At 43.2% G+C, this 61501-nt stretch overlaps 1 protein-coding gene and 1 long non-coding RNA gene across 4 annotated transcripts; one reads left to right on the forward strand and one right to left on the reverse strand.

Moving 5' to 3' along the window:
* Nucleotides 1–1566: 1566 nt before the first annotated feature.
* Nucleotides 1567–41236, reverse strand: PLPPR2 (phospholipid phosphatase related 2). Of its 3 annotated transcripts, none has more exons than XM_089487598.1 (9): nucleotides 41013–41236; nucleotides 36092–36196; nucleotides 27754–27942; nucleotides 22321–22441; nucleotides 19043–19299; nucleotides 15310–15486; nucleotides 12673–12810; nucleotides 5402–5523; nucleotides 1567–1747 (listed from the first exon to the last, which is right to left on the reverse strand). In XM_089487598.1, the coding sequence occupies exons 2-9, from the start codon at nucleotides 36155–36157 to the stop codon at nucleotides 1642–1644; spliced, it is 1176 nt and encodes a 391-aa protein (XP_089343724.1). In that variant the 5' UTR covers nucleotides 36158–36196; nucleotides 41013–41236; the 3' UTR covers nucleotides 1567–1641. The 3 variants fall into 3 exon arrangements, with proteins under 3 accessions (XP_089343724.1, XP_089343715.1, XP_089343735.1); XM_089487589.1 differs by having other exon boundaries at nucleotides 5402–5526; XM_089487609.1 differs by lacking the exon at nucleotides 5402–5523 and having other exon boundaries at nucleotides 1630–1747.
* A 4613-nt stretch (nucleotides 41237–45849) lies between these two features.
* On the forward strand, nucleotides 45850–46409 carry LOC149323127 (uncharacterized). The gene is made up of 2 exons (XR_016280063.1): nucleotides 45850–46094; nucleotides 46225–46409. It is a non-coding gene; the product is annotated as an uncharacterized LOC149323127 (long non-coding RNA).
* Nucleotides 46410–61501: the final 15092 nt, after the last annotated feature.

Below are 61501 nucleotides of genomic sequence, written 5' to 3' on the forward strand. Positions count from 1 at the left end.
TTTGATTGAGATTTCCTGCATGTCAGGGGGTTGGACTAGATGGCCCTTGCGGTCTCTTCCAACTCTCTGATTCTATGATTCGATGATACCATAAACACACCTCCCTTAGGGATGACAGAAAGGAGTCTTCTTGTTCTGCCTCAAGCCACTTTATGATACCCACACTTAAATGGACCTAGGCCAATGGGGTACATCTTCTGGGAAGGAGGGAGGATCCAGGGTCAAAAGAATTCAGGAGGTTTGGAGACACTTAACACAGAACCTTGGAGCACTGCTTGGTAGGGCATTGATCCTGGCTTGTTTTAGACAGAGTCCCAGAGTTTAAACCAGAATCCCAGTCCCCTTTTTATATGCAAGGGAGCAACAATACGTACTCTGGAGGATGTGCAGGCTCAGAGTGTATTTCCTCCACTATTGAACAATCACACCACCTGGGATTAAGGATAAAGAGACTATATAAAGTGAATGTAGGAAGCTGGGTAAGATCCATGTTAATATATGGGTAAGATCACTAATTTGTCTAGATCACACTATTTTCTGTTCCAACAGCAATATTACACTCTTTCTCTCAGCCTTAGAGAAAGGCTGGTGGGATTCTTTCTCATCTTTATATAAAAGGAGCACAGGTTTTAGTTCAGCAAAAATGTAGTAAAAGGAATCTGCCTGAAGAAGCTTGGGATTTCCCACCCCTACACCTTTTGTGCCTTGCCCTTGACTGTAAACAAGCTGCAAGCAAGAAACCAGTTTTAGATTCTTGCCGTTGGTAGTCATGTCTTTTCTCATGGACTTATTGGTCTCGGCCTGTAAGCCATTGTTGCCAGATGTTCTACAGTTGTCTACAATCCATTCAGTTTCATAGATTTGGCAGAGAGCAATAGTGTCTCTGTAAAGGCTACTTCTTTTACCCATTCGGCAGCTTAATACATCAGTTCCTAAACAATTCTGAAATAGCACCATTGGGATTCTGAAAGGTTTGTATGCTTCTAGCCTTGGATTCTGAATTATCATCTCAAATTCTCATTACATCTTGGCCACTAGTTTTTTTCTGGATGAAAAGCTAGGTCAGATCTCTCACTCAACTACTCTTAATCGTAAGTTCACTCCCCACCAGAGTATACAGGATGCTATCTCCTTACTTCAATTTAGGTGCTTCTCAGAAAAAGCACCTAACCTTCTCATCAGAGAAGACATGGTTGTGGAAAGGGGGAGGCTTTACAGATCAATGTGGATCCCTCAGATACCTTACAGATTAGCAAGAGGCCACTGCAAGAAGAAAGAACCCAAACTCTGATTGAAGTCCCAAGAGGCTTCATCCCCCAAATGTTGCTCACACCAGTCTTCATAGCAAGATAGGTCCCTTGTAAGTGGCGTAAGCCTCACTGGAAAACCTACAGGGTTTTTATTTTTGACTCCACCACTTTGCCCCCACCCCTCCCCAAGCTATGTTTCAGACTCATCATCACAGAATCAGAAGTATGTCATTGACAACCAACAAACCTGATCCCAGGATAGTCCAAGGAAGAGGTTGGGAAATTAGGAGTGCAAGAAGAAGATTAGGCTCCCACCCCCAACAAAACCCCAGTCCCATGGCAAGAACACCAGGAGTGTCTCCTTGGGTCAATGCCAGGAGGTCTCTTTGGGTCAGACCTCACTGGTGACTGACCGGGAGGGAATGAGGACATCAGGGGTGGTGGGGAAGAGACACAGCTGAGGATCAGGTGACCTCTGCGGACACAGCTCTGTGATTCTGTAACAAAGAGAGAAAGGAGGGAAGGGGGGAGAGAAAAGAGCATCAGGTCCAGCTTCCAAAACAGTATCAGGAAATTGTGCAGCTCAGTACTAAGGGCCCGAACAGACAGGCCAAAATAAAGCTGCTTTGGGCCACTTTGGAAGTGTGCTGTTTAAATGATGGAAGTCACACCAAAGCCATGCTCCAGTCCTAAGGACTGAAGCACAGCTTTTGCGCAGCTTCTGGCCTCTTAAGATGTGTGTGTCATTTAAACAGCATACCTCCAAAGTGACCTGAAGCAGCTTTATTTTGGCCTATCTACTTAGGCCCTAAATTCCTAGTTAACTTGTCCCAATGTAACAGAATTCAAGTGTGGAAAGGATTAAGGGTCTGCTTCCTCAGGACAGCCTTCTGCTAAGTTACTCTAGGGCCAAAGAAAACAAGAAAAACAGAGCCACCACAGCTGTAGGGCAACACAGGCAAAATCCAGTATTCTTTAAACATTTCCTTATTTTAATAATAATAATAATAATTTGTTTTATTTATATAACGCTGTTCCAAGGATCATAGCGGTGAACAGCAAGTAAGCTAATTAGCAAGTAAGCTAATTTGCCCCCAACAGTCTGGGTACTCATTTTAGCGACCTCGGAAGGATGCAAGCCTGAGTCGAGCTTGGGCCCTTTTGCTGGTCTTGAACTCGCAGCCTTGTGGTTTCGAGTGAATGGCTGCAGTACAGGCATTTAACCACTGCGCCACTAGGGCTCCTGTTTGTGCATGCTCATTTTACTTGTAAGCTTGCATGTGTGCATGTTTCTAGTCCCCAAGACTGCGTGGATTTTTTTTCCCATTTACATGTTGCACATTCTGGCTTTGAGAACATAGAGGGAGAGGGGAAAGACTTTACATAACCTTTACTGATGGTCTTGCAATACAAATCTTTAAAGGACAACTTGGAAAATGTACCTTTTTGGAATACAACCCCACAACTGGCAATGCTGGTGGAAGAATTCCCGGAGCTGTAGTCCAAAAAAGTAACTTTCCAAGCTCAGAAGCTCAGCATGTAGTGAGCTGTCCCAGGCTGAAGTGGGAAAAGTAGATGTGTTGCTGTTGTACCCTGTAAATTCATCTCTGGATTTACTTAGACTCCTGCCTCTGCTGCTGAACACAAATGTAGGAGTATGGCAGGGTGCTCACACTCTCAAGTAGTCCAGTTGTGTCATTTCAGCTGGTTCTCATCATTCTGCATTGTGCCAGGAATAGGATGATGCAGCCAAAGCAAGCAGGTTATCATCAACACTCATGCTTAAGCTCAAGAGACAAAATGGAATCTGGCACATAATGACAGCAGGGTGAGCATTTGATGTGGGTCAAGTTTTACAGAGAAGTTACTGGTGTAAACCTACCCTTTGTTAGCCAATGGTGCCAGGTGTCCTGCTTTCCATGGAATTGCCAAAAGAAGGCTCTGTATCCCAAGGAAGAGTATTTCAAGCCATAACACTGTCTGTCTGTCTGTCTGTCTGTCTGTCTGTCTGTCTGTCTGTCTGTCTGTCTGTCTGTCTATCTATCTATCTATCTATCTATCTATCTATCTATCTATCTATCGTGCTGAATTGCTGGACTTCTCTTTTGGGCAGTTCCCACAAAAAAGAGGTAATAACATAAAATATAAGAATAAACATAATGTAGAACATAAAATAAACACAGTTACAGCATAAAGCCAGAAGCGCAACCATCAGCAGAGGATGACAGTAGCATAAAGATCTAAAAAAGAACTAACTGGGGGGGGGGGGGGGGGCACCAAAAACCTGAGAGTCTAAAATGAAGGGAACTTAGGATCTAGATGCCAGGCCTGCAGTGGGCATGGGATCTGGGCAGATTTGTACAAGCCGTCTCCTCTTCTATCATCACCCGCCCTTTGATTATTTTTTTAAGACCTCATGCAAATTTGTATATGTTGAACCAATCTTATTAAAGTTCTAACACAGGTTAAGTTGTTACAGCAACATGTCTGAATGGGATATTTCTTTTCCAAGAACCCTATCACATTAAAAACAAACCTGGCAGGCAAATGGAGAAAAGCGCATTTATCTTCCTGTCTTCGCATGACCTTGAAGCACTTTTGTGCTCTTCCAGTCATAAAAGTGTGGGAGAGGGTGGTCAAAATGTCATAAAAACTGTGTCCCTTTTGCCAAGTTGGAAAAATCAGTTTGGCAAAAGGGACATTTTTACCACCCTCTCCCATGCTTTTACAACTGGAAGAGCATGAAGGTGCTTCAACATCATACAGAGACAGAAAGATAAATGTGTTTCTCTTCATTTCCCTGCTGGGTTTGTTTCTCACGCAATAAGGCTTCAAGAGTGTGGAGGCATACTATCTTGTATTCAGGGAGCCCACCGAACAATTACAGGACAGGCTCACCAAAATTTCCAGGTACACCCACATTGGTATGGTTTGGAACACACCATTTCCTTTGACATTCAAAGGCGTGCAGTAGCTTAAATGTCAGGTATAACTGAACAAGATATAAATGAATGGAAAATGAACTAAAAGCTGTTAGATATTCTGCCTTGGTGAGGGAGAAGAGGTACATCTCATTTCCTTTCATTTCCAGATTTTCTTGTAATTAGCCTTACTTTACACATGGAAAACTCAAAACTATTATTATATCCAGTTTAAGAGGAGGGAAAATGTGGGTGCTTTGAAATTCAGGCAGATGAACCAATCCTAAAACCAAGACTGCAAAAAAGACTTTAGGGACACAGGCTGAAAATCCACATGGAAAAAAACCCAAAATAAATAAATTGCCCAAGTCTTCTGGTGCTTAGTTCATATTTCCTCTAGTATCTATTTTTGTCTATTTATGTTTTTTAATGTGCTTCTGACACTGAGATTTTTCTTTCTTTCCTCTATAACCTTCCTGTATATGGTAACAGGTTCTACTAGGCATTCCCTACACTTTCAGGCTGGACTCCTGTTTGGGGCACTACTCTAGTGAAAAAAAGGGGTTGTGCAAGCAGATGCACTTCCCTAGAGGGTGATTGTAATGTAGTTCTTGGTGTAGCCAATTGTTTTGGAAGAAAGTGTGTGTGCATGTGCACACATACATATTCACACTTCTCCCTCAGTTTTGAATAGGGAGGTGGAGAAATGGGTGGTATCTCAAAAACAAAAACAGCTTCATTTATATACCACTTCATATTGAACTAGTAGTGTCTAAGCCAGTGATGGCAAATGTTTTAGAGACTAAGTGCTCAAACTGCAACCCAAAACCCACTTATTCATCGCAAAGTGCCACATCCCTTTGGCTTTCTAGTAACAAACTCTGGCAAACTCTATGCTGAGGTGATGGCATGTGTGCCTACAGAGAGGGCTCTGAGTACCACCTCTGACACTAGTGCCATAGGTTCGCCACCACTGGTCTAAGCAGTTTACAACTGTAAGCTAATTGCCCCCAACAATCTGGGTACTCATTTTAGCGACCTCGGAAAGGTGCAAGCCTGAGTCAAGCTTGAGCCCTTTTGCTAGTATTGAACACGCAACCTTATGGTTTTGAGTGAGTGGCTGCAGTACAGGCATTTAACCACTGCACCACCAGGGCTCTCACAAGGGGTCCAACACTTGACCCAAAAGGCAACCCCATCCCATCCCCTCCTCCAGGAGTAGGCACTTACTCGTATGGGCGGGCCACCATCGCACTGCCGGGAGCTGCCAAGCGAAGAGATCGGGCTAGCTGCCTTTCCAGGCCTCTCGATAGTAGTGCAGAGAACTCTTGTTCTTCTGGGGGGTCCCTAACCTGCTACATCCCCCCCACCCCAAGGGGAGCAGCACCAAGGCAACGAAATGGGGAGGAGGCGGGAGGCAGACATGGATGGATAGGAGAGAATGACAGAAATTGAGACAATTAGCTCCTTGATTATCAGGCATCACTTGGAGAGGGGAAGGAGAGAAAATGCAGACGACAGATCAGTGGTTGGCATCACAGCAAGGTGTAGAAGTTTGCTGTGTATGGGCCTTGGGAGAGTGTGTCTTATTTTGGCAAAGAAAGGGAACTCCAGAATCTCCAAGGACCCAGTCTTCAGAGAAAGGAGAAGAGACCAACCAACTGTTGTATTGAAAAGTGTCCTAAAATTTCCATGTCAATACTGTAAGCTTGTTGTTGCTCTTGTTGTATGCCTTCAAGTCATTTCCAACCTATGGTGATCATAAGGTAAAACTATCAAGGGGGTTTCTTGGCAAGTGTCAAGCACATGTCTTCAATATAGCAATGCATTGCCGCTGTCTATGAGATATTCTTTGAACAAGGGATCTATCAGGTCTATGCTCAGTCTTACCATTCCACAAACACCTCTATGGAGTTAGCTCTGTACTACTCAGCCTCTACTTTTATGTCCTCTGGATATGTGGAACTGCCTTTGGCCATGCTGGCTGAAAATGGATGGCAGAGGAGATGTAGTACAACATAACTTTCCCAGGCTGGGAAAGGCCAGTCTACACCATAAATCCCACCCAACCATGCTGAACTGAGAACATGTGCAGGGCGATGGTGATAGGTAAGTACTAAACTGGCCTGATCAAAACATGTGTCCGTCTTAAAAATCTGCAAGTTGAAGAGGAAAGAGAGTGGAGTGAATGGGTCCTGAGCAAAGCCAAATGCAAGATGATGCTCAGAAGCAAAAGCAAATCAGGACTTGCAATGACAGTCACTCATTGGGAGGTGGCTTCCTTCCACATGGAACTCACAAGATCTAGTGACATTGTACCACCAAGGGAAGCAGCAAGGAGGGCAAGAGTGGAGCTGAGCGGCTGCATTGACCCATGATTAAAGCTCACAGAATCTGGGCCACGCTAAGGTACCATTTCCTCCTCTTCCTCCTCATTCCCATCCCTCCCATAGGTCCATCCTTTCCATCTCTTATGACCCTTGCCTTCTTCTTTCTGGACTTAAGCTAACTGTCCTTGATCAAATCAAGATAGAACATCTGAGGCAACAGACCCTTTCCTCCCAGACTGATCAGATGTCCTTCTTTTCCAGGACACATACTACATTTTAACTTCCTGTCTGGGAGGAATTCCAAAATGTCCTCCATTTTGAGCATGAATAAGAAGCTCATTGAGCAGCACCATGTTTGCTGTTCTCCTTCGAGAAATATGTCTACTTGGCAGCCTATCCTTGCTGCAAATTGTAGGATAGGATGGGTAGAACAGGATAAAAATAATATAACAATGTAAAAATAATAAAAGGATAATAAATTGCTGTGTATATGAGACAGCTGTAAATAAATCAGATGGAATGAATTTATATTTATCTAAGCGTTTTTAACTTTTATTGTGGAACGTGCTACATTTTTCTTGAATGTCCTACATTTTGTGGTGCCTTCTCCTCCTTTGAGGGTATGACACTAGATCACACTGTTTCCTTCCCATTGGCAAACCTGTATTGTCCTCTTCTTGGCATCTGCGCCTTTTGATTTTTCGCCTCAAGTTCAGTGTGTCCACACTTTTTAAATCTCTTTTGCCTTCAGATTGCAAGCCAACTGATTAAACACTTGTTATGGGTTGCATTCCTCCAACCTTGCCATAGTTATTTATAGTTTATACTGCATACATTATTTTTTTTAACAAACATATTTGCATAGAACTCTTTTGAAGGGAAAAAAAGGAATCACGTCAGACATTATCAGAAAAAGCATTCCCAGCATGTGGAGAAAGAAAGGACACTGGTGAATTGAGACAGAGGAAGAAACCAAGTCATGGCCTAGTTAGGGGAATGCAGAGAGCAAAAAAGAAAGCACACGATGCAACACAAGGAGAGATCACAAACCACAGGTGCAAAGAGGCCAAGACCTCTCCAGGATGTTAAGAAGGAAGCAAAAGTGTCCCTGAGAAATAATAATGAGCCAAGCCAACAGCAAAGAAGAGTGACACGATCAAAGCACCCACACCAAATGGATTATACGGGCAGCAGAATTTTGAACAGAAATTAAACATTTAAGGCAGGAGAGCGGCAGAAGGAAAACAAAACATGATGAGAATCTCAAATGAGAAATACTGGTAATCAAAACCTAGAACAGGGTTGTAAAAGGCAATATAAAAAACAAAAACAAATGAATAAAAGTTGTGATTCTATAAACAAAGGCAAATGAGAATAAAAACATTTAATATATACACAGTGCAACACACACCTCCCATCCCTTCCAGGCTGCATACATACTGTAGTTTATTAAATGTGAATAAACTAATCATTAATAAGGAGACAAAAAAGAGTAAAGGAGGGATTTGGAAGGGACCATCTTAAGTCTAATTTTGTGTAAATTAATGGACAATCAGTAAGTTAATGATGACAGAAATAGTGAGGAATAAACAGAACAGTTTTAAGTGCAAAGATAATACAAGAGACAAAATCATGGAGGAGTTTACACACATATGATCTTTGAGAGTGTGACTGAGAATGTATAAGTTTGAGAAAGAGCACAGTCTGGAGGAGAGTGAAGTTCAGCAAGCCTAACGTTATGAATGTCTGAGAACTCAAAGGAACACAAAATAAATGTTTACAGTCAACTTAGGGCAGGGCTGACAGGTTTGACATGTCTAGAGGAACTTTTTTGCTACCCAGATTCTCCCAAAAAATGGGAAGAGGGAAAGAAAACTGAAAGTGACCAGAATTTCACTTTTGGCTTTAAAAAACAGTGTTTGTTTGTTTGTCTTAAAAATACATCCCTCCACATTTGCAGCTTTGACTTTTGCAGCTTTGATTATTCACTGATTTTATTAATATGTTCTCTCTAGGAATATCTACGTCCTCCAGCGCAACTCTATGGTCAACTTTAACCAAAAGTCACAGTGAAGGACCTAGAGATTCCTAGAGAGAACACTCCACTAGCCATTTGCAGCTCCTCCAGCACAATTCTATGGTCAATGTCTGACAGATGTTGACCACAGAGTTGCACTGGAGGACCTAGAGATTCCTAGAGAGGTGTTCTCCCAGGTAAAAACATAGTGTTTTTGTTATTTGTGGTTTTTCCATATTCACGGGGGCCTGTTTCCCGAATCCCAGAGAATGTGGAGGGATGAGTGTAAATGTTAAATACCATCCTTGGTCCTGGAGGTTTCCAGGAGATGCAAGTCACACAAATATACTGAACATGCTTTTGATTTTTGATTTCTTTTGTTTTTTACAGAAAAAGGAAGGTCTGGAGGAGTTGGAGGCTGCAGAAATAGTCTAGGGTGGCCACACATAGCTCGGGGGCCAAGCATAGCCTTTGTTGTTGTTAGACGCCTCAAGCTGATCTCAACTCATGGCAACCCTGTGGATAAGACATCTCCAAGATGTTCTATCCTCTACTCCTCTGCTTAGGTCCTATAGATTCAATCCTGTGACCTCCTTGATTGAGTCTATCCATCTGGCATGAGGTCTTCCTCTCTTTCTGTTGGCTTCTACCTTTCCTGGCATTATTGTCTTTTCCAATGATTCATGCCTTCTCATGATGTGGTCTAAGTATGACTACCTCAATTTAATTGTCTTGGATTCCAGGGAGAATTCAGGTTTGATCTGTTTTGGCTGTACATGGTATCCTCAGCACTCTTCTCCAGCACCACATCTCAGATGAGTTGATTTTCTTCTTATCTGCTTTCTTCCCTGTTCAGCTCCAACATCCATACATGGTGATGGGAAATACGATGGCTTGGATGATTCTAGGTTTAGTGCTTAGTTGTCTATATTTACTCTTTAGGACAGTGATCCCAAACGTTGGTCCTCCAATTGTTTTGAACTTCAGTTCCCAGAAGCCAAAGCCAGCTTGGCCAATAATTGGGAATTTTGGGAGGTGCAGTCCAAAACACCTGGAGGACCACAGTGTGGGAGCCACTGCTTTAGGATCTTGTCTAGTTCTTTCATGTCTGCACTTCTCATTCCTAGTCTTCATCTTATTTCTTGACTGCAGTCTCTGTTCTGATCAATGTTTGACCCAAGGTATGGGAAATTCTTAACCTACCCGTCTTAGTCCAACTATCAGCGTTCACTTGAATATGTGTTTAAAAACTGGGATGGGGACACACATGTCTCTCTCTGTACTTTCAAATATTCACAGAATTCATCAGCCACTGTTGTTGGTACCAATGGATGAATGATGGCATTTACTAAATTTTGAGCACCCCCTTAAGAATGGCAGCTTTTGGAAAGTGTTGAAAGTAGCTGTATGGACACAACCGGCATTGGCTAGTCAGCCTTTGGTTCAACGATCCATGCAGTGAACCAAAGTGGCCACAGGATGGCTGCTGCATAGTTGCTTTCAACATCTCATAAAGGGCAAGCATACATGCCCCCTCTCCCCAGAAAATGCTGTTTATTCTTGTTTTTATAAGCCCCTTCTTTTCTTCTCCAACTTCCCAGATTCTCTGGGCACACATTCATTTCCTCTACTTTCTTTGTCTCCAGAGATAGGCTCATTAGTAGAAAAGGGTTAATGAGTTTAGCTAATTGTTAAGAATAGTTTTTTAAAAAACAAAGAACGCTAATCCAATTGCATTTATATTAGAAAAGGGGCACATTTAACTATTATTTTTATGTTAAGTTGCATTTTAGATTTAATGAAATGAGGGAAATAAAATCCTAAAAAAGAGGCAAGAAAATACTACCTGTGATATTTATTTATTTATTTATTTATTTATTTATTTATTTATTTAAACTTATTGGATTCCCCTATGTAACCTAGCAAATGTGGTAGCATTTTTCAGGTTTTCAGCTGAAGAGTCTTTGTTGCAGTGCCTGGTATAAAACACAGGAGAACCACTTGGATGCAGAAAAGACCACACGACTTCCCAGCTATCCTTACTACTTGGAAGTTGAAAATTGGTTCAGTCTTTAGAAATATTTTTAATTTAATTAAAAACCAAATAAATAACTTAACTCTGTATATAAGTTAACGCTGAAATTCCATGATCACTTTAGTTAAAAAATAAATTTAATTAAGTTGACTCTTTTCATTAGGAAATTTCCAACTTAACTGAGATACTTAGTCATAGCTAGTAAGTTCCTATTATCGCTGTCCATCTCTCAGTCTGGTATTTACTGTCAAGCTGCTCAGCTCATCCAAAATAATCTCTCTGTTTCCCCCTCATGTTCTTTTCTAAAACCAACACTTGCAACCCGCACTTTTCCTGGAGTACCCAAGCCTCCTCTCTTTCTGCTGCCATCTTTTACACTGCTCAATAATGCTATTTGAAAGGATGTCATATTGAGGAGGGAGCAAGCTTGTTTTCTGTTGCTCCAGAGAATAGGACCCAGAACAATGGATGCCAGCTACAGGAAAAGAGATTCCACTTAAACATTAGAAGGAACGTCCTGACAGTAAGGGCTGTTCGACAGTGGGACACACCCCCTTGAAGAGTGGTGAAGCCTCCTTCTTTGGAGGTCTTTAAGCAGAGGCTGGATGGCCATCTGTCCGGCATGCTTTGATTGTGAGTTTCTGCATGGCAGAATGGGGTTGGACTGGATGGCCCTTATGGTCTCTTCCAACACTATGATTCTATGATTCCTCATCTCCACTCCTCTCCCACAACTTATTCCTTATCTTAACCTCTTCTATCTGGTTCCCCATGTCCAACATATCAAGGGTGCAAGTCATGTAATGAAAGAAATTCTTCTTGTTTGGTTCCTTGATTTGCTTATGCACTTCAATTCATATCCTGCTTTTCTTGCATCATGGAGTTCAAGCCACCCCACATGGGGTTCCCACAAAGTCTCTCATGGAGATACCCACCAGGAGTAGGCATGCTTCACTTCAGCAAGGTTCTTGCATTATGTACCCTCAGAAGATCTTCCCCATGGGTTGTGGAAGGAATTCTGAGACTAGTTGCTTCCTCTGCACCAAACAATACAGTGTGAACTGAGGCCATGATCCTACATTACTGAGCACAATATAAAGGTTTCACAGGGAATTACACTATGGCTCTGCTTCACCACCCCACAACTCACTGTTTTGCTGCAAGAGGCCCCACTCCATAGCTATTCAGTAGCTGGTAAAGAGTAAAGTTTATTGGATACAATCTAGGTTCATCCTCCAGAGTGCTCTGGGGGTCTTGATGATGATACAGTTATTCTGCAGCTAGCAATGGAAATATAGTCAGATGCTTCAGCAAACCTCCTCACTTGATGGCCATGGAGGAGGTAATACTGCAGCAAAATTGTGAGTTCAACTCACAATTTTGCTGAAATAGTACTTCACAAAACTTGGCGGGGGGGGGTGCTTTGGCCATTGTGAAGGAAGAAAGAGAATACCTACTTCGCAACAACAACAACAACAGACACACACAGGCATATGTTGGACTTATACTTGCATATGTTACTAACAGAAGATTGGTCCTACTGTGCTGTTGCAATTGAACCTGGTCTTCCTCCTTTTGCTCAGTTCCTTCCGTTTCCTCCCATCGTTTCATTTTTTCCAGCTTCTGCTTTGTCTGGATCATCTGTCTATAGTAAAACCTTTTCTTGGGTTTTGGGACGTACCTGAGGACCATTCTTTGGGTTTAGATGGTGACAGAACTCTAAAATTCCTTGATTATGATGGAAACGGCTCACTCCAAACTATCAGTTTCTTTATAAAATCTTCTGGCTCAGCATTCTTCATATAAGACTGGATAATAGGTCTACCCTCTGTTTTTATTCCCCACAAGGCCCCAATAATGTGAACCTCTGGGGCACTGAGGGAAATTTAAAATGGCATCTAGGTGTCTGATGGTACCGTTGTTGTCCTTCTACCTACCCCAACGATAAGACTACTAGGGCCCATTTAGAAGGAGAGAGTCCATGTGACAGCATTTCCCCCTCAAACTGTGTGTGTGTACATGTGTATGATCAGGCACACATGTTCATGCAGACTGAAGAAACATCTCAAGCCTTCACAGAGCAGGAGACATGCAGGAACGTTTCAAGAAGGCCTCTTACCTGGGCCACGCTTAACTTTTCAATGGAACTGTCAACGCAGGGCAAGCCCATCACTGGACCGCTGGGCAGACTTTCAGGAGGGGGTGCTTTCTTGGTTGCAGCTGGAGTACTCTGGAAATTGTTGACCACACAAGTCACCTGCCAGAGAAAGAGGGTAGGAGGATGAAAACCTATGGTGAATCTATTATAGGTTTGATGGTGGTGGCGGCAAGTTTCTTCACAACACAAAGGGGGCAGAGAAGCCATCATTTATTTTCCTTTAAGCACTTAACTCTAATGCAGCAGCACCACCTGCTGTCATTCCAAGAAATACATTTCTGTGCTGATAAATTAGTGCTAATTATTAATCTACAGTAGAATTGTGTGGCTCTCCAGATGTTACTCTCCTAGCAGCCTTGGTCAGCATAAGCAACACTGTGGAAAGCTGAGAATTGCAACGCAAAAACATCAGGAGGGCCATAGAATTCCCATCTGTCTTCTGTAGGAAGGGCCGGATGATGTGATATGGGAAGTTGTATATAAGTGTGTGTTGTGCAGTAGTTTGAGGATGTGACTAGGACTCCAGGAGACCAGGGTTCAAGCCCCCACTTAGCCACTGAAACCCATTGGGTGACCCTGGGAAAGTCGCATTCTCTCATTGACCCAGAGGAAGTCAATGACAAACCTCATATGACAACAAATTGCCAAAAATACTCCATGACAACCAGGGTTGCCAGGGTTGATTTGAAGGCATGTAACAACAATAAGCATAAACCAATAAAATAAAATAAAATAAAATAAAATAAAATAAAATAAAATAAAATAAAATAAAATAAAGGCTCTACAAGGCTGCAAAAATCTGTTGCGGAGTTCTTAAAAACCATGCAGGCAATGGATGGAGCAAAGTTGCACTGCAGAAAATCAGTGTAATTGTAGAGCTTGGGCAAGTTCCTTCCTTCCTTCCTTTTTCTTTTCTTTTCTTTTCTTTTCTTTTCTTTCTTTTTTTTTTTTTTGTAAGCTGCACTTCCCAGTATCCCCAGGCCAGCATGGATGGCAACTAGCCATGCTGGGGTATTCTTGAAGGTGTAGTTCAAACAAAGTAACATCTCAAAGAGTTTATTCCCAGAAGTCCTCTCTCCCATACCTCCCTCTAGAAGCCCCCCATGGCACAAATCCCATGCCTGGACATCTCATTCGTTTCCCTCACAGCCCAAATGTCAAAAGGGCAAATTTGTTGTTGTTAACTACCCTTGAGTTGGCCTCAGCTCATGATGACCCTGTGGATGAGATATCTCCAAGATCCCTTATACTCCATTGCTCTACTCAGATCTTTCAGGATCAGGTTTGTGGTCTCTCTGATTGAGTCCAGCCATCAGGTATGTGGTCTCCCACTCTTTCTACTGCTCTCTACCTTTCTTAGCTTTATTGACTTTTCTAATGATTCATTCTTTCTCATGGCTTGACCAAAGCACGACAGCCTCAGTTTGGCTTCCAAGGAGAGTTCACACCTCATCTATTCTATATCCTCAACACTCTTCTCCAGCACCACAACTTAAATCAGTTGATTTTCTTTCTATCAGCTTTCTTCACTGTCCAGCTCTCACATCTGCATGGTGATGGGGAATACAATGGCTTGGACAATTCTCACTTTAGTGTTCAGAGTTAATACTTCACCTCTAGTCTTGACAGATTGGTACCCATTTTATATCTTGCCTTTCTCCAAGTTCAGGCTTGATGCACTCTGATGCCCACTAGTGGGCCCTCCTCAAGCTTCTACATGAACCCCATGTGAAATTATCACATGGGAATGGGATAAGGATGGGATCGTTCCCCTGTCCTTATCCAGTTTTAACTGTGATCCCAGAAAAGGCTTTCAGATCGCAGTGCTATTGTCCCATTACTGAAGCGGCATTGCATTCATGTGAACTCCCATTAATGTAAAATGCTGGGCAATGCCGCTTCAATGATGGGACAATGACAGGATCTGCGTGATGTTGTTTGAAAGTCTTTCATGCGACTGTGGTCAGTTGTGCTTTCGAGATGGGATAATGTCCAGATAAGTGGACGTCGTATGCAAGTCTTCTCACGATCGCACTATGAGTATGGGAAAAGGGCGGGATTGTGTCCAGTTCTGGGCATCACAATTTAAAAAGGATGTTGAAAAACTGGAACGTGTCCAAAGGAGAGCGACTAAAATGGTGAAGGATCTGGAAACCATGCCCTATGAGGAATGACTTAGGGAGCTGGGGGTGTTAGCCTGGAGAAGAGAAGGTTAAGAGGTGATATGATAGCCCTGTTTAAATACTTGAAAGGATGTCATATTGAGGAGGGGGCTAACTTGTTTTCTGCTGCTCCAGAGAGTAGGACCCAGAGTAATGGATGCAAGCTACAGGAAAAGAGATTCCACCTCAACATTAGGAGGAACATCCTGACAGTCAGGGCTGTTTGACAGTGGAACACTCTTCCTCAGAATGTAGTGGAGTCTCCTTCCTTAGAGGTCTTTAAACAGAGGCTGGATGGCCATCTGTCGGGGATGCTTTGATTTATATTTCCAGAATGGCAGGGGGTTGGACTGGATGGCCCTTGCAGTCTCTTCCAACTCTATGATTCTATAAGGACGTTCCATCCCCCATCTGATAATCTCCCATGGTCACTTACCAGGAAGGCTGCGATGGCTCCACCAGTGAGGAAACCTGCAAGCACATCAGCCCAGTGGTTGCGGTACTCGGCGACGCGGACAACACCCACTAGGAAGGCTGGGCACAGAAGTGCCAAGCACAAGGACGGCTTGGCCAGGCGTGAGCCCTTCAGCCGGAAAACCAGAGTGACATACATCTGCAGGAAGATGGGAAGAAATGAGAGAGGTCCCTGAGAAAGGCTGGCTGGTAATAACAACAGAGTGGTCTCTTCTTTGAATGGAGTTCCCACATTTCCAAAATAGAAATAAGAGACTGTTGAATTCAAGACATGTAGGGTTGACAGCCCAATCGTAGCTATTAAGAAGTTCATGCTCTACCTAAATATCACATGAAAATATTGATTTCATTTAAATTAGGGTTGCCAGAGTGAAAACTGGAGAGGATTTCTGTACCTTTAATAGTGGTGTAAAAGAAAGAAATTCAGGTGTTACTTGGCACACAGGTCAGGTAACAAATGACACTTGCTGAAATTTCCTCTTCTACACAACCATTAAAAGGATAGGAGACCTCTCCAGTTTTCACTCTGGCAATCCCATTTAACCTAGCCATGTCTCTCTATGTAAAATCAACATACTGTTCAGGTCAATAAATTACATGATGTGCACATTTCTATTTTTAGGAAGGGCCTACATCCAAACATACAGGGAGGTGAACATTTCATCCAGTCTATATGAAAGGGGAAGGTTTCCAACCCTCAAATTGGGGACATCTCTTATAATAAGGAACATCTGCCATCCCTATAAGGGGAAAACTTTCTGGCTTTCAACAAGGGACATGCCTTATAACAAGGAACACCTGTCACTGATATAAGGGACAAGCTTTCCAGCTTTCAAAAAAGGAACATCTTTTATAATAAGGAGCACCCCCTATTTGTATAAGGGACAAGCTTTCTGGCCTTCAAACAAGAAACATCCCTTGCAGTAATAGATACCTGGCAACTCTATCTTTAAAAAATGTTCAATAGGGCAGCAAGTACTATAGTACAATGCACATCACTGAAGTGTGTGTGTGTGTGTGTGTGTGTAATTTTTTTTAAATGCAATTATATATTATAAACATTCTTTCCCATGGACCAGCTGGCACAATTAGCTCCCTATTAACACACACAATCACACACAGAGACACAGACAGACGGACATCAATGTTTTACTTTCCTCCTAAAACAGACCTTATTTGCAAGATAGGGGGAACACTTCAGCCTGCAGAGGTTCCCAAATATTTCTTCACCCTCCCTGAGGCCCTTAGAAAGGAGCTGGGGAGCAGAAGTTGGGGAATTGACTTCACTTACCCTGATTTCCTGTTTTTATTGCAACCAGTGCCTTCTCTGACCTCTCAGAAGCTGCTGCTAGCCCTCAATTCTCAGGCTGCAATTCCCTTACTCCACAACAACACTCACATGCACAACTAACTATTCATCCATCCATGAACAACTCCATTCATGCTTCAGATCAGGGAGATGATATGCTGAACGAAACCTCCCCTTCCCCTTTGGAAAGCTGATTTTGTTCATGCTCAGAGGATGAACCCATGCATTTAGGATGGGAAGAGAGACTTCATCCTAAGGCAGGCGGGTCAGTGGTATATCTGGGTTCATTTTCTCCTGTATGAGAGTAACTGGCCCTCCAGATGCAGTGGAGTGCTGCTCCTCCATGATCTCTCAACACTGGGAGTACTGGCTGGGTTGATGGGAATTTTTAGCAAAAACAAGAAGAAGAAACAACCTCTCAAAAGCCACCAGTTTCTCCTCCCCTCTTTCTGGCATCTCAGGTTAGTTGTTCTCTGTATTGGTCTCAACAATAAAGAAACTATCTGATCAATCTCACTTTCTATTTATGCAGGTTTCATAGGTTTGCAGTTTTGAGCTTTTTTTCATCAGCTACTAGCTGGTGTAATTAATATTTTGACTATGTGCCTAAAGACCAAACTATAAATCATAAGAATCAAAACATTTAAGCAGATTGCTTTGCAGTTTTCATATTCTCCTGTGTATGACATGTATATGCTGTTCTATGGGAAGCAAGCCAACTGGGCCACCTTGAGTGCCATTTTGTGAAGCAAACTGTTTTTTGTGTTTAAACTCTTTTGCATATCAAATGCACATCATGCTCCAGGCTCTAAATAGTTTTCTGAACCTTTGCCTTCACTACTTCACATTGGCAGGGTCCAGAGTAGTGTTGGAGAAGGGACAAGGGCTGCTTGATGTGAAAGAGGAGAACGGTTGGGCTTTGATGGTCCTTTCTACCATCAAAGGACAGGGAACTTGTGGTCTCCAAGTTTTGTGGGACTTTATTTCCCACGTTCTTTAGCCCATAGGAAGGAATTATGGGTACTGCAGTGCAGCACTGTGTAGATGGACCAGTTACACAGTACACAGCCTTCCGTTACTTGGTTTCATTAGCCTCTTAGCATCTCTTGTATTAAAACTAGTGTGAAGCACTGATGGTACTAGGAAGGAATAAGGTATTCCTGAGACACAAACAGAAATGACTTAATCCTCGCTATTTGTCTGGCTGGTGGAAGGCTGGGCTCCCTGCTCACCCTTCTTTGTAAAAATGCTTAACCTCCAAAATCATTTCCTTGGCTTTTGTAATAGGCTCTTCACTTTTTCTGTGTATCCACAAGGGGGCAAAGAAGGCCACTGAATGAGAATACCATATAGCTGGCAAAACAGTGCCTCTCTTCTCTGTCTGAATTCTTCTGGGTGGGTTGAAGGGGATGCCTTTAAAAAAGAAACCACACATGCGTCACTCACTATCTTTGTTCCTGTGTGATACAAGAGGAGGAACTGATGCTGAGGCAGAACCTAGAAAAAGTAGTCAACCATGTGATGCAGTGGCCAAAAAAGCCAATGTGATTCTAGACTGCACCAATGTAAGTGTCCAGATCGAGGGAAGTAATAGTACCACTCTATTCTGCTTTGGTCAGACCTCACCTGGAATACTGCATCCAGTTCTGGGCACCACAGTTCAAAAATAATGTGGACAAAGTGAAGTGTGTCCAGAGGACAACCAAAATGGCGAAGGGTTTTGGAAACCATGAAGCCCTATGAAAAGAGATTTAAGGAGCCTTAAGAGGAGGTTATAGGGTGATATGATCATTCTGTTTAAATATTTGAAAGGATATCACACTGAAGATGAACCAAGTTTGTTTTCCACAGCTCCGCAGAATAGAACCTGGAGCAATGGATTCAAGCTCAGAAAAAGAGATTTTCTTCTAAACATTAGGAAGACCTTCCTAACAGTAAAAGGTGTTGGGCAGTGGAAGATGCTGCCTCAGAGTATGTTGGAGCCTCCTTCTTCCACCTCAACATTAGGAAGAACTCTTGACAATAAGAACTATCTGGCAGTATAATACTCTTCCCCGGAGTGTGGTGGAGTCTTCTTCTTTGGAAGCTTTAAAAGAGAAACTGGATGGCCATCTATCAGGAGTGCTTTGTGACTTCCTGCATGGCAGAATGGGGTTGGATGGCCCTTGGGGTCTCTTCCAAATCTATGATTCTACAATTCTATTACCTTTTTGGACTACAACTCCCAGGTTCCCCCCACCATCCTAGATATCAAGCCAGGGGTCAACAGTAAAGAAGCTCTGTGTTTTTCCCCCAAAAGTCTTTTCTGTTCCCTCCTTCCCTCAACACCTCAGTGTCCTGCCTTCACCCCCTCAGGCCTCTCAGCCCAACACTCCCCATCTCGTACCACACTGTAGGCCACAGCGTAGGCACTGAGGGCAGCATCCTTGGAGGGGAAGGCCTTGCGGGCAGCTGCAACCAAGACAGGATTCCCAGTGCAGGCTGCTTTGTCAGTCACGTAGATGCTTCCCGGAGGCGGCTGGCATCCCAGGGCTGTGTAGTTGGGACGACACACAGAGAGGAAGTGTGGAGTCTGGTTGCCAGTCACCACTTGGCCCGCATTGGCAAAAATGGTGGTTGTGAAGAGGCCAAAGGAATATATGCCTGTGGGGAGAAAAGAAAACAGATTCAAGAACTGAGGCAGGTGAACTAAGTGTCACCAAGTGGACTAAGGGTGAGAAGAAGTAGCAGGGTTACAAGGCACCACAAAATGTATGACATTCCAGAAAAATGTAGAACATTACAAAATAAAAGCTTGAATCACAAATATAATAATATAGTATAATAATATAATATGATATAAATTCATGCTTCTTAGTCATGCTCAAAATTGACATTTTGGAATTCATCCTGGGCAGAAAGTTGAAATGTAAGATATGTCCTGGAAATGGAGAGCATCTGGTCACCCTGGGAAGGACAAGGCTGTAGCAAAGCTGGAGGTACTAGCATCCAGGGGTGTAGTTACAAGCTCAAATAGATGCAATGGGCAGGAGTGCTTACTATCAGTTTTAGCTGATACACCAGCTGCGCCCCTTCCTCAAATCGGAGGACCTAAAGACGGTAGTGCGCATGCTGGTAACCTCAAGGCTGGACTTCTGCAACACACTATACCTCTACAGGCTACCTCTGTACCAAGCTTGGAAACTTCATCTAATTCAAAACATGGCAGCCAGATTATTTACTGTGGGGTTGTTCTCACTAGGTGAAACCCCGCGTTCTGAATCGAATCCAAGGAGTGGCGTTCCTATTAGGATCCGATTTAAACCTAGAACGGTTCTAGAGCAACCCGCAATCGTCTCCACTACAAATCGAATTGTAGAGCGGAATAAAATTTTGATTCGAGTTTTCCTCATTTAACGCGTGTTAAAAAAACACTAGGGTCTGACCTACGTTTTTCCATTGATTCGATTTAGGAACCGGAGCATTTAAATAGGAACGACAGCCTTTGAAATTGCGTTAGATGAATGGGAGGAGCGGAGTGCGATGGGGCTGTCCTTGGGGGAGTTGCCCTTTCTGTCCCCATCCGTCTGGCTGTCGCCATTTTTGCTTCCCTCACCCCTTTGTCCGCTGTGGTCTTTCAATAAGAGATAAGGATTATTTTTATTTTTTATTTTAATGGTTTACAGGCGCTTAATCTCTTCAGCGCTTTAAGCGCCTGAAGTCCCGGCTGCTCAAGCGCCTGCATCTGCCAAAGGAGTACAAGGCTTCCCCCGGTGGATTGCAACCTCCCCTCTGTGTGGGGAGAGCCCATTTCTAACGGAGGAGAGGCAGAAAGGGAAGGCTCCTCTCAAAGAGGCATTCCCTGCCCACTTGGGCACTGATCTCGCCCAGGCAGGGAAGGGAAGGCTCCTCGCGAGGAGGCATCTGATCTCACCCAGACAGGGAAGGGAAGGCTCCTCGCGAGGAGGCATCTGATCTCGCCCAGGCAGGGAAGGGAAGGCTCCTCGCGAGGAGGCATCTGATCTCGCCCAGACAGGGAAGGGAAGGCTCCTCGCGAGGAGGCATCTGATCTCGCCCAGACAGGGAAGGGAAGGCTCCTCGCGAGGAGGCATCTGATCTCGCCCAGGCAGGGAAGGGAAGGCTCCTCGCGAGGAGGCATCTGATCTCGCCCAGGCAAGGAAGGGCTCTGATCAATTGGGGGGGGGGGGGGGATAGAGCCTTTCTCCCTCCATTTCTCAAATGGAATCTGCCTTCTCCTCCAACCCTGGAAAGAGAATCTTTGGGAAGAGTGCTCCCTCCCTGCTTTTCCAGCAGCCTCCTTCATTGATCTCTGGGCTCTCTGAAGGGATTCTCCCTGGCTGTCTTGGGAGACAGGATGCTGCCCTCCAAAACCTATCCCATAGTTCCTCTGGAAAGAGCTTCGCTTTTTGCCAGAAGCCTCTCCCATTGATCTCTGTGCTCTCTGAAGGGATTCTCCCTGGCTGTCAATGAAATGGAAACGATGCCAAAAGATAAATCGCTTCCAAATATTCCGGATTAACGTTACGTCATTCTGACGTACTATTGATTGACAGCTCCAAATAAGGTATGGAGGAGAAGAATCGCTTTATTTAAACACCGATTTCATGCCAAGTAGGAACGCTTGCAGGTAAAAACTTCGATTTAAATAACCAGATGGGAACGATGAACAAAGCGATTCGGATAGCAGGATAAGAACAGTGTTATTTTGAATCGATTTTATTAAAAACGTTGTATTTTAAATCGTTTCAAATCTTAAGTGGGAACAACCCCTGTGACATCCAGGATCACATTACACCAGTATTAAAATCATTCCACTGGCTGCCAGTTAGTTTCCACTCCACTGGCAAGGTACAAAGTGTTGGTTAGTACTTTTAAGGCCCTACATTATTTAGGTCCAAGTTACTTGCAGGATTGCCTCCTTCCATATAATCCTCCCCGTACTCTCAGGTCCTCTGGGGGACATTTACTGAGGTCAGCCAGGACTAGGTTGGCAACCGTCAGCCAGGGGACTTTTTCTTCAGCTGCCCTGAGACTGTGAAACAACCTGCCGGAAGAGATTTCTCAGCTGAATATGTTGTCTGAATTTAAAAGAGCATTAAAGACCAGTCTCTTCCAGCAGGGTTACCCAGATGATTTTTAAACTGTAAAACTTAAGTGATGAATTTTAAATGTGGATTGTTTTAATATGTATGTATCTTATTTGTCCTTTCAAATTGATGTGTATTTTAACTGATTCGTTTTAACTGCTGTGGTGTTGTTATTATTATTATTATTGCCTTCTCCTAAGCATTCTGCCTCTTCAAATGAAATTTTCCTTCAGTCCCCAAATTCTAGTATTGCAGTAACTTAAAACCTCTGTTGATTATTTAAAAATACAGCGTAGGCATCCAATTAAAAATGGGCAGGCAAAGCAACCAAGAGAATGTGAATATGGCAAGTGAAAGCATTCCTGGTGATAATGATTTTCAATGTCTCATTCTCTGCAATGCTAGAAACAATGGGGTGTGAAGAAAAAAAATCATTGAGGGGTTAGAATTTTAGGGGGAGAATGGTTCCCCTTAACTACATTGCTGATGGCACCCCAAGCTGGCAGATGAGTATCTTTGGGTGTGGCCTTAAGGCAAAAAGCAGGTTGGACAGGGTGGCAGATCATCCGCCACTTACCCAAAAAGCGGATGATACGACGCAGAAGGGGGTTGAAATAGCAACACTCTCCAGAGACTATCGTTTTCTCCTCACGTCGTTCGGGTTGGAGGAAGAAGGCAGCCAGTTCCCCAACAAGAATCTGAGATATAGAAGAAAGGCAGAGCAGCTCAAGCCAATTAATTAAATCTACTGGGTGACCTTGAGCAAGTCGCAGTCTCTCGGCCTCAGGGGAAAGAAAAGACACACACACACACACCTCGCTTAACAAATCCTGCCAACAAAAAAAACCCATGATAGGTTCATCTTAGGGTTGCAGTAAGTCAAAAATGACTTGAAGGCACAAAATGCATCCAACAGATCTAAGAGTTGTATCCATGCTCCGTGTCTTGCATATTGTGACACATATAGATTGCCAGTTCTAGATCATCCCAGGTCTTGGGGCTTCCAGGCCAAAACCTGAAACTTAAGGATGGCCCCTTGTGATATTATTAAGCATTTTACATTAAGTATATGTATAATGTGAGCCCTTGGTATACGCTGTGGTTTGGTTCCAGGATCCCCCATGGATAAAATCCGTGGATGCTCAAGTACCATTAAATACAATGGCATAGTGAAATGGTGCCCTTTACATAAAATAGCAAAATCAAGGTTTGCTATTTGGAATGTATGTTTATTTGGAATATTTTCAAACCTTGGATGGTTGAATCCATGCATAAAGAATCTGTGGATGTGAAGAGCAAGTTTTTCACAACTGGTTGTTAGACACAAATATATACATACAGAGAGAAGGGGGGGAATCCTATTTTTCTTGTTTGGAAACTAAGAGAGACATCTTAGCTAAAGAGGCTAAGAACAAGATGGAATAAGGGGATCATTCCTTCTCACTTACTTAGGGAGAGGAGATAAAGCCGATTTAATATTAGACTGCTTGCATCTAGCCTGAAGGTGGATGCAGAGCATTGCAGACGATAAGGTCTGGGGCCACAGTGAATGAGAGGAATGGAGGAAGTTATAAGTATGTACATGGATACCTTGGCAAGTCTTTGCAAGTTGCAACAAATCAATGAAGTTTTGCAGATTGTAAGAAGCTGCTGCTCTCTAGGCTGAACTGGAGATTTGTACACAGCCCTTCTTTCTACTTGACTGGGGCTCAAGAGGAAAATGTGTATCCTTTTTTATTGCCTGAAGATGACCTATGAAACCTGAAGACTTGGGGCCAGGTCATGAGATCTGGCAATCTTAAACAAATATGACACATGGTTGTTGGCTTTTTTCTAGGTTGTAAATTACTGTGGAGGAAAATCACTAGCAGCCCATAGGGAGGGTTCCCCCCACTCTGGTCTCTGTGGCTGCATCCGCACTGCAGAAATAATCCAGTTTACACCATTTTGATTGCCATGGCTCAATGCTACAGAATTCTGGGAATCGTAGTTTGTTTTGGCACCAGACCTCTCTAACAGAGAAGGCTGAATGTCTCACAATTCCCAGAATTCCATAGCACTGAGCCATGGCAGTTAAAGTGGTGTCAAACCAGATTATTTCTGCAGTGTCAATGCGGCCTGCGCTGCTATTGCCATGGCTTGTGCTACAATTATCACAAGTCATTTCACGGGTGCTCTACTCCCTGCCTTGTTCAAAATAACAAAATGGGCCCATGTTATCCTCATTTCTCTGCCTAATTCTCTCCTCTTATCACTGAGTTTTAGGTTGACAGCACACAGTTGCTTGCAATACACATTCTGTTGAGCCAGAAAGTCCTTGGGAATTGGTAGAACTGGGCACCGAGTGACTTGAAAGTATTTTGTAAGGACTTAAGACGTGACAAAACTTTCATGATTTAGGCAATCGATACATAGCTACAAGGAAATCTCTCAGCCAGTACTTGGAGAATAAGAGATATTCTTGAGCATGATGTACATTTTTGGCTGTATCTACACTGCAGATTTAATGCAGTTTGACACCACTTTAACAGTCATGGCTCTATCCTATGAAATCCTATTATTTGTAGTTTGTTGTGGCAGCAGAGCTCTCTGGCAGAGAAGGCTAGATATCTCACAACGTTACACATGCCATATCAGTGAGCCATGGCTGTTAAAGCAGTGTCAAACTGCATCAATTCTGAAACATAAATACAGCCTAAAATGTACATCATGCTCAAGAATACCTCTTATTATCCAGGTTCTGAGCTAATGGCTGAGAGATTTCCCTGTATCTTCATTTCTATTGCCAAAATCATGTTTGTTGAACTCAGGAGCAGACCAAAATAAGTACCATTCTGAAAAGTGAGTTTCTGGCTGAGGCTGTCCTCTAGAAAGGCATTAAAATGTAGAGTATGAAATATTGCTGGTTGGGTGTGAAGGATACAATGGCCCTGAGCCAGATGGGTAGGACAGCTTTGCTTTGAAAAACTGGAACCTGACAAGGAATCCTTTTAGCATCTCTTCATCCCCTTTGTTTAAGCTCAACTGCATTTCTGGAAGTATGGCACTTATACATGTAAGTGAGTATATACGTTGTTTTCTTGATCCCAAGTTTCTCATAAACCATTTCTGCCTTCTAGGTTCTCTACCACTGCTCCCTTCTATGAGGTCAAGCTTGAAAGTTAAACCATTGGGCTTATTCTAATTACTATAGGCTCTTTCAGAGGAATCTAATGAAATCAGAAAGAAAAGCTAAATGGGAAAGACTTTGGACCCTATTGCATGGAGTTAAAAGAGTGGCTTACCTTCCCTGAATTCAGCATTAATTCAGGAGGCAGCCAGTTCCTATCATGTCTAAATCACCACTGAATCGCCACTCGGGTTCATCCTGGATGCAGCCCAGGTCGTCTAAGCCACTTCAGTGGCCATTTTTAGAAGTCTTTTTCAACATGGAAGTTTCCAACTTCTAAAAATTCCTGCAGAAGCAGCTTAAACAACCCTGGCTGCATCTGGGACAGACCTGGGCGGTAATTCGGTGGTGATTTAGGTGTGATAGGAACCGGCTGCCTCCCAAATTAACACTGAATTCAGGAAAGGTAAGCCGCTCTTTTAACTCATGTGATAGGGTCCCTTGTGTGAGTTGTGAGCCCCACACATGTGAGTCTGGGAGGCATTCACCCTTACTTCTCCTGGACTATGCTTCTAGTGGTAGCTGGTAGTTTGTAATAATCTGCTCTGGATTTTAGTTTGAATTTTACAGACCTATCTGAGGTCCTGATTCTTACCCTGCAAAGAAGGTTTGACACTGTGATTAGCTCCTTTAACATTCATACTAAAAACTGGAGCAGCTTTCAGTGGAAGCTTTCCAGAGCAGAAAGACGCATACAAATATGCATACCATCTGTTTGAAGGAATTGCCTCATTGGGGTTCATGGCAGCTCTGCCCATTTTCAGTCTAAAGGAGACACCACACCACCCTTGATGTGTGGTGGAGTCTCCTTCTTTGGAGGTTTTTAAACAGAGGCTGGATGGCCATCTGTCAGGATTGCTTTGATTGTGTATTCCTCCATGGCACAATGAGATTGGACTGGATGGCCCTTGAGGTCTCTTCCAACTCCATGATTCTATGAAAATTCCCAACATTTTGTCAGAGCATGTTGCTCTACTCTGAGTTCTCCTAGGTGCTGAAGCATGCCCTCTGCCTTGCTGTCCTGAGCTCCTGTTGTGGGCCTAAATGTAATAAAAAGCCAGATTCGGTTGTAGTTTCTCAGTCATCATTAGCCATAGACCTCCATGTAATCTGGGTTACTTTTTTCCCTTCAAGGGAACTGTCATTTTGGTGATGATGAAAGATGGCAGCAAGAGTAAATGGCAGTGGGGATCAGTGAGAACAAAGCAACAGAGGGATGCACTACCAGCTGGGATGGGGGTCTGGCATCCAGCTCGCCTGAATGTCACTGGAACAGTCTCAGGAGACTGTGGCAGAGGCCTCAAGTGGCCCTCCTCCACATTACTCTTCACAGCTCAGCTGTCTCCAGGGCTTATGAAACCAAGGGGTTATTCAGATTTGTCAGCACAACCATGCAAATAATCTCACTTGTATATTCTAGTCTTGTTGTTCACACTATTTTTTAAATCGGAATTGCATCTATCCACACCTCTGCAAGTTCTATTGCTCACATCTGTCAGCATTGCAAATAGCGATGGAGTCAGTGATGCAGATGTATTCGAAACACATTCAAGGCATGCAGAGTTTTATTCCGGTTTATCCTGGGTCTATTCTCATCGGTTATTCACAATGTGAAATCAAAGTGCTATAATTATGTAGTTTGGAGAAGCCCTGCTTGGCCTTGACCACCCCACAGAACTGTTGTAAGGTTAACAGGAGGGAAGGAAACTGAAGGTAACCCCCCCCCCCTCACATATGCTCTCTTGAGCTTCTTGAGATAAGGCTTGGATAAAAACATAACTTTTCAAGATGGAGCACGGCATACTCAAAGCATTCCTTTGGATGCATTGCATCCAGATATGTGTGGGTAAACAGTATATGTACCTAACAATCATAGGGGTATGCCTATCTGTGATGGAGGACACATTCAGAAGATTATGGAGAATAGTGCCTACTTCCAAATGCCAGAAACAGAACAGAAAAGAAATCAAAGAACCCCTTCACCAATGGAGTTCTAAACTTCTTGGCAAATAAACAAATCATTAAATATATCCAGCAGTACCTGTGTTGGCCATGTAGCAAAGTACAATAAATTCCAAATCCAATAAAGGGATACCTTTATTGAACCAAAGGGATACCTTTATTGAACCAACCAAAATGCACACAAACATGTCGCAAGATTTTGAAGCTCCACTGGCTTCTTTGTCAGGTAAAGGTGTTAGAAATCATACAGGAGAGGAAAAAAAATATGACGGTGTTAGTCACAGGCTTTGATTTTGTCAAGAAGAAGCTGTTCTAGTTCAGGGATGTAGAGAGACATTCATACAGGCAAAGGCTTTGGATAACACTTTAATTTTTTTTCTCCTGTATGATTTTTAACATCTTTGCCTGATGAAGAAGCCAGTGGAGTTTCAAAGGTTTGCAACATATATTTTGTGCATTTTGTTTAGCCCCATAAAGGTATCACTGTTTTGTGAAAGAAATATAAAATACATATTAGCCAAAGACACATTAGGTATACAGATGTTTGCATGCATGGACAAACACACGCATCATTTTCTCTGTGCACCTTGACTTTGATCTTAACAACCACACTTCTCAGTGTTCTTAAATCCCATCACCACCAGACAAAGCATGTGGGGAATTAATATTCACAATGGGGCAGGAGGCCTGAAGCTAAAGAGATGGTCAGGGTAGAAGACCAAGAAGACAGAAAGCAAGGAATGCTTCTGACCATCTCCTTAGCATTCCTGAGGTCCCTCCACCAACACTGCTTCTCCAAAGAGAGGAGATACTCACTCCTCTTGACACCCACCCATACATACACACATATATATCCTATGGACCTTGCTGGTCTCTTACCGTCACAGTGGGCACCGCAGTGACAAGAGAGTAGACCAAGACCGGAGGAGCTCGGCTGGTGTCTTCTGGACCCGGGTAGGGCTTGGCGTAGGCACTGTCATAGCAGAAGAAGCCTTGGAGATGCACCGGGAAAGTGTCTGTGTATTCAAAGTGGTAGGCGAGCACCACAGTCCCTGCCATGATCACCAGCTGGAAGTAGAACATGGCACATCAGGCAGGCAACAACAACCAATGCAATGGGAGACTGAGGCAAGGAGGACAGTCAGGGCCCTGGAGCCACAGGAGCCTGGCAACCTCCACTCTTCTCCCCTGCCACTGCCGCCTGCTACTCCGTGCAGGCTTCCTCGTGTACTTCTTTTCACGCTTGGGTGCCCTCTGTAGCTGTGCATCAGATCATCATGGCTGGCAGGGAAGGCACCAAGCCTGCCTGACTCAAAGTAAGGCAGACAGTTGCCTCCTGCCATTCTCCTCCCCCCTTCATTTTCCTGATTTCTGAATCTTGAGCACCCTGAAAACTCCTCAGATTTCCCCTCTCATCTTTCCCAGCATTGCTTGCTTGCAAATGGTCCCAGGGAGAAAGACAGCCAATCTCTGAGACTATGTTTAGATGTTGTTAATGTGGCAGAGATTTGCAAGGGTTATGGTCACAGTTTGGAAAAGTTTTTATTTTTTTAATTACAGCTCCCCAAATCCTACAACCAGGATCCATCCTGACTGTGGGATTTAGGGAACTCAGGTCCGAACAAATTTTGTTTCTAAACTCGGATTATATTAGCACTGTTACAGACAGGCTGGTTTCTTTTCTACTATGCAACAGACTTGCAATTCTTCCAGCAGCATATTTCTCTACTCACAATAGAGATGTGTGCCTCAGAAATAATTGAAAACTGTTAACCTTCAAATAGCAAATCAGAAAACCAAGCATGCAAAATGCAATTAAAGCAAAGTATGTTCATGAACAAACAAATATCTTTTGCCACTTGAGGGAGCACTTCTTTGAAATCCATATTACTGTATATACTCGAGTATAAATCAACCTCATGTATAAGTAGCCAAGGTTTTAGGGCCAAAATTATGGATTTTGATATGACCCATGGATAAGTCTAGGGTAAAACTTAGGGGAATGTATCAAAGAACGTAAAGGATGAAGCAAAGAAAATGCATGCCAAAGAACTTACAAAATTCTGGTAGGCATAACTGTTTGGGCTGACTCTAAAGGCTGGATAGATGAGGAAGGAACTCTAGTAAATAGTGGCTGTGTGTTGTGGGAGGAAATACAGCAGGCACTTGTGGGTTTAAGAAAATGTGCACATGTCAAAAAGGATGAAAAGGCAAAGCAAAGAAAATGGTAACATTAGCAATGATTATAGCCTTTGTGATGTCGAAGGCTTTCATGGCTGGCATTGATGACTGACCTGAAAAACCCACAAAAAACCATTATAGCCTTTAACGTTAATATAATAACTTTGCCTGATTTTAATGCAGAAAAACTGACAAACATGCAAATGTCATTTGAATTCTTAAAAGCCTCATTCTTCTTGGCACGCCTTTGAAGGGAAGTGCCAAAGATCTGCCGCCACCACCATTTTCCCACCCAGGCAATCAAAAAGGCCAGAAGTGGTGCCATGGTGGAGAAAGTTAGAAGAGGATCAGGGCTTCTTTTACATTCTCCCAGAACAAATTAAGCTCTCACATTTTGCCACTCTACTTAGAAAAGGGATTGTTACTTTTTTATATATATAACAGTTAAAGTACAGTACTTACATTGACCCATGGATAAGTAGATCCACTTTTTGGGGGTCAATGTTTTGACTAAAATTGCTAGACTTATAGATGAATATATACAGTAAATATATCATCTGTAGTTTGATTCTGTTTCTTAAATGGTTGGGCCAAGAATCCTACTTTCATACATGTATTGATGGGGGCTGACTTGGCCACAGAAAAGATCTTGGAGGTGGATTAGCTCAATGAACATGCCAGCCTAGCATGTGATTACTGTAGGAAGGGAGATTCCATATTGGAAACTATTAGGAAAGTATCAAAGACTGTTAATCTCATCATACCGTTATAAAAATCATTAGTGGGTCCAGGGTTGGAATAGTTTGTATTCTAATTACCATATTGCAAAAATAATATTGCATGTTAGAAAAGATGCAGAAAGGGGCAAGCAAAAGCAAAATGACCAAAGGGCTGGAACAATTGTCCTATCAGAAAAGACTGCAATGTTTTGAGGCTTTTTTAACTTTAGCAAAAAGGGGAGCAAGGAGGGGAATGAAAAAGGTGTGGCAAAAGAAGACAAGGAGAGGCTCTTCACCCTCTCTTATAATACAGTACTGGAATTCAGGGTCACCCACTTAAGCTGAATCCTGAGCAGTTGAGGATAGGGGCAAAGCAGATGGGCAAGAAGGAGCAGCTAGAAGCTCCCAGTCCGATCACTCTGGGGCCATGGCCCCAAGGGCGCCTCTTCCTGTGGCCACAAAAAGGAGCGGAAAAGATCTGCTCCTTTTGAATCAAATTTGGGCCACCTTAGGTGGACTGAGCACAGCCCCAGGGCGGCTTCTGGGCACTCTGGGAGGAGTACATCATGTAAATGACATGCCCCTGGACCGGCCAGAAGCCACTCCCGTCTGCCCGTCTGTTTCAGGCCATAATTAAAAGGGAACAATACTTTTACATGTGCATGTACAGTTGCCCTCCACATTTGCAGGTTTGATATTCATGATTTTGACTATTTGCAGGTTTGTAGTTGCTGCTTAGCTAACTTGACCTCTCCCCTTTCTTATCCTCCTGTCACGCTTATCCTTCCAGAAGAGCCACAATTTAAACCACTTTCCAGCCCAAAGATCTCCACGCCCCACACCTATTCATCCCAGTCCACCTCCTCTCAATCTCTCATTCTTCCAAAAAAAGCCAGTTTGGACTTTGCAGTTACATTTTAAAACCCTTTCCTGCCCAAAGATCTTCACACCCCACTCCTCTTCTTCCCAATCCACCTCCTCTCAATCTCTCCTCCTTCCAAAAGAGCCAGCCAGGTTTTAAACCTCTTTCCAGCCTATAGATCTTCACACCCTTCTCCTGGTTTTCCCAATCTACATCCTCTCAAATCTCCCAACCTTCTAAAAGAGCCAGTCAGGAGGTCAGTGGCCTGGATAGGGGTTTAAAACCTGGCTGGCTTTTTTGGAAGGAGGGAAGATTGAGAGGAAGTAGACTGGGGAGTTTATCAGACAAAGGAAATTGGAAGTATAATCCAATGACAATCCGAATGCAATCATGGGGTTTCATATTATTGTGTGATAGACTACCACACACAATTTCGGGCAATGGCAAGCTATTTTTGGGCAATGGGAAGTCAGTTCGAACACAATTCAAATTCACGTAAATTCGCTGAACTAGCGAATTCACGTGAATGCGTTCTGGCTCCACTTTCTTTTCATTTGAAATTAGGATAAATTCCTTCCATGTGATAAACTCCTGGGACAAACAGGACTGGGGCGAGGAAATTAATAGACAGGAAAAAGGTTACATCTGGCTGAGTGAGGCATGTTGGTGGCTAGGTGGGAAACGGAGTGATGAGCTGGTGCTGTTGACAGGAGTTTTGTAGCATGCTTGTTTGGGGACCTAGAGCTCATGGAATCATAGAGTTGGAAGAGACCACAAGGGTCATCCAGTCCAACTCCATTCTGCCAGGCAGAATCTCACAATCAAAGCACCCCCAATAGATGGCTACCCAGCCTCTGTTTAAAAACCTCCAAAGAAGGAGAGTCCACCATCCTCCAAAGAAGTGTGTTCCACTATCAAACAGCTCTTACTGTCAGGAAGTTCTTCCTAAACTTGAGGTGGGATCTCTTTTCCTGTAGTTTGAATCCATTGATCCAGGTCCTATTCCCTTTAGTAGCAGAAAATAAGCTTATTCCAACCTCAACATAACATCCCTTCAAGTATTTAAACAGGGCTATCATGTCACCTCTTAACCTTCTCTACTCCAGATTGAACATACGCAGCTACCTAAGCCATTCCTCATATGGCATGGTTTCTAGACCCTTCACCATTTTGATCACCCTCCTCTGGATATGTTCCAGCTTCTCAACATCCTTTTGGAATTGTGGTGCCCGGAACTGGACACAGTATTCCAGGTGAGGCCTCACCAAAGAAGAATAGAGTGTCACTGTTACTTCCCTTGATCTATACAATATACTTCTATTTATGCAGATATTCCCAGTTTTTCCACTTTCATGGGGTTCCTGCACCCATAACACCTGTGAATGTGGAGGGGTGACTGTAGTTAAACGATGGATCTTGCTAGCACAAGATGGCTGCCAACCTGGAAGGCTTAACCAAATGTATCCAGCATAAGGACATCAGCAGCTACCAAGGAATACATACTTCTTCCACTCCAATATCAGAAACAGTATGCCTTTGTGTGTCAGTTACTGGGAACCCCATGTTGTTATACTGTGCTCCTCTCTGCCTTGTGAACTTCCCGGTATGGCCTCTTTAAGGATGGGATGATGGACCACATAGGCCTTTCACCCCTTGATAGGTTAACTGGGGATGAAAACAGTGTTGGCTGTCTTCTACATCCTGCCGATGTACAGTAATGAAAACAAAAACTCTAGCCCACCAGAGATGCCAACTTACAGCACTGTCCGAGGTAAACACTCTCAGAGGTAACTAACAGTAGCAGAGTACGGAAGCACTAGTTTAAGTATTGGCAATGCACTGACCACTTGAGTAAATTCACAGACACTGTTGATATTCTTCCAAGTTCTTGGAGGTTCTTTATCTTGTGTAATATATACAGAAATGTACAAAAACTCCTCACAGCTCCTATTAACTTACTGTCTCTAGTTTGACAATCCAACCATCAGCAACCACCAACCACAGTCTCTAACCCACTCTCTTCATCAGCCCATACATAAATTGAGTCTCAGGCATAAAGAGTCGGCGTGGGGGCAGAGTGGGGGTGTGGTGACCACATGCCAACCACCCTGACTCCAGCCTCACGCTGCCCACCTGACCAGACAGTGGGCAGCATCACGCTGCATCTTCAGTGTAGTGTTTACACACACTGCACCGAAGAAGCAGTGGAAAGCCACCGCCACCACAGCTAGGGTGCAGTTTCTGCAGCACAGAAAGAAGCCATTTTTGGCAGCTTCTTTTTGTGCCATGGAAAGGTCAGATCAGGGCCTTGGCATTTATTTGCTATGGCCTCGATCAGGCGAGGAAAGGGGCAGCTGCAGGCCACTCCAAAGGGGTGGTCTGTTCAGCCCCTCAGTGCTGTTACATAGAACTAAGGGTCATCCCCTGGTGCTATCTCTGTAGCAAGCCTTTGCATCATGCCAAGTGCTGTGACTTAGCAATTCCAGCCACTCAAAATATTTTACAAACAGTTTAAATGAACACCGTTCCAACAAAGACCAGTTGTGCAGTCCTTCATACGTAACTTTGTTCTCTTTCATGTCTACCTTAATCTGTGATTTTTAAAAAAACACATTTTATTTAAATATATATTTTCTCACAAAATAGACATTTCATCCTAAAAAGTGCACACTATGTGTGTGTGTTTAAAAGCTAAATATTGCATCACAGAACAGCAAAATGCAAAATTGGAAGGTGTAGTGAGGTGGATATAGGTGAAGAGAGAGCTAGAAGGGCTAATGAGGACCAGGTGGAAAAGGGAGAGGAAGGAAGAGGAGAGGAGGGGCCAGAGGCGGAGCAAGGAGGGGGCCAGGAGGAGGAGCAAGGGGCAGCCTCAGGGGAGATAAGAGGAGAGGGGCAGAGAAGCGTGGGCAGAGGGCTGTGACGCGGAAGAGGAGACCGGGAAGTGGCGGCCACGAGAGGGACAGAAGTAGTAAGAAGGAGCCCCCAGCGGTGCGGGTCTGTAGCCACTCTGCAAAGGCATTTGGGTGGTCGAGGACGGGGACCACATGAGGAGGTAGTATTAAGAAACCCCCAGGAAGAGGGAGACTTGACCGACCTGGAGTCAGAAGGGCGGAAGCGAAACCCCAAGGGAAGCTTGGAAGGAGAATGGTGGGATTATAAGGGAGAAAAGTGGGAAGCAGGACCAGTCCCGCGGGAGCGTGAGAAAGCGGAGGTGGAACCCTTGGAGAAACACGCCGGGGGAAAGCGAGCCCGTCTTGGAGAAAGCCAACCCAATCCCCAAGAGGGACTCCAGCCCTGAAGAAGTCTATCTTAGGATAGTCAAGGGTTTGGGGGACTGTGACTGTTGTGGTTACAAATCTGTTTGGTGAGGGGAAGTTTACATTAAAGTTGCTGTTATATTTGCAAGAGTGGTGTAAGTTTGTTGCACCTGAAGACCTCCACATGCTCAGAACACGTGCTTCTTCCAAACATGCAGCCAGCCCTGCCCACAGAAGGATATTTGTATTCTAGTGTCCAAATTAATCTAGGAGAGTTAGATAAGGGGTCCCTTTATTCCACTTTAACTGCAATGACAACATCCACCAGAATCCCAGGATTTGCAATTTATGGAAAGGCGTTAGAACTCACAGCCAAAGAGCTTTTTTAGTGTCTCAACAAACTACAACTCCCAGGATTCCATAGGGAGTTGTCATGACAATCATAATGGTATGGCACTGCAATTATTGCCTTGTGTGAAGAGTCCCAAGGACAGTTTGGTTCAAAACAAAGATCAGATGAAACACCACCATCAAACAGCCAGGCAGTTAAATAAATGCAGGGATCCACCACTGCTAAGTAACCATAATATCATCTGTATGATGAGTATGGATGTCTGGTGAGTCTAAATGCATTGAGCCAGCATGGTATAGTGGATTGAGCACTGGAATACAGTTCTGTTCTGAAGACCAGGATTGAAATCTCCACTTAGCCATGGAAACCGACTGAGTGAACTTGAGCAAGTCATACACTCTCAGCTTCAGTGGAAAGCAAAGGCCAAAACCTCTCTGAACAAATCTTACCAAGAAAACCCCTTGTTAGATTCACCTTAGAGTCACCATAAGTCAGAAATGACTTGAAGGCACACAACAAACAACAACAATCATGGCATTGTCTTCCTCTCTTTGGCTGTCCCTGCTCAACCCATCAGGACATGAGAGGGGTGTGTGACATCTGAGGGCCTCTCAGCCTACCAATAGGCAACGCTGTCATACACACAAACAAAACTTTCACATGCACATCCAAATCATCTCAATAGTTCTTGCGAGAGCAGCTTTTCAGCAAGTTTATTTCAGGATTTGGAAATATTCACTTTCCAGACTACCGTTCCCACAATTCCCAATGCCAGCTGGGGCATGGGAATTATAGTTCAAACAACCCCCATTATTTCCAGGCTCTAGTTCATTCCAGAGAGCTGCTGTTTGTATTTCATAGCCTACCTCAACAAGGAGCTCTAAATTATTCTCCCTACTCTCAGATAGCCATTAATTCTATTCAGAAAAAAACAAAACAATACAAAATCCCAATCATGGTGGATTTTAAAAGGTTACAGCAGTATGTCAAGGACCCTTCATCATACTAAGAGACCCTCCAACTTTTCACAAGACGAAAACCAGGAAGCATGTGGCCAAGAAACATGAAAGTGTGGTCAGGATGGCAAACATTATTAATGAGGAAGAATACACAAACTAGGAGAGGCTGCAACAATTAGCTTTTGCCTATGAGTCCCATTTTTAGAAGTGTTGTGAAATTATTCTGTGCAATGCGGATAGGATCCCAAAAGCTGCAGGACGCAGCCCCAGAAGAAACAGGGCAACCCTCCCACCCCAAGACTAGTCTGAAGTAGGGCTGATTCCTTCTTCTTGAAATGATCTGGCAAAACTGGGCCACCAAGACTTGAGTCCCTTTAAGAATTATCCATCATAAGCATACTAAGTTATATTTATTTTGCTGATGTTTTCATGGTACTCAAATTGTTACCAGTTTCAGCTGGATGAAGAAGAAGATGATTTTAATGGAACACCATTTGTTTTCATTATTTTGTTTAAAACAAACATATTTGCATGTAGTCATAGTGACCATCCTGCCAATATGACCTCTCCCCCAAACACCACAGCAACACTTCCAGTTGGGCAAAACTACTTAAGATCATCCTGTGTCAGGATCCAGTGTCAAACTTCTCTGGGTTGGCCCTAAATCAAAAAGGAAACCATTCTGAATTGCTGAAAAATTCTTGAAAAAAAACCAACCCAGGCCTAAATCCAAATGTCCAGGTGCATTGCTGACTGCCATTTATCAGGGACCTTGTAGAGGAATCACATCTCAGGGGCCAACTCCACATGACAGTAAACCAGGAGAGAGCCAGGAGTTGCTCTGGCTACTTGTTGAGTTGGCTGCATTTTGCTGGTGCTCTTACCTCCACAAACACAAAGCAGGGAATGATGGAGATGCTTCTCTTGAACTCCTGCTTCCCACCAGCCATGGCAATAGAGCTGGATCCCTCCACAAGGAAAGGATTCACCTAAAAGACAGAAGGGAACAAGCAAGTGTGACATGTGTATCAAAGACAACTTTTCCCTGGATGATGCCTCCCCCTGCCCCATTTTTGGGTTCACGGACATGACTTCAGCACTTTTGAAAGGCACCACTTCTCTCAAACTTCCAGTCTAGGCATCTCCCATGGGAAGATCTCCGACAGTGAGCTCATGTTTAGCAAAGCTAAACTTACCTTTTACAGTTGCTTGCACACAATTTAGGTTTTGATCCAGCAACCAAGGGCAGAATGGGATACAAGGGTGATTTACTGTATATACTCATGTATACATTTAGAAATTTTAGTCAAAAAAACTGGGTTGACTTATCCATGGGTCAATGTAAGTACTGTTCACACACACACACACACACACACACACACACACACACCAACCATCCCCCCTTTCTGAATAAAGTGGTAAAAGGCAAGAGCTTAGTCCATCCTGGGAGCTCCAAAAAGAAGGGTGGATCCTCTCTACTCTCTCATCTATCCAGCCTTTAGGATCAGCACAGTTAATGTCTGCTAGAATTTTCTAAGTTCTCTGGCATAATTTCCCTTTGCATCATCTTTTACTACATGCCCCTAAGTTTTACCTTCGACTTATCCATGGGTCATATCAAAATCCATAATTTTGGCCCCCAAACTTGCCCTCAACTTATACATGAGGTTGACTTATAGTTGAGTATATATGGTATACCTTGGTAGAGAGGAGGATGGGCAGAAAACTAGACACAGTTGATTTTCCCCAATATCTCAGTGGCTCAGTGGTCATCCTGTCCTTTGTCTTTTCAGCTCCAATGGTCAAGAGCTGCTGTTGCTAGCAGCCCAAGTTTTGCAAAGCTTACATCAATTAGTTTGTGGATGTTCTGAGCAGCCTTAATCTGCCACTTTTACTTTAGCAATCTAAAGCCTTGAACAGATTTTCTTAATTCGGAATTTTGGTTGGAAAACAGCAGTGAAAGTTAAACTGAGTTGAGAGGGGGAAAGTAATATTTGGAGATCAAATTTGAAATCTGTTGTCTCTAGAAATGCAGGATAGGTGTGCCTCCCTGCATGCCAGTAATGTGCAGATTTCTTCCCTTGTGCTTTCTATTCATGCTTTTCTGTCTGATGCAACTGGCACATTTCAAAGTTTGGCAATGTGAATCCAGCAATGGATAGTTGTGGTGTTGGGCATGGTTTGTGAATCTCCCTATAGTATCTGAGTTTGTGAGAGTTACTCATTTGGGCTGTAGCTCTCAGAATCCCTCAACCAATAGCTATGCTGGCTAGAGGACTCTGGGAGCTGTAGTCCAAAACCTTGCCAACTGCTGCTTCCCATGCAGGTTTCTCATCCTGTCATCCTCCAGATGTACAGTATTAGACTTAGGCTGTTCCCACACTACAGAATTAATGCAGTTAGACACCACTTTAACTGTCATGGCAGCATCCTATGCAATTCTGAGATTTGTTGTTTGTGCACTAGAACTTTGTGACAGAGAAAGCTAAATATCTCACAAAACTACAGATCCCAGAATTAGATAGCATTGAGTCATGGCAGTTAAAGCAGTGTCAAACTGCATTAATTCTGCATTGTAGATGCAGCCATAGAGTGCAATTCCCACCTCCCCAGCCAGTAAGAACATCTTGCTTGCATATGGTACATGTTGTAGTCCAACACATCTGAAGCACACCAAGTTAGGGAAAGATAAAAGGAAGAAATATAGTTTTGTTTTAAATCTGAAGGATGGGGAGAATCTCTGCAACGAGGGCAAAGGACATTATGAAGCTACTGTGTATGACTCCATGGTGGATGCCTGCTTCCTGTTTGCACCTTACAAATTATTAATATTGCAAATTGATGAGACACCAACTCACTGGTTGATTTTGGCACTTTCCTACTCCACTTCTTGTGATAATTTTTTTTCTGGTGGTGATTTTTACTCTCCTGTATTTACCTGAAAAGTGACTACAGCACCTATCTAAAAATAAAACTTTCATAATACAGATCCAGTGTGGTGCCATGGTTTGAATGTTGGACTGTGACTCTGGAGTCCAGGGCCTGAATCCCACTCAGCTATGGAAACCCACTGGGTGACCTTGGGCGACTCACACTCTCTCAGCCAACCCTCCTCTGCACAAATCTTGCCAAGCTAATTCTGTAATTCACCACAAGTTGGAAACTACTTGAAGTCACATGACAACAACAACAGCATAAAAAAGGAAGCCATAGCCCTCACTTTGCAAGACCTCAGCAGGGCTGCTGATAGTAGGGAGACTTGGAGGTCTCTCATTTGTAGGATTTGACTTGATGTAATTAACAACATACAATGCACTTCATTAGAGTGTATCCCACACAAGACAGATAAAACGTAACCAGTGTTAAAGAGAAAACATTCCATTACTTTGTTGCCCCAGAATAATAAAAGCTATCCTTGTTTTGTTTGGTTTTTACCAGCTCTCTGCTTTCATTCCTACTCCCCAAAATTATATTCTACAGTTTTCAACAAGGCTAGCGGCTCCGTTCCTAAATATATTTCCCTTCAAAGAAATATATTTCCATTCATGTGCTAAATATATTTCCCTTTATGTGCTACAGAACAAAATAGGATTTGCTTCCAATTAGACAGATGTATGGGTATGGGTATGTCTTGTAAACCTGGATACAAGTGAAAATGAAAAACACAGAAACTTGGCTCCTTTTCCATGATAAAGTCAAACAACCTCTGAACCTCTGGACTTAAGGAAGAGACAAGTATTTGAAGGTCTATCTGGCATTCTCTCCATCAGTAGGAGAACATCATATGTAATAGAATGACCCTAAGGTATTAGGGGAATAGAAGCAAAATGTCTGCTATAGGCTCAGATGAGACCTACCTACCAATTTGCCTGGTTTCTCTTCCCATTTGTTTCCCCCATGTAAAGAAAAATGATACAAATTCTGGAACAAAATCTGGAGCAGAATTTGGACTTTGGCGGAAATCCGAGTTTATTTTGCACAAGGAGCTCCTTTCCAGTGCCCACAATTGTTAAGATGCTTGAAAATGTTTAAGGAATAGTGCCTGCAAAGGTGTATCTAGTATTCATGAGGGAAATAATGGTTGTCCAGTGCATTGAGGGAAGTAGGCAATGCATCTATGCATACACACATACAAATGTGTGTGTGTGTGTGTGTGTGTGTGTGTGTGTGTATGCACACACACGTACACAGACACAGAGTGTAGTGATTGGTTAAATCAGTTGTATGCAGACTGCTGTGTTGTTCTTTTTTTTCCACATCAGCCATGGCTGCAGCCATTTCCTAATCTCTGGAGAATTTAATTAAGCTGCTGTTACATGGGAATGAGTCCATCAAACTTAGTGATCTTTACTTCAGAATAAACGTGGAAAGGATCATGCTACACATTTCAGAGACTGGCGTCTTTAAGAAAAATACATATGAATGCAACTTTCCGTCTCATTACGATGTGATACAGCTTTTGACTGAATCACGGTAGAAAATTTATTAGGACAATACGTTCTTTAAACTCATGTTCAAGAAGCAAAGAACAGAACAGGAACAGAACTCTTGTTCTAAAGTGAGTTTCTGAGGATCCTATATAATGCTGCTTTATATGCACAAATATTAACTGGCAATTATTATTTCAATCGTTGCATTTTTGTGCATAATGAGAAAAACGTGTGTGGCTCTTGTGCTGGCTTCCGGACTTCAGCACGGGCAAAAATTGTGTTCCCCAACAGACAGGTCTGTGTGTGTGTGTGTGTGTGTGTGTGTGTGTGTGTTTGCCATGAGTGCCAGACCTATTAGTCAAAATGTTTTCTTCTTTCTTCTTTTTATATCTTCCTATCCCTGTGTTCCTCTCTGGCAAGGGCATTGTAAAACTGACGTGCTCTGTCTGGAATCCTGAACTTTACACAGTATAACTAGGTATCAATGCACTCTGCAGATTGGTACAGTTCCTTCTGATCAGATAATCAGGGTGTTTTTTTTGGGGGGGAAGGTTAGATTTGTGACAAGGAAACATCCTTGCTCCAAACAGCAAGAGTTGTACATGAGCATATAGACACACATTTCTCCCTATATATAAATACTACAGGTCCAATTAATCCAAACTGTCAGTCATAATAAAAGCACCTAAGGACATCCCCCCCCCCAATATTCTCCTTGTATTGTGGAGGAAGGGTTACATCCTCACCAGCCTCTCTTCTTTTCCATTGGCATGTTCTCAGCTAGCCCAAAGTGGAGTGAGCCTTCATGCCCAGGACAGGGCAGCCATGCCACTCCAAGTGGAGGCCAATTCAAAGCGACCGGCTTAACTTTACTAGCCCCTTGGCCCCTGGGTCCTGTCAATCCAGGGGCAAAATCCTCCTGACATCTGCCCCTTTGAAGCCAACCACCCGATTGCTCACCAGCCCCACACAAGCCATGTATCCAAGGGGTCCTCTGTGTCTCCATGGCTGACGGAATCAGTGGGACCAATTTTGCTGCAAAGACAAATCGGCAGACGAGCATCTGTGTTTGTGTGTGTGCACACATATACAAAACACACAAACACTACCCTCCAAAGAGCGTCACTTAGCAACAAGGCTCTTTAAACAGACTGTCACATGCATCCACTTCCACACACAGCATCCCAATTGTCAAAGCTCCAACAATGCCTGGATGAAGAAGAGAACTGATGAGCTGGAAGGAGGAAAAACCCATTTGACACACATGACACATTTGCAGGGAGACTCTGCAGGCAGGAGGGCCAGATCTCTCTCTTTCCCCCAACCCAAGCCAACACCATCCTCCCCCCCCCCAGTCCGCCGTTGCGTCTCTCACCTTCTCTCTGTGTGTGTTAGTGTGTGCTTTTTTAGGCAGCAGCCATGGCTTCCTCAGCCCACGTCTGTCCTCTCCTCCTCCTCTTCTGTCTAGGCAATTTTAACACCCCAAAGGACATAACAGGGAATCCATTCTGATCATGCCAAGATTCCAATTAGCAGCTGGATTAAGCCTTCTTGCACGTTTGCAACAGGAGCCCTTCCAAGAGAAGAGAGAGAGCTGGAACTATACACACATGCATGCATGCACACATACACATGCACAGCAAGAGGGGGGAGGGGGGAGAGGAAAGAGACTTCTTCTTCAAGGGGGAACATTCATTTAGATGCTGCCTGTATCTCCTCTGGGCTGGAAGGGCAAGAGAGATTGCACACAGTCTAGAAAGCGCAGCCAAAATCCATCAAAGCAAAAATTCACTGCCATGGACAAGGCAGTCAGCTCTTTTGCTCTGGTTCTGAATAGCCATTCCCAGGAGCTGGCCATCTTTATATTGCTTCTTTTTCCTCCTCATCTTTCTCCTCTCTCAGGCCCAGGCACTGAGTTAGGCTCAAGTATTTCTTTCCATTTCACAGATAGGAAAGCCAAGGCACTCCCTAAGGTGGGAGAGCACTTATCCAGGAGCAAGTGGTGCCACTGGCACTTTTCAGGCTACTGCCATTGCCAAACAACCACCATTTCAAAACTATATGCTGAAAATTGAATACAGCCATGCCACTAAGTTCCTGGAGTCTTTGCAAATAGCACCTGTATAAAAAAAGACCAGCACCATTTGAACTTTCAACAAAATTTAGAACATTTTTTTAAAAATTGTGTTTGCCCCGGCTTCATGGTGGTCAGGTTTTTCAAAATAAGCAACATGCAACAGTGGGAATCATATGACCCTCCCAAATTTATCGACTTGCACCTCCCATCAGGCCTTGCCAACAAAGGGTATGGTGGAAACTATTGGGAGTTATAGTTCAACAAGATCTGCAAGGTGATAGGATCACCACTCTTGACACAAAGGAATTAAAATCAGCATTCCAGAGTAAAGTAGATAACTGCTGTAACAGCTGAGCCATTCAGAAGCCATTCAGAACTGTTGTAACAGCTAAGCCTTTCAGAAGCTAGCCCATTGCCTTTACTCTATCTCACAGAATCCTAGAGTTGGAAGAGACCCCAAGGCCAAGGCCATCCAATCCAACCTCATTCTGCCATGCAGGAAGAGACAATCAAAGAATTCACAACAGATGGCCATCCAGCCTCTGTTTTAAAACCTTCAAAGAAGGAGCCTCCATTATACTCCAAGACAGCGTATTCCATTGTTCGACCGCTCTTAACATTAGAAAGTACTTCCTAATGTTTAGGTGGAATCTGTACAGCCTGAAAACCCTGAAACTTCACATTAAACCCTGAAGCCTGCTGGTGGTTTCTTGTTGTATGCCTTCAGCACTTAAGTTGTTTCTCACTTATGACTTTCTTGAGGTTCTCTTGGCAAGATTTCTTCAGAGGTTTGCCATTGCCTTCCCCTGAGGCTGAGAGCATGTGACTTGCCCAAGGTCATCCATTAGGTTTTATGGGCAAGTGAGGAAGCAGATTCTGGTGTCCAGAGTTGTAGTCCAACACTCAAACCACTGTGCCATCCTGCTCTGGTGGTAGTACCCAGGGGGGGCAAAAGTTGTCTCACATTTTTGGCCCGTGGGCCCATTTTGCTGTTGACGTTATCATATGCTTTCAAGTCAACTCTGAGACAAGTCACACTTTGGACTTTATCAGATGAGACTATAAAAGTGGAGGTTTAACAGGATAAAAGCATCTTTGGGTGGTCTTATCACACATTCTCATGTCCATCCTGCAGCTGCAGCTGCATTGCATTACGTTTGAAGCACACCTTTTCATTGACTTGCAAAACCCATCAATAGGCTCTCAATTTTACCGCTATTCCATGACTGTTGTTGTGCAATAGGTCCCTTCCACTTCAGTTCTGCTTCTCACGGAGTCATGTGGTATGAGTGGGCATGAGTCTGCTCCTCTCCTCTTCTTTCCCTTTCTTCTCGCAGTTGCAAGCAGTTGCAATTGCAGCCCCCAAGCCCCTTCCCAAGATGGCCGCTGTTTGCACATTCACATAGCAGCCAGTTTGAGGAAGTGGTTGGTGGCCACAATCACTCATTTCCCTCCTTCCTCCCAGAAGGTGACATTTGCCAGTGCAGAAAAACTGATTATGCAACCATGGATCACCAAAGCTCTATCTTGGGGAAAAGTGTGATAAGAAATTATGCCACATGCTTCCATTCTTAAACTAGCACAGTTGTGGCAGGACTATGTAATTATAGGGCTATAATTCTGCTTTAACTGCCAAGGTCCTGTCCTATGAAATCCTGGGATTTGTAGTTTAAGGAGGGGGTATTTTACATTCTCAGCCAGGAAGATCTTTAGCCTGGAGAAGAGAAGGTTAAGAGGTGATATGAAAGCCCTGTTTAAATACTTGAAGGGATGTCACATTGAGGAGGGAGCAAGCTTGTTTTCTGCTGCTCCAGAGACTAGGACCCAGAGTAATGGATGCAAGCTACAGGAAAAGAGATTCCACCTCAACATTAGGAGGAACATCCTGACAGTAAGGGCTGCTTGACAGTGGAACACACTCCCTCGGAGTGTAGTGGAGTCTCCTTCCTTAGAGGACTTAATACAGAGGCTGGATGGCCATCTGTTGGGGATGCTTTGATTTAGATTTCCTGCATGGCAGTGGGTTGCACTGGATGGCCCTTGCAGTCTCTTCCAACACTATGATTCTATAATGCTATGATTCTATGATTCTGGTGCCTCACCACCAAACTATCAGTTCCAGCATTCCATATGATGAAACCATGGCATCTAGAGTGGAATAACAGCCCTATAATTGTATGGTGTGAATGGTCTCTCTGACTTTTGGTGATCCTATCACAGACTTTTCTTGGCAACATTTGTTCAGGGGAGGGGTTGTCATTGCCTTCTTATGAGGCTGAGAGAGTGTGACAATATCTGCCAGATGTTGACCATAAAGTTGCACTGGAAGACATAGAGGCCCGTTACAGACGGGCATAAAAGTACGTCCTGGGGACGTACTAGGGTTAGAAAGGGACGTCACTTCCTGACGCCCCCTAACCCTAGTATGGACTCAGTCCGTACAAAATGGCAGCGCCCGTTCCACATGGGCGCCGCCATTACGTCACGAACACGCTGCCTACAAACGAGGCAGCACGGATGTGACGTTGTCGCGCCGCGCGAGGGCGCATAGGGCACCCTTTCCGCGACACGAAAAGGAGCTCCGAAACTGAGCTCCTTTTGTGGTTTGCATCTCTGGCGCAGCCTTTAGATGGCTGCGCCAGCGATGCAAAGGAGAAAGGGGCCAAGCGGCCCCTTCTCCTCCCCCTTGAAGCCCCAAGGACACCCCTTTCCAGGCCGCGGGGAAGTGGCCTTTTGCCGCTTCTCCGTGCCCTGGAAAGCGGTGGATCGGGGCCTCGGAGGCTGCTGTTCTGGCAGCTGAGGCCCCGATACAGCGGGGAAAGAAGCGGGTGCAGGCCACCCCAAACGGGCAGTCTGTAACCTGCCAGAGATTCTTAAAAAGGTGTTCACTCAGGTAAAAACATAGTGGGTTTTTTTATTTGTGGTTTTCCGCTTTCACAGGGGTCCTGTGCTCCTAACCCCAGAGAATGTGGAGGGCCAACTGTATAGAAACATTCTGAATAAATTTAACACAACAAATAAGTGCTTGACCAGCAGTGGAAAAGCTGGGACAAAGTGCTTGGCTTTTGTCAGAGAAGACCTAACCTTCATCTGGAGGTGTCTTAGGCAGGCAGTAGTTTTTGTCCAATACATAAAGTCCACACTCAGTTTGCAGATGTGGGGCTGCACATGTGCTTTCATATCCATCTGTCCCTGCTGAAACAGGCCATAGTAGCCCCTTTTGCTGCATATATAGTTTCACAGCATTGTGCACTCAATGCAACAGTGGCATCTGTCGGCTCTCACTTCAGTGGAGCAGCAGATCCAGTTCAGGTTTTACATAGTTTTAAATGGGGCTCTCCCAGGTGCTGAACCTATTTTGGAAATAGTATTCAGCACTATAACTCTTTATAGTCTGAACTAAAACCTGGAGTGGAATCACCACCCCACCAACAATGGGAGCCACCAGCCATCACCACAACCCAAGGATTGTATGACACAATCAATATATAAGTCCACATGCAAACAGTTACACAAGTCAGACTTGATGTAGGATTTCAGAAAAGATCTCTCATTATGGTGGGTCAAGGAAGAGCAGGGTGACCAGATGCCCTCATTTTCCAGGACATGACACACATTTCAATCTTCTGTCCGGGAAGAATGGCAAAAATGTCCTCCATTTTAAATGATTTCTCTCATTTTAATAACTAAGAAACATGGATTTTCATTTATATTCATGTTTGTAGATTTTATTTTGTAATGTCCTCTGTTTTTCTTAAATGTCGTACAGTTTGCAGTGCCTTCTTTTTCTTGGTGGTTAGGACATCTGGCCACCCCAGGGTGCTATGACAATACAATTTGATCAAGACACACTATTCACATGTAGACTGGGCAAGGGAAGTAATACAGAAACAGTTGACGTTATTCCATTGTCTCAACAGGGTAGCCCTCTTTCATAGCCTACCTGTGCGTGGTACTCTGACCTAGCAAACCAGAGTGCCCTGCTGCTATTATTATTATTATTATTATTATTATTATTATTATTTCTTACCTGCCTCTCCCCATGGAGACAGAGAACAACAACAAATAATCAATGGTCAACATCAGTTAAACACATGAATTAAATGTGTGTATGTGAAATGAGTTATACGGTCACAGTGTATTTGTGATGTGAGGATCACAGCCATATAAAAGACAGACTCTAGGCCTTGTGAAACCCTGGGAAAGCTTAGTTGAAGTAAAGGCTTTCCCACAGACAGCAGCTTCTGTCTTTGACCGTGCACATTTGTGGAGTGGAAGTTGGTGGCCATGGAGACTGTCGATCTGATAGCTTGATTTGCCGTTCTGTGTCTCGCAGCTTTCTGCTATAGGCTGATAACCTTTGTTACCGCTGACCATCAGGTAATTTGTCCAGGGTTGGGTGGCCCCGCCTAGGCCGGGAGCAGGGGGAGGAAGCCTGGCACCGCGGCCGTCCCGGTTTGGCTTCCCACATTAATCCGCCTTTTCCCCTCTTCTGTTATTTTTTTCACAGGAAGATCAAGTGGAGAATGAGTCCAAGAAGCCAAAAAAGCGTTGAGCAGCTCCGTGTGGAAACCCCCAAGAGGCCTTTCGGTTGAAGGGGAGGTGGAGGTACCCAGCATGCCATCTTAAGAAGACTTCAGCGATGGCGGAACCTCACATTTGAAAGTGGCATTTAATAAATCAAATTGAAGTCAATGCATTGCTACCTTTGTTATTTTGTGGGGAAGGGGGAGGGAGGGACCGGATGTGACGTGTGAGGCGAGGGAGGAGGCCCCGCCCCCTCCCCCTCCCTCCCTTCCAGGCCCAACGGCCTGGCTCACCCTAACTGAAATCTGGGCGGGGTTCCCTTGGCAACGGTTGCTCAAGGCCGCCAGGAAGAAATGCAACCTGGCCAGGCAGAAGATGGGATGTGAACACAAGCCTCTGAGGCAACTGGCAATCACAGGAGGTGTATTTGTGTGATGGAATGGGGTGATTAGAATAGCATGTAGGTAGAGCAGTATGCTAGAATGTGTGGAGAGCAGGGAGGAGCCAGCACGGACATGATGGGAATCCGAATTCAGACAATGCACATTCACTGTGGGAGTGTGCAGAGGATCCTTCTGATGGTGAACAAGGGACACAGGAAATGTGTTCTCTCTAGGTTCTTTGGACAGATTCCCCTTTTCCTTTTGGGGATGTGTGTGCTTGTGTATTTGTGTGTACCTTTTGTCTTCAAAGCTTTTGATTTTTCTATGTTTTGTGTGTGTGAGAAAGAGGGAAAGAGGGTTTGAGTTTTATCTGTGTGAAATTATGGTTTCTGTATGAAATAGTCTCTGGTCCCCTTTGTCAGGGCAACGGCAAAGGCATGTTGTGCAGTCTTAGGAGTTTATCACATGGGAGGAATTTCTCTTAATTTCGAATGAAAAGAAAGTGGGGCCAGAACACATTCACATGAATTTGCTAGTTCAGCGAATTTACATGAATTCGAATTGCATTCGAACTGACTTCCCATTGCCTGAAAATAGCATGCCATTGCCCGAAATTGCGTGTGGTTGTCTATTACGCAATAACATGAAACCCATGATTGCGCTCGGATTGCCATTGGATTATACTTCCAATTTCCCTTGTCTGATAAACTCCTTACTCCTGAAGAATATGAGAGCCAGCGTGGTGTAGTGGTTTGAGTGTTAGGCTATGACTCTGAAAACCATGGTTTGATTCTCAGCTCAGCCATGAAACCCACTAGGTGACCTTGGGTGAGTCACACTCTCTCAGCCTCAGGGGAAGGCCATGGCAAACCTTCTCTGAACAAATCTTGCCAAGGAACCCGTGATAGATCCACTTTAGGATTGCCATAAGTCGGAAATGACTTGGAGGCACACCACCACAACAAACTTGACTTTGGTCCAAAACACACTACAGAAATAATCCAGTTTGGGACCGCTTTAACTGCCCTGGGTCAATGCTAAGGAATTCTGGGAACTGTAGTTTTGTGAGCCTTCTTCTGTCACAGAGAGAGAGCGAGAGAGAGCACTGGTGCCACAACAAACTACAGTTCCCAGGATTCCCTAGCACCGAGCCAGGGCAGTTAAAGAGGTGTCAAACTGGATTACTCCCGCAGTGCGGATGCAGCCTCGGCCTACGTGGCATTATCCTCCCTCTGGTTTGACTAATACTCTCGGCTATTGAATTATGCTTGGGGCCTTGATAATGAGAGCCTGAGTCACGCACATTGCGCTGTTGCCATAGCAACGCCAGCGCTGACGGACTGCCATGGAGGCTGCCAGACAGAATAATAGAGATAGAGAAAACATAGAACTAAGTGTTTTTGAGGTGCTGGTAAAAAAATGGAAACGTTGCTGTTATCCTGAGGCACAACATAATCTCATTTTGTATATTAATACGTTTTGTATATTAGTATTATTGCGATGGAAGCCCGGGTTTTATTGTTATTGTTTATGCTGTGACCTATAAACCATTATTATTATTTTTATTATTAGTTTAGTTTCAGACCGGAAGTGGGGAACTATGAGTCTATACGATTATTGCTCTATAGTGTCAGAAATGGCGGCCGAAGGTCCACGTGACCTGAAGGGATGGAGGGGGTTCGGCTTGCTGTGGCCCCGCCCCCGTTAGGAAAGGGAAGCGAGCAAGCAAGAGAGCGGCGCGCGCGTGGGTGGCCGGACCTCGCCTCAGCCGACCATGACGCCCAGCGGGGATATAATGGGGGCAGCCGAAGACCTTGCCGATCAGGTAACACTCCCCCCCCTCAGGAAAAGTGGTACGGTCTGGGCCGGCGGCGCGGCTGGACTGAATGAGCCTCGTGCTGGGGGGACTGTACCATGGCGCTCGAGGGGGGGAGAGGGAGGTACCATTGGACGTATTCCTCCCCTTTCCTCCGCCTTCTGAGCGCGGGAAGGATGGCAGGGCGGGATGTACCATTCGGGGGGCGGGGGGGCTTTTTGTGAATGAGGATTTCTCTTCCTGATTTTGTAGAGAGGGCTGAAAAATCCCCTCCAAAAGCCTCCACGCCTTTAGGCTGCAAAATGTCTGTCCTAATAGGAATAGGAGGTTTAAAGCCTCTCTGGATGTCAGAATGGAAGGAAAAAGCATTGGGCATCAATGGGTGTTTGTGGTTGTGTGCCTTCAAGACTTATGGAGACCCTTTGAGGCTGAGAGAGTGTGGCTTGGCCAAGGGGGGCCTATCATGGGGTTTTCTTGGTAATGTTTCTTCAGAGGCTGAGAGAGTGTGACTCGCCCAAGGACACCCAGTGTTTTTCAGTGGCCAAGCCAGGATTCGAACCCTGGTCTCCAGAGTCGTAGCCCAGGGTTCAAACCACTGCACCATGCTGGCTCTCTCTCATCAATGGATACGGTTTACCATTTATTAGTTAGCTTTTGTATAAGGCTACAAATCGACTTGGACTATGACTCTGGAGACCGGGGTTTGAATCCCTGCTTGGCCGTGGAAAGCCACCGGGTGGCCTTGGGTGAGCCACACTCTCTCAGCCTCAGAGGATGACAGTACCAACCCACCTCTGATCAAACCTTGCCAAGAAAACCCCATGATAGGGCTTGCCGTAGGGTTGTCATAAGTCAGAAATGACTTGGCCATGAAACCAATTGAGCAAGTCACACTCTCTCCGCCTCAGAGGACAGCCACAGCAACCCCCCTTTGTGGCGGAAGAGCAGGGTATAAATACTCCAAATAATTAAGTAACACTGAATACTAAAGTTAGGGGCATCCAGGCTATTGTATTTCCCGTCACCATGTACAGATGTGAGAGCTGGACAGTGAATAAGCGGACAAGAAGAAAACTCATTTGAGATGTGGTGCTGGGGAAATGTGCTGAAGATACCATTGACGGCCAAGAAGCAGCGTGATCAGATATCCTTCTTTTCCAGGGAATGTCACACATTTCAACCTTCTGAACAGGAGGGAATTTCAAAATGTCCTCCATTTGAGCGTGACTAAACACGCTTCAGAAATTATCCACTTTGAGACTGCTCTAACCCTCCTGGATCAATGCTAGGGGATTCTGGGAACTGTAGTTTTGTGAGACATTTAGTCTTCTCTGTCACAGAGCTCTGGTGTCAAATAAACTACAATTCCCAGGATTCCCTAGCACTGAGCCAGGGCAGTTAAAGCAGTCTCAAACAGGATTATTTCTACAGTATGTTTTGGACCTAAGGAGCATGGAAGAAAGTGCAAAGGCAGGCTTGCTGATGAACATAAAGAAAACAAAAATGATGACCACGGAAGACCTATATATATTCAAATTAGACAACAAGGAAATTGAAATAATTTAAAGACTTCTCGTACTTGGGATCAAACCGCTCAGAACTGATATGGAGAAGGCTAGGAATGGGAAAGGCAGCCATGAAGGAACTAGAGAAGATCCTACAGAGTATAGATATACAACTGAACGTTAGCATAAGAGTCATCCAAGCCATTGTAGTCCCTATTACCATGAATGGATGTGAAGTAAGCGGACAAGAAGAAAATCAACTCTTTTGAGATGTGGTGCTGGAGAAGAGTGCTGAGGATACTGTGGATGGTCAAAAAGACAAACAAATGGGTCCTAGAACAGGTCAGCCTCAAAGTGTACCTGGAAGACAAGAGGATCACACTGAGGCTGTCGTTCTTTGGCCACATCATGTGAAGGCATGAATCATTAGAAAAGACAATAACGCTAGGAAAGGTTGAGGGTAGTAGAAAGAGAAGAAGACCTCATGCCAGATGGATAGACTCAATCAGGGAAGGTATGGGCTTCAGCCTGTAGGATGGTGATACCCTAATTCTCCAAATGTTTTTGACTTCAGCTCCCAGAATTCCTGACTGTTGTCCAAACTGGATGGGGCTTCTGGGAGTTGAAGTCCAAATAACATGGCAGACCAAAGCTTGGGACTCACTGCCATAAGACTGAAACACAGAGGTTGAGGACAATGTCTTGGAGGTGTCTCATCCACAGGGTCACCATGAGTCGAGACTGACTCAATCTCAACTCAAAGGCAGTTAACAACAACAAAGTTTCAACAATATACAGAGGACCACAGGTCCTCCCCGCTGTGCCTTGGTGTGCTTAATGAACATTTTCCCAGTTTTATACAGGGGTAGCCATGTTGGCCATAAACAAAGTACAGTATCATCCAAAATCTACAAAAACAGTGATACCTTTATTGGGCCAACCAAAATGCACATTATATATGCTGCAAGTTTTCAAAGCTTGGTCATTTCAACCATAATTGTGAAAGATAAAATAATAATAATCATTTGCATTCCTATCTCCAAATATTCTAAGTTGGCAGGGTGGATGGCTGAGCCAGCTTGACCACAGTTATCCATTGAGTCCATACCGGCACAAATCAGATGTGAATCAGGAACTTTATGGTTTATAGGTTACTCCAGTGGTACTGAGACATTTTACCCTTGGCAGCCCCTCTTTACATTTACATGTGGATGTTGCACCCCCTCTTCAACTTAGTATATGAATGAAACAATTTTGTTTATTTAGTATGCATATTTTCATTCACACATTCTTGTGTATTTGTATTTTAACATTTGATAAGGAAACAGCAACATTCAAATTAGAATAGTTTTATTTAAGTAAAATCAATGTTTAACACAACACATGTATAAATTTTACACATTAAAAAGTTTGAGAAGAGGAGGAGAAGGGATCAAGGCCTCCAAGTCTTGCATCCCCAGAGTGACCAGATGTCCTAACTGTAAAGGAGAACAAGACATCATAAAAGGAAGGACATTTAAGTAAAATATAGGCCACAGCAAAATAAAAGCTGAAAACACTCATATAAATGTAAATTCCTGCTTCTTAGTTATGCTCAAACTGAAGGAGATTTCGAAATTCTTCCTGGATAGAAGGCTGGAATGGAAGGTGTGTCCTGGAAAAAGAGGATGCCTGGTCTGCCTTGAGCGAGTCTCGGACCCCCCTGGAGGTCCTGTCCCACTATTTGAGAACCACTGGCTTACTGCTGGCCACTATGGTGACTTTTTCTCAGCACTGGAGGAATAGCCTGTGGCTTCATGCTGAGGAAAGCCTACCTTTTCAAAGAAATGAAGAGTTTTTGTGAGTGGTGCAGAATTCATTCCCCTGTAGGCATCTTGTTTCAGTGCCAGTGAAGCTCAGTGTGGGAGAGTCACTATTGTAGGTTCAGTACTAAAAAAAAAATGAGATAACTTATCTTCCCTGGTTCTGTAATTTAGAAAAAGGGATGGGGTGGTCATATGGTCCTCATGTTGGGTTGCAATGAGGTTTTGATGGCTAGGGCTGATGAGATTTGTAATGTAGCAACATATAAAGGAGCACACAATTGTTTTGTTGTTGTTGTTAACCCCCCCCCCCCTTGAGTCGATCATGACCATGGCGCCCCCTTGGATGAGACATCTCCAGACTCCCTATCCTCCACCCACCCACCCCCATGACCTCTTTAACAGAGTCCATGCATCTGACATGTGTTCTTCCTCTCTTTCAACTTCCTTCCACCTTTCCTAGCATTATTGTTTTGTTCCAATGAGTCGAGCCTTCTCATGATGTGTCCGAAGTACGACAGCCTCAATTTTGTCATCTTGGCTTCCAGGGAGATTTCAGAATTGATTTGCTCTAGGACCCATTTGTTTGTCTTTAACACATTTGTTATCCCTGACTTAAAATCTGCAGTCTATCTTGAGCATGCAAAAAACCATTATTTTATTTATCAGTAGTCTTCAGTGAATCTTATATGTTACGAGTGCCATAAGGGAGTTGGTGCTACAAGTTTGAGGTTATGCTGTGCCAGTACTCTGTGATACTGGTTCCTCTATACAGGTATCACTGGTGCTGAGTCTAGCTGTGCAGCAGCAGTTCAGAAGTTTCACCACTGCGGTGGTGATGTGTGAGTAGACCCCACTACGTAAAGTATAGGAGACCATTTTATATATAAAATGATACTGAGTGTTCTGTATTTGCATAGAAAATACCTATTACCCATTTCCATGCTTGCAGATATAGTGGGATTAAGATCTTAAAGCAGTGCCAAGCAAAGCATGACTCTCCCTTATCTGAAATGTTTGGGATCAGAAGTGTTTTGGATTCTCGATTTTTTCAGATTTTGGAATATTTGCATATATATAATTTTCCTTGGAGATGAGACAGAGATTTAAATACAAAGTTCTTTATGTTTTATATCCACTTTATACAAATAGCCTGAATGTAATTTGATACAATAATTTTAATAATTTTATCCATGAAACAAAGTTTGTGTACATTGAAATTGTGGCATCATATCGATGCTTGAAAAGTTTCGGATTTTGGAGAGAGCATTTTAGATTTTCAGACTGGGGTTGCTCAGCCTATATCTGTTTTATGTCAACAAGGTGGTCACAGTCCCTCCACTTTAATATTGAATGAAAGGCTGCATTTCTTATATATGTGGTCTTATTGTAAAATGACAATTCTTTGCCATCAGGTGTATTTTAAAAGAATCGTGAGATAAATCCTTTTTTAAAAAAAAATCCTTTTATTTATCATGAAACATAGTTACCATCCAGTAACCACATACACCATCTATATAAATATCTAAATTTTAACTATTGTATACATTAAAAAGTAGAATAAGGTAAAATCATAATCTATAACAAAAGAGATTCTTTGTTGATGTACACATCATCACAAAATATCTTCAAACTGAGACAGTTGTTCTCTGAATCATTTGGTAAAGATAGCAGTCATGTAGTCTAGGAGAGATCCTTTAGTCAGCAAGAAGTGAAAAGTATGCTACTTCCTTCCTTGATTATTATCTGGTAACTTCCTTTCTTTTCTGTGGCAATCACAGCATTTTATGTGAAGGAACAGAAAGCAAAGTCAGAAGTGCTCATTCAGGAAGAAAAAATCCCCAAATACACAGCTGGGTAATGCCATAATTGAGATTAACCAGAATTCTGGGAAAGAGTCCATAGTTTTCTGGCATTTTGGTTACCCTAATAAAGGTATGGCTTAATTTGCATGTTACTTTTTCAAGAATCTAATTTTCAGTCATGAAAATAAGATGACAAAGTATATAGTGTGGAAGGTGATATTATGCACAACATATATTTGAAGTTTGGTTACACTGAATTCATTGTGGCATATTGACTTGGATTGCAGCCTTGCTGCCTTTTCCAAAGCATAACCAATTATCTGTTTGTCTTAACTTCTAGATAAGGTATTGCCATAATTGTAATAATTATTTCTGAATTAATCAGCTACAAATGCTGGTTTACAAATGTACTTCCTTGCACTGGAATAGCCCACTGGAATGGCTGGCTGATTTAAATTGTTCTAATATTGTTAATAGTTTAATTCTATTTTAATTTTGACCTTTGGGATGTTTTAACTATATTGCAATCATTCTAATTTATTGAAAATATCCCCCTGCCAAAAGAAATCCAAAAGGAAAACCTTGATTTTGCCATTTTATATAAGGAACATCATTGTACTACCCCATTGTCTATAATGGGGCTTGAGTATCCATGGATTTTGTAATGGGTCCTTGAAGCAAACCCTAGCAGATACCAATATTATTTACTTTATTCCTTTTCTTTTCATTTTATTTCTATTCCGCCTTTCTCCCAGAAAGGGGTCCAAGATGGCTCACAGATAAAATCCTTTAAAAACTTTACAATATTTAAAATCTGCTTGAATAAAAAGGTCTTTGCCTGCCAGTGAAAGGAAAGCAGGGAGGGGGCCAGCCTTCAGTGGAAGGGAGTTCCAGAGGCTGGAAACAGCTACCAAGTAGTCTCTCTCTCGTGTCCTCACAAAGCGAACCTCCGATTGCAGCAGAACCCAGAGAAATAATAATAATAATAATAATAATAATAATAATAATACTTTTATTTATATACCGCTTTTCCTCCAGATCAAAGCGGTTCACACTGTGCAAGCTATGTGACACATGTCACAGTACAAGGCAATACAATACATCAACAAATTACTTCAGCAATTTCATACAATTCAATAAAAAACCTAAAAACCATATACAAAGCAGTTAAAACTATCAGTTATGCCTGGACCGCCTGATCTTAATTAGGGTATACTATTCTTCCTCTGTAGATCCCAGGACTCTTACAGGTTCATATGGGGAGATATGGTCTTTCAGAAAATCTGAAAGCCAAGGTCCCACTGTAATAATAACAGTAATAACAACAACAAGAATAATATAAGCACTGACGACTAGGAAGCCAACATTGTGGACATCAGTGAAACCAGGTTCCAGTGTTGTGGGTTAACCTGTGGACCAAGAAGCATGGGTTTGGGGCTAAACAGACCACCCTGAAGGGGCTTGCTGCTGTCCCTTTCAGTGTGGATTGGGGCTGTGGCAACCGCATTCTGCAGCCCCAATCTAGCATTTTTCTAGGCCAAAAAGAAGCAACAAAATGCTTGGGGGTGGCATCAGGGCGTGCGTCTGAACACCATGCCACCCCCCAAGCTGGCACTTACTGCTGGTCTGTACAGCCTCTTACTCATGTGTCCTGATCTTCGCATGAAAGTAACACCTGATGTGGCTCTCAGAATAGTGAACTTAGACTGTCACTAAAGTAAAGAAATGGAAGGTGGCTTTAAGACATGCTGGTGGCGTGCGGCATATAATTGCACCACTGGAGTGCCTTGAAGCTGCCTACGTTAAACGGCCAGAGCGGCTTCAGGACATGTGGTGTATAAACTCTGCGCTCCGAAGCTGCCCGGACAATGGCACAAAAGGGCCGTCTCCTTCAGCCCTTAGTCTCAAAGGTGCTACAAGATCCCTTTGCATACTGTTTTTCCAGACCAACATGGCACTGTTTTTGAATTAAATCATTATAATGAAATCATGTTTATCTGAGGCACCATATAAATCTAATTGACTGACTAAATTCTGTGACCTATTGCTAAAGAGTGGAGACTGCGGTCATCCCAGAATCTAAATGAGTAGGTTGTGGTGTAGGGTAGGCTCTTTAACAACCCTAACAACCCTTAGAGAAATATAATGAAGGAAACAGAACATCTGTCCCGCCCCCCCCCCCCAAAAAAAAAAAAAACCTGGAAGACCACAGAATTGTGCTTCTATGCTGACCACTTTGTATCAGGAGAGTAATGTTTGGGATTAGGTGAAGGATTTTTTAAATAGTGAAGGACAGTCCTGTTTGCTTTCTTAAAGGATCCAGTGGTAGTGGTAGTTTGAACAAGTTGTATTGGATCATTTCCAACGCATTCTCGGAGAGTGAAAGAAAGGTAAGAAATTAGGATTCAATGCACTATAGCAGGAGTGTATACAGTGGAGATGAGAACAGCTACTATCTGAGCCAGAAGCACTATTATAAAGTATGTGTTGGGTGGAGTAGTTCTCTTGAAGGCAATTGATGGTACAAAGATGCTTTACCATGTGTGGTGATCAATAGTACATAAATGCTGTACCATCTATTCCTCTTCTATGGCAAAGAAGTAGTTTTGAAGCCTTACATCTGGGCTGTGAAACCTGTAACCTTCAGTTGTTCTTGAGCTCCATCTCCCATCATCAAAAGCCAGTGGGCAAAAATATTGGCAGTTGTAGTCCAGCCTCTAGAGGTTCATGTTCCTTGTTCTTTTCATTGCCTAAAAAAATCAGTGGCATGAGTATAGAGGTTGTGTGACTTGGAAAAGAAACCCACATATATGGGAATTTCTCTGCTGCACCTTCAAACTCATATCAGTTTCGAAACATACCTGTGTCACGGGGCTTGTAGCCTACAGCCTGACCCAGAGTCTTGCTAAGTCAATACATTCAGTGTTGAAGGTAAGGAAAAACAACAATTGAACATTACAGCACAAGGTAAAATTGCAGAACTTGATTTAGCACTGTTGAGCTGATTGATACCTTTGCAAAACATGTGCTCAGCTCTCTGGCTTTTAACAGGAACCTGCAGGTTAACCATTCCTTCTGCTCAGATTCATTTCCTTGGTCTGAACATATGCTACAGTGCACTTAAAAGTTAACTTGACATCTAGAAATAATGGTTTTTATGTGTGTTATGTCGCTTACTCCTTAGAGAAACCTCCTTCAGGCTCTTAAAATATTCTGATATGCCTGGTTTACTCCATAGAGATAGCTTCTTCAGGCTCTTAAAATGTTCTGCTATGCCTGGTTTGACATCTGATCAGATGTTCTCAGTGAGCCCCTGTGTAGCATATTTAACACCTCTGTAAGTGCTGCTCTTCCTTGCCAACTTTTTTTATTCTAAAGAGTTTATTTTGGCATCTTGGATCAGAAGTGCAAGCAGATTAAAATAAGACTCACTGTATTGAAGAGAAAGAGCATATAACCGTGTGTGTGTGTGTGTGTGGGTGGGTGGGTGGGTGTATCATCAGTCCCTCACCCTGTGTATTTTCTGTAAGGATAATGTGGCATAGTGTTTTGAATGTTGGACTATGACTCTGGAAACCAAGTTTTGATTCTCCACTTGGCCATGAAACCCACTGGGTGACCTTGGGCAAGTCACACTCTCTCAGCCTCAGGGGAAGGCAATGGCAAACTTCCTTCGAACAAATCTTGCCAAGAAAATCCCATGATGGGTTTCTCTTATGGTCACCATGAGTCAAAAATGACTCTAAGGCACACAACAACCACAACAACCACAACCCCTGTAATGTACGAGCAAGGAAAAGAGTAGGATTATTGGCTGAAATTATGTGCTGAAAGGGACCCAATATGTAGCAACATTAAGAAGAGGGGAAAGTGGGTTGAGGTGAGTGGTTGTAGTAGCAACAAGGAAAGCTTTAGAGTGACTCATACAGAAAGGATGACAAAACTGTCTAGCTCTTTTGTAGAATACAAAGACACCTCAAATCTGGAGACAGGGGGTAACTGATCTGGGAAAAGATTCATTTATAAGAAAGGAGAACTCAAGATGTACATGACAGAAGTCTGGGGAAAAGGAAGAGAAATAATAAGGCAAGGAGCAAAGACCAGGGAGAAAATAATTGAAAGGAGAAACAGAAATAAATCTGACATTTCAAGAACAAGTAAGTTTGAGAAAAACTAGTAAGTGCTGACACACAGAGAGAAGTCCTGAAACCAAAAAGATGAGGATGAACAATTAAGTGGAAGGTACCCAGCTGCAAATAACAGTGATGTTAATAATTTGAGTCTTGATTTTTTTTTATTAGAGGCATATGGGTTGCTCTGTTAGCAGTACATAATTAAAGAAGAGAACCAACAATCAATCAAAATAAAGGAAAATATTTAGTTTTCATAGAATTGTCAGCCTCTGTGTATGTACACACATCTCCGCATGCAGACACAGGCCATCTGTCATTAATAACATCAAAAAAATATGCATGCAGTAGGCTCCTATGAAACTTGTAGTACAGTCGGTTCTCCATATCCATGGATTCTTTATCCATGGATTCAACCATGCACAGTTTGAAAGCATTCCTAAAACAAACCTTAATTTTGCCATTTTATATAAGAAGCACCATTTTACTACACATTGTATTTAATAGGACTTGAGCATCCATAGATTTTGGTATCCACAGGGGGATCATGGGACCAAAACCCTATCAGATACAAGGGCCTACTGTCCCAGACTCTCTGTACATGGAAAGAGCTCAGACAAAGTAATGTTTTGTTGTTAATTTTCATCGAGTCAGCTTTGACTTACTGTATGGTGACCCCATGAATGAAGGCTTTACCACATGAGCCCATTCTCACAGCAATCACACTGGGGGCAAAAAATGGGAACGTATTGCGCACAGAATCTCAATATTGCATGTCTTTGGAATTGTGCGACTGGGGCTGCCACTGCCATCATGCTCTCTTCCTGAGTCCTCTTAAGCTCCTGCCCACTACCTTCTGCCCTATCGCATTTTAAAATTTATTTTTATTTATTTTTATTTATTTTTCTTTTAAGTCACACAATTCTAGATCTCTGCTATTGCAATGTCAGATTTAAAAGGCAGGTTTGTTTTTTTTTAAGAAATGGGGGAGGGAAGGTAATCAGGCTACTTGGGAATAGTGAGAGGAAGGGGACAGGGGGAGAGGAGGGACACACAGCAAACTCACAACTTTCCTGACAGCAACATTTCACACCTGGAGACTTGTGCTATAGAGAGCTCATTGACGGGTTTCCCCCATCAGTGAAAAGGGACACCCTGAATGTGGTTGGGGGACACTGAAGCTATGGATGGGAGGTGATGGCATGCAAAAAGTATAATCTAAGATGCTTTTTCCCCAGGTGTAACCACAGTTTAAAAGCTACATGTGGTAACCTGCTGAGAAACCTCCAAGAGCCCCTTGTTATTAACAGCCCAGCTCATGTCTTTGAAATTCAGGCTGAGGCTTCCTGGATTGAACCTATTCAAATGTAGTAACATCTTCTAGAGCCTGTGTGGTGTAATGGTTTGAACGTTGGACTATGACTCTGGAAACCAGGGTTCGATTCCACGCTTGCCCATGAAACCCACTGGGTGACCTTCAGCAAGTCACATTCTCTCAGCCTCAGGGGAAGGCAATGACAAACCTACTCTGATCAAATCTTGTCAAGAAAACTCCATGATAGGTTCACTTTGGGGTTGCCATAAGTTGGAAATGACTTGAAGGCACACTACAACTACAACAACAACAAAAGACTCCTTTTCTTACTGCCATCTGCTTCCCAGCATTATCATCCATCCCAGACATGTTGTCTCATTACATGTCTAAAATATGATAATCTCAGTTTAGCCATCTTGGCTTCTAGGAACTGTTCAAGGTTGATTTGCTCTAGAATGCAATTAGTCTTTCTTGGCAGTCATAGTATCTCTAAAAACACCCTCCAGCACCACACTTCAAATGAAGTCATTTTCCTATCAGTTTCTTACTGTCAACCTTTCACAATCATACACAGAAATTGGAAATACTGTGGCATGGTGATCCTGACTTTGACATTCAGTGATAGATCCTCACACTTCAAGATCTTATGTAGTTCCTTCTCTATAGCAGTTATAACAACACTTATCAACATGGAGAATGGATGTTCTGAGTGCTGGGAAAAGATACCAGCAAAAGCATAAACTTGAGGAAAGGCTATTAGAAACCAGTCTAATTAAATCCTCCTACAATTAATAGATCAAACGTAAAGGTCTCCAAATGTGTTCACAGCAGACCAGGGGAATCACCAAGATCTTTTTGCAGTAATTCCCAGCCTTCTTTGAAGTAACCTGGCTCGTGAAGCAAATATCACACTGACTTCTTTCTAAAGATGGCAGTGGTGTTAAAAGAGGTATTTAGTAGCCGAATAGCTCCCAAGAGTTCTAATTTTAGAAATGTAATTGGGAGGAGTGTTGGAAGTGTGCGGGGGGAAATGACCAAACAGAAGAGGATTCCAACCAGGCTTTAAGTAGAGCAGAAAATCCCTCTTTGAAGCAGAAATAATGACTTAAAGGTTAAAAAATACATTTCAGCAACATTTGGAGGAGGTAAATTCCACCTCAAAACTCATCCTCAGTTGGAGGCAAGTGTTTCCTTATGCTGAAGAATCAGCCATTCAGTTGGGTGTTCATTGGGATCTTATGGGATATTCAAACTGGGAGAATGGGAAGGAGATGTATTCCTCAAATATTTCATCCTGACATGTGAAGATGGATAATTGTGGTAGTCTTCTCCTCATTGTGAAAGAAAAATGAATATTCCTCCACAGTGTTCTGCCAGTATTCAAACATCCCCAAATGTTGCATAGGAATTATTTTGCACGGAAAAACACACAGGTCTCTTTAAAACTGTTATCTGTATAGGAAAAAAAGGTTTCTTGTACAGAAAACACATTAAGAGGTTTTCTGCACAGGAACAATTTTTGCACAAAAGCTCATGTTTTTCTACATGGAATGAATCCTGAATATTGGGGAAATTGGACACAGTTCTTGTTGGTCTATTATTCTTCTGTTCTAGTCTATTTGGAAAGCTGGGTTCTTGTTGTTTTTACCTTGGAACCAATACTAATAAATAGTTGTCCCTTCTCTAGGGGTCACTGCACACACTAATCCAGAGGGTGGCCGAAGTGTTGCCTCTCAAGCCCCCACCCCCCCAATACTCACAATTGTTTAAAAATGGGTGCTTTTTGTCTCTTAAATGTTCAATGTGGTCAACAGTGCTGCAAAACACAGCAATTTTACCTCTCCTACCCCCAGACTTACCATACGCCACAAAAATGTCCCCCAAAGGCCAAACATGTAGCCACAAATGAAACCAGAAGTGAAGTAACAATACTTCTGATAGTATCAGGCACACTGGTGCATCCCGTGTGTGTGTGTGTGTGTGTGTGTGTGTGTAATGGCCCCAACCCCTTCTGTAGTTTCCCAATGTATTTGTAATCCAATGAGTTAAGAGTAACAAACAAAACAGATGTGTAACCAGAACAGGAATTCTGAAGCATAAACTAGGTTATCAGAGGAATTATTTGGATGAATATATCTCCAATCAAACATCTATTCCAACATTTCACAATGTGTGTGTGTGTGTGTGTGTATGAAGCAGAGCTGATATCACTTTCAACATTGTCATTCTGTATTTTATCCTTATAATTAAAATAAAGAATAAAAGTAACTTTGTGACCATCATTTCTAAATTTATTTGTACTCCTGTCTGAACTTTTATGGCCAGTTGAATAAATCATTAATAAACTGTATTATGCAACCTTCTTTCAGTGGCATTAACTATTTGAATGGAATAGTCTACTTACACTGAATACTGTCTCTCTGCAGTCTGTAAAGAATTTCAGTTCTCTCGGATGTAAATCTGCTAAAATTTGGGTTTTTTTATTTTATTATTTAAAATGTTCA

The sequence above is a fragment of the Sceloporus occidentalis genome, unplaced genomic scaffold, assembly GCF_023333645.1.
Source record: "Sceloporus occidentalis isolate IW3139 unplaced genomic scaffold, rSceOcc1.0.p SCAF_1, whole genome shotgun sequence".
Lineage (NCBI taxonomy): Eukaryota > Metazoa > Chordata > Lepidosauria > Squamata > Phrynosomatidae > Sceloporus > Sceloporus occidentalis.

Coding starts and splice junctions, on each gene's coding strand:
- PLPPR2 (XM_089487589.1), bottom strand. CDS start 36,157: ATGGCTGGTGGGAAGCAGGAGTTCAAGAGAAGCATCTCCATCATTCCC. Junction 19,300..22,320: donor TCGTATCATCCGCTTTTTGG/GTAAGTGGCGGA, acceptor TTCTCCCCACAG/GCATATATTCCTTTGGCCTC. Junction 5,527..12,672: donor AAAAGTTAAGCGTGGCCCAG/GTAAGAGGCCTT, acceptor GGGGGGATGTAG/CAGGTTAGGGACCCCCCAGA.